Source organism: Nicotiana tabacum, chromosome 11, assembly GCF_000715075.1.
Source record: "Nicotiana tabacum cultivar K326 chromosome 11, ASM71507v2, whole genome shotgun sequence".
Lineage (NCBI taxonomy): Eukaryota > Viridiplantae > Streptophyta > Magnoliopsida > Solanales > Solanaceae > Nicotiana > Nicotiana tabacum.
The window spans coordinates 42,245,559-42,317,647 of record NC_134090.1 but is presented as its reverse complement, the minus strand read 5'-3'; the positions used below and the strand labels follow the sequence as shown (position 1 = coordinate 42,317,647).

The 72,089-nt window shown below is 39.7% G+C and overlaps 1 protein-coding gene and 1 long non-coding RNA gene across 3 annotated transcripts; both read left to right on the top strand.

The window, feature by feature from the left end:
* Window positions 1–18,977: 18,977 nt before the first annotated feature.
* On the top strand, window positions 18,978–27,386 carry LOC142166268 (uncharacterized). 2 transcript variants are annotated; one of them, XR_012696531.1, is made up of 4 exons: window positions 18,978–19,456; window positions 19,881–19,996; window positions 26,264–26,384; window positions 27,038–27,386. It is a non-coding gene; the product is annotated as an uncharacterized LOC142166268 (long non-coding RNA). The 2 variants fall into 2 exon arrangements; XR_012696530.1 differs by having other exon boundaries at window positions 18,979–19,456; window positions 26,264–27,386.
* Window positions 27,387–29,169: 1,783 nt separating this feature from the next.
* Window positions 29,170–34,712, top strand: LOC107817961 (pentatricopeptide repeat-containing protein At4g14850-like). The gene is made up of 4 exons (XM_016643860.2): window positions 29,170–32,598; window positions 33,435–33,537; window positions 33,647–33,727; window positions 33,884–34,712. The coding sequence occupies exon 1, from the start codon at window positions 29,864–29,866 to the stop codon at window positions 32,513–32,515; it is 2,652 nt and encodes an 883-aa protein (XP_016499346.2). The 5' UTR covers window positions 29,170–29,863; the 3' UTR covers window positions 32,516–32,598; window positions 33,435–33,537; window positions 33,647–33,727; window positions 33,884–34,712.
* Window positions 34,713–72,089: the final 37,377 nt, after the last annotated feature.

The following is a 72,089-nucleotide window of genomic DNA, read 5'->3' as shown; positions in this document are numbered from 1 at the left end:
TCAGGATGTGTCCTACATGGTTGGTGAGAAGGTTCTGTTGAAGGTTTCGCCCATGAAGGGTGTTATGAGATTTGGGAAGAAAGGTATATTGAGCCCTCGGTTCATTGGGATTTTTGAGGTGCTTCGGAGGATTGGGGAGGTGGCTTATAAGCTTGCTTTGCCACCCAACTTGTTGAGTGTGCATCCGGTATTTCATGTTTCTATGCTCCGGAAGTATATTGGGAATCTATCTCATGTTCTAGATTTCAGCACGGTTTAGTTGGATGATGATTTGACCTATGATGTGGAGCCAGTTGCTATTTTGGGTCATCATGTTCGAAAGTTGAGTTCAAAGGATATAGCTTCAGTGACAGTGCAGTGGAGAGGTCGGCCCGTGGAGGAGGCTACCTGGGAGATCGAGCGGGATATGCAGAGCAGATATCTTCACAAGTTCGAGGCTTCATGTATGTTTCTTGACTCGTTCGAGGACGAACATTTGTTTAAGTTGGGAGGATGTGACGACCCAGCCAGTCGTCTCATGAGTTACCGCTCTGTTTCCCCCATTTCTGCTTCTTATTTCTTTGTCTATTGGTTCTATATGTGATCGGGTTGGTTGGCTCGGGTTCGGAAAGGATTTGGTAAGGTTTGAGACACTTAGTCTCTTTTGAGGAAGCTTAAGTTGGAAAAGTCAACCAAATGTTGACTTATATGTTAGAGGGATCGGATGTGAGTTCTGATGGTTCGGTTAGCTTCGGGAGGTGATTTGGGAGTTAAGAGCGTGATCGGAATGAGTTTTGGAGGTCCAGAGTAGATTTAGGCTTGAATTGGCAAAATTGAATTTTTTGGCGATTCCCGGTTGATAGGTGAGATTTTGATATAGGAGTCGAAATGGAATTTCGAGAGTTGCAGTAGTTCCGTTGTGTCATTTGGGATGTGTGTGCAAAATTTTAGGTCATTCAGACATGGTTTGGTTGGGTTTTTGATAAAAAGCGTAATTTAGAAGATTTTGGAATTCTTAGGCTTGAATCCGATGCAAATTGGTGTTTTGATGTTTTTTTGAGCATTCCGAAGGTTGGAACAAGTTTCAATGAGGTTATGTGATATGTTTGCATTCTTGGTTGAGGTCCCGAGGGCCTCGGGTGAGTTTTGGGTGATCAATCGGACCATTCCATGATGTTTGGAATTGCAGAAATTGCTGATGAATGTTGCAGAGAAAATGGCCTTCGCGTTCGCGAGTAGGCCCTTGTGTTCGCAAAGTGTTAGCTGGTGAAGGATGGAATTTTAGCCTTCGCGTTCGCGAGGAAGGCTACGTGTTCGAGAAGGGATGAGGGATTGAACATCGCGTTCGCGAGTGAAGCTCTGCGATCGCGTAGAGGAAAGTGGTCAGTTGGGTTCGAGGTCAAGTTGTTCATTGCGTTTGTGAGTGAAGGGGTGCGTTCGCGAAGAGTTGTCTGAGGAAGCATCGCGTTCGCAATGGGCAGGTCGCGATCGCGAAGAGGAATTTTTGGTCAATGTTATTTTGTGCTTCGCGAACGCGAGGCGTTGACTGCATTCGCGAAGAAGGATTTCAGACCTGGGCAGAATGTTTAAATAGTCGTCTTGTCCGCGATTTTGGGGTTTATTTTCACCATTGTTGAGCATTTTTGGAGCTTTTTGAAGAGGATTGAAGAGGGATTCAAGGAGAATCACTTGGAGGTAAGATTCATGGACTTAAAACTCAATTCTAATGTAAAATTTACCTAATTAATCATGGAATTTAAGCCTAAAATTGAAGAACTAGGGCTTGAAATTGGAGACCTAGAATTTGGGATTTGAGGGGTCATTTGTGGTTGGATTTTGATGCTTTTGGTATGAATGAACTCGGGGAGTGATAAGGAATCCATTGATGTGATTTTTATCGGAATCCGAGACGTGGGCCCGATGGTTGGGTTTTGGTAATTTCGGGATTTATGTTGTAAATTGATTATTTTCGCTTGGGCTTCATTCCCTTAGCATATTTTGACATCCTCGTTCTGATTTTGGATAGATTTGATGCGAGTGGAGGCCGATTCGAGTGGCAAAGGCGTCGCGAGCTAGAGATTTGACCAGATAGAGGTGAGTAATGATTGTAAATGATGTTCTGAGGGTATGAAACCCCGGATTGCACATCGTTGAGCTATATTGAAGTGACGCACACGCTAGATGACGAGCATGGGGTCATGCACTATTGGGGATTGTGACTTAGTCCATCTCGAATGACTATTTTACCGCGTATTTGACTGAAATCTATTTGGTATCATCATTATTTGGGCCGAATACCATATTTGGGCTTCGTGCCAACTATTTGAACCCTTAGAGGACTTTTATTGATATTTCCTCACTGTTTTGACTTTATACTTGAACTCAGTCATGTTATATTTCACTGTTTTCGTACTCAACCATGTTTACTTTGTTTTAACACTTAAATGATCTTTTAAATGATATTTTGGGCTGAGAATCATGTTTTACTATTACCCGAGTGGCTTGTGAGGATTTTGACTGTGTAAGGCTGAGAGCCTATGTTGTGAGGAAACATTTGATATTGATTATGAGGCCAAGGGCCTGAGGTATGTACGCCACGAGGTGGCTTGATTGATATGAGGCCGAGAGCCTAGTGATGATGCCACGAGATGACTTGATATTGCGTTTGGGCCGTAAGGGGCCCCTCCAGGAGTCTGTACACCCCAAGTGAGCGCGGATACCCATTGTGATGTGAGATATAGCCTGAGGGGATGGTTTTGTTTCTGAGATATTACCCGGCCCGAGGGGCGGATTTGTTGATATTGTGCCCGAGGGGCGAACCTTTATGTGTTTATCTTTCTTATTTGTCTGATGTTTACCTATTTAATTGTTGAATAGGCATTTCATGAAGCTTAGACTAAACTTAAATGATTTTACATATCTTTACTAATTCACTATTTTTACTAGTTTTACTGCTTCATTATAGCCTGTAATGTACCTTACGTGTTTTCATATCTCTTAGTCGTTTATTTATGGTTATTACCCACTGAGTTGGAGTACTCACTTTACTCCCTGCACCCCGTGTGCAGATTCAGGCATTGCTGATCCTGCTAGCGCGAGTTGAGAGCTCCTGGCAGACTTCGGAGTCCACGAGGTAGCTGCTTGGAGTCCGCAGTCCCGTGTTTATCCCCCTTATCTCATTTCCTTTCTCTAATTAGTGACTCTGTAGTAGCTTTATAGACATTTCTTGTATTTATCCAGATTTGGTAGTTGCTTGTGACTAGAGATACCCTAGTATCGGGCTGTGTTGGGTTGTATTCCGCAAATTGTTTTGTATTGTCACTGCTTACTTTTGGATTTATATCATGTTTAAGACTAAATGCTTATTGTTTAATTACTTAAAACTGAATCGGAAATGTGTCGGCTGGCCTTGTCTTCATGAGAGGTGCCATCATAACCCGGTTCGGGTTTGGGGTCGTGATAACATTTTTCGTACTGATGCCCTATTTCACGGGGCCTGCGTTTCATGCCCGCAAGTGCAGGTAGGCAATATATATATATATATATATATATATATATATATATATATATATATATATATATATATATATATATATATATATATATATATATATATATATATATATATATATATATATATATATATATATATATATATATATATATATATATATATATATATATATATATATATATATATATATATATATATATATATATATATATATCGTCTTTGTACAGTTATGTTTCCATTAGAGGTCTGTAGACAGTATGTCTAGTTGGATTGTATGTGGCCTTGTCGGCTTTCAGTTATTGGATGTATAGTTGTCTATAGCAGCCTTGACGACTCGCCTACTGTATTCTGCATGTATACGTACATATGCCTTGTTGACCGGTTTCCTTCATGTATGTTATCTTCATAATTCAACAGATGTTATATAGGTTCATATCCTAGACGCATGCTTAGGGGTGTTTGACATGTACGACTCGGCACCCGTCGCGGCCCATCGGTTTAGGTCGTGACAAAAGTGGTATCATAGCCGTTTTGTCCTAGGGTTGTCTACAGACCGTATCTAGTAGAGTCTTGTTTATGGGTGTGTTTTGCACCACACTTATAAACAGGAGACTACAGGACATATAGGATGTTATCCCCTCTTCTTATCTTAGATCGTGCGATACACGATTTCATGTTCCTAACAATATGTTATATTTTCAGCGATGCCTACAAAGAATATGGCCGCCCAGAAGGGAAAGTCCGTGGCCGGTGAGACTACTAGTCGAGCGCCATGAGTTACTAAGGGTCGGGGAAAGTCTCATAGTGAGGTTCCATCTCAAACCTCACATTTCCCGCCCTTTCCAGAAGAGCTCCGAGGGGCACCAGCGCCTGCCCCTGTGCATTCAGCACCTCGGCTAGATACACCGGGTTAGGAGATGAGAGATGATATTCAGTTATTGACCTGATTAGTAGCCGCACAGGTTCGACATCAGGAAGTAGGTATTGATCATACAGATAGGCCCGTGAGTGCGAGGGTTCGTAGCTTCATTAATTTAGACCCTCCGGTATTTACTGGGGTAGATCCGAATGAGGACCCTCAGGTATTTATTGATAGAATGCAGAGGATGTTACGGGTAACTTCAACCAGACATGGATATCTCTCATATTCAGGCATACACTCAGGGTGTAGAGGAGCGTAAACAGAAATAGAGGGCCGATCGTGAGCATGATAGGGCCCAGAATAAGAAAGTGACGTCTTTGGGTCCTTCTGGTAAGTTTCAAGGCGGCCAAAGGCAGTAGTACCCGAGGTATCCAACTCAACCATCGGCTAGCGTGCTCCATCAGTTTGGTGGTAAGATATTTGATCATTCCTCATATTCAGGGTCTGGTCAGAATTTGAGGGCCTCAGGTTCTCAGTATAAGGGTGAGTCAAATCAGATGAGTCTGCCCTTGCCACGATGTGCTCAATGTGATAAGCAGCATACTGGGCAGTGTCCTATGGGATTAGGTGTTTGTTGTACTTGTGGTTATCCGGGCCACATTATGAGGGATTTTCCGATGAGAGGTGATGCAAGCGTAGCTCAGCCAGTGGGATTTGTAGCTGGCTCGTCATCATCAGTATGCCCCTTGGGAAAGGTCCACAAGCACCAATGAGTCATGGTAGAGGCAGAGGCGGAGCATCTAGCTCGAGCAATCCTCAGAACCACATTTATGTGTTGGCGGGACGATAGGACCAGGAGTCATCGCCTGATGTTATTACAGGTATATTATCAGTGTCCTCCTATGAGGTATATGCACTGATTGACCCAGGTTATACCTTATCATACGTTACCCTATTGGTTGCTAGTAAGTTTGAAATAAAACCTGAATTGGTTAAACCTTTTGAGGTGTTTGCACATGTTGGGAACTCGGTGATAGCTAAGCAAGTATATAGGGGTTGTATAATAGTAATTCATGGTCGATCTACCATAGCAAACTTAATCGAGTTAGATATGGTAGAACTTGATATATAATGGGTATGAATTGGTTGGCTTCTTGTCATGCCAACGTTGATTGTAGAGCAAAGATAGTCCGATTTCAATTTCTAGGGGAGCCTATTTTGGAGTGGAAAGGTAATACAGCGTCGCCGAGAGGTAGATTCAATTCCTATCTCAAGGCAAAGAAGTTGATCAGAAAGGGTTGTATTTATCACTTAGTTCGGGTTCAGGATGTGGAAGTGGAGTCACCAACCGTTCAGTCCATCCTTATGGTTAATGAGTTTCCCGATGTTTTTCTCGATGAGCTTCCAGGTCTTCCTCTAGAGTGAGAAATTAAGTTTGCCATTGACCTACTACCAGATACTCATCCAGTATCTATTCCTCCCTATAGAATGGCCCCCGCGGAGCTGAAAGAGTTAAAGGAACAGCTAAGGGACTTGCTTGAAAAAGGCTTTATCAGACCTAGTACATCCCCGTGGGGAGCACCTGTGTTATTTGTAAGGAAGAAAGATGGTTCCTTACGGATGTGTATTAATTATAGAAAGTTGAATAAGGTAATGATAAAGAATAAGTACCCATTCCCAAGGATTGATGATTTATTTGATCAGTTACAAGGTGCCTAGTGTTTTTCAAAAATAGACTTGAGGTCCAGGTGCCGTCAGATAAGGGTTAAGGATGAAGATATTTCGAAGATAGCATTTAGGACTAGATATGGGCACTTTGTGTTTCAGGTTATGTCGTTTGGTTTAACCAATGCCCCATCAGTATTCATGGATTTGATGAACCGTGTGTTTAGGACCTTTTTAGATCTGTTCGTAATTGTATTTATCGACGATATATTGGTGTATTCTCGTTCAGAGGCTGAACATGCAGATCATTTGCGTACTGTGCTCAAAGCTCTACAAGAAGGGAAGTTGTATGCAAAATTCTCTAAATGTGAATTCTGGTTAAACTCTGTAGCTTTCCTTTGGCATATCATTTCGGGTGAAGGCATCCGGGTGGATACACAAAATATTGAGGCAATGAAGACTTGGCCTAGACCCACAACACTGACGGAGGTTCGTAACTTTCTTGGTTTGGCAGGTTATTACAGGAGATTTGTAGAGGGATTTTCTTCCCTTTTAGCACCTTTGACAAAGTTGACTCAGAAGGGAGCAAAGTTTCAATGGACTGATGCTTACGAACAGAGTTTCCAGGCATTAAAGGACAGATTAACATCAGCACTGGTTCTAACGCTTCCAGAAGGGACCGATGGTGACGTTATTTATTGTGACGCTTCAGGCATTGGGTTGGGTTGTGTGCTGATGTAGCATGGTAAGGTTGTGTCTTATGCTTCTAGACAAATAAGAAAGCACAAGAAGAACTACCTCACCCACGATTTAGAGTTAGCTGCGGTGATTCATGCACTAATGATATGGAGGCACTACTTGTATGGCATTCATGTTGATATCTATACGGATCATAAGAGACTCCAGTACATCTTCAAGAAAAGGAATTGAATCTACATCAAAGAAGATGGTTGGAGCTACATAAAGACTATGACGTTGATATTTTATACCATCCGGGGAAGGCGAACGTAGTAGCCGATGCCCTCAGCCGTAGATATATGGGTAGCCCGTCGTAATTATAGCCAGAAAAAAGGAGAATAGCCCATGAGGTTCATCAGCTAGCTAGTCTTGGAGTTCGGTTACTGGACTCAGGTGATATTGGAATTACTATTCAGGATATGACAACATCCTCTTTAGTAACTGAAGTAAAAAAATGCCAGTACGAGAATCTTGTGTTAGTTCATTATAGGGATACCACCCTTCAGAAGGAGAAGACACCATTTGGAATTACAGAAGATGGGGTCCTCAGATATCGAGCGCGATTATGTGTGCCTAACGTTGTAGGGCTGCAGCGGCAGGTGATGGGAGAAACTCACTATTCTCGTTATTCTGTACATCCAGGAGCGGCAAAGATGTATCATGATATCAGGGAAGTGGATTAGTGAGACGGAATGAAAAAGGATATAGCGGAGTTTGTTGCTCAGTGTCCTAACTGTCAGCAGGTTAAGATTGAGCATCAAAAACCTGGTAGGTTATTGCAAGCTATGGAAATTCCGACTTGAAAATGGGAAGTAATTAATATGGACTTTATCGTAGGTTTACCTCGTACCCAACGTAAGTTTGATTTGATATGGTTGGTTATTGATAGGCTTACAAAGTCATCGCATTTTCTGCCCGTTAGAACTACATGTTCCTCATAGGATTATGCAAGGCATTATATTAAGGAGATAGAATGGCTACATGGTGTCCATGTATCTATTATCTCAGATAGAGGAGCTCAATTTACAGCTAACTTCTGGAGGTCCTTCCAAAAGGGATTGGGGACTCAAGTAAGTCTTAGTAAATATTTCATCCCCAAACAGACGGACATGCTGAGCGTACTATTCAGACATTGTAGGATATGTTATGAGCTTGTGTAATAGACTTCAAAGGTAGCTGGGATGATCATCTGCCGCTTATTGAGTTCGCATATAATAATAGCTACCATTCTAGTATTCAGATGGCTCCATACGAAGCCCTCTACGGACAGAAGTGCAGGTCACCTATAGGTGGTTTGATGTTGTAGAATCTAGGTTACATGGGCCAGACCTGGTTCAGCAAGCCATAGAAAAATTAAAGCTTATCCATGATCGACTGTTGACAGCTCGTCAGAAGTCATATTCTGACGTGCGGCGACGAGATTTAGAGTTCAGGGTTGATGATGATTGGGTATTCTTAAAGGTGTCACTTATGAAGGGTGTGATGAGGTTTGGCAAGAAAGGCAAACTTAGCCCCCGGTGTATTGGGCCTTATAGGATCATTCAGAGAGTGGACCAAGTAGCTTATGAGTTCGAATTGCCCTCGAAATTGGAGTCCGTCCATCCGGGTTTTTACTTATCTATGTTATGAAAGTACATTGACGATCCTACCTGCGTGGTTCCCATGGATGATGTACAGATTACAGAGGACTTGTGATACGAAGAAATTCCGGTTGCCATCCTAGACCGACAAATCCGCAAGTTGCGGAATAAGGAGGTAGCCTCCGTAAACGTACTTTGGAGGAACAACAATATGGAAGAACTGACTTGGGAGGCCGAGGAAGACATGAAGTCTGGATATTCCTACTTATTTTATCCTCCAAAGAAGGGTCCGACTGAGGCATCATAACAATAAGGTACGTGTACAAATTCTTTTGTTGGTTATTGTCGTTGGTCGTATGAGGCCATTGTCGTTGTTGATAATTGTGGTCCTGTGTGGTGTTGGATTATTAAGCTTCTACATGGAGAGTTGGTAGTGGTGTTGTAACAAAGGCGACCCTGCCAAAGTTATATAGATCACGGAGAGTTGAACATTTGAGGACGAATGTTTCTAAGGGGGGAAGATTATTACACCTCGCATTTTCGTACGTTAAAAGTTTCGTCTTCAGTTAATTAACATAGAATTGGGGATGAGATTATCTTGAGATTAACGTATCTACGCTATTTATAACAAGCGATAAATAAGTGTCATAAAAGATAAAGGGTACACGAATTAAAGAAAATGAGTTTCGTTGAAAGTTGCCAATTTGGGATAAAATACGAGTCGAGCGATAATACCTGATAATTATAGACTAGTACCATATAAGGTACTATATGACCACAGTAGTACGATGTATAAAGTATATTAAAAATAAATAGAATTTTAAGTAATTCGAGATAATTTTTAAATTATGCGGGTAATTAATTAATTACCGGGTAACAGGACATTACCCAGTTAATTAATAAATGGATAAAAATTTATAAATTATACCCATCTAAAATGTGGCAAAAGGCCACCATGACAAAAAATGACTCATTAATCATTATGCCATGTGGCTATGTAAGAGCTCATTGAATATATAACCAACTAAGACTTGTAATTAGGATAAGAGATTGATAACTCATTCTGGATATATCCATTCTAGTTCAAGGAAAACGTTAGCATCAGAAGCAAAATTCATTTTAAATTTCAAAAAAAAATCCAAGCAAAATTTCATTCAACATTCAAAGAAGCAGAAGCTTCATTCTTTTCGTTCAACATATTTCACAGAAGCAGAACGTCATTTCGTTCAAATAATTCAAGGAACAAGCATAATTCCATCAAAATTTTGTGATTTCAAAAGAGTACGGTGCAATCTTCAAGAATATTATACGGAGTTTTCCTTACTCCAGGTATGTTAACGCCATCCCTTCTTTCTTTTTGGCATGATCCAAGTTATACAGAAGAAACGAGCAAACACACGGTTTTCATAAACGACTCTATTCATAGAAATACTGGGAGTTTCTTTGTTCTTGATTCCCCATGTGATATATTATTATATCTCCTGTTCATGGGTCTCAGAATAATACGCAGTTGAAAAAGGTTAACCGGAAAGAATATTGAGATTATTACATATTTTCATGCATGTCATTCATTTATACATGTAAATTGACTCATGACCAGATGGCGTTATATATGCGTATTTATATGTAAATATATGTATATGGGATATGGGAAAAGGTTGCGGCGTTATATATGTAGACATGTGATTTTTGACCCTCTCCAAGATTTTATGTATTTTAGCGTGTAAATATTTTATTTAGGCCTACTATAGTTATTTCAACTAATTTTGACTCTATTTGCTTTATTTTATCACAAAAGAAATAAATATTACAAAAAAATATTTTCTCTTATTTAGCTAGTTAATATTTTTATCTAGTTACTTTTAATTTGTCTACTATATTCAAAAATACAAAAATAATTCTAGGAATGTTATCTTAATTTTATAATGATTTTTCTATTTTTTTTATCGTTTAGTACAATATTTTAAAAATACAAAAAAAAAATCTATTTTAATGGTTAGTCTTATTTTAACAGTTATTTTATTTAAGCAGGACTAATTAATAAATGAGGTCGTATTTTAATCTCGTTCGCGAGGAAAGAATAAAACTTGAGCTCGAGCAACCCATTTTTAGGCCTAATTTTGGACTTATCCCATAATTCCCAAGCCCATGATTTCTAGGCCCATACCCCTAACCTAATCCCTACCCCTATATAATAGTACCTAATGCCTAAATAGAGAGGGAGATCCCTAGACTAAAATAGAGATCGGCGGCAATTCACAAAAGGGATAGACCCCCCCCCCCCCCCCCAACAAAATCTCATCTTCTTAAGAGCCTAATTACTCTAAGACCTATATACACAAAAATGAATCCACTGTTTCCATGATTTTTTCAGAGAAAAGAGATGCTAGACTTTAGAATCCAAAGGTCAGAAGAGAACCTGGCCAAAAACTCACTGGAAACACCATGAAAACCGGCGAGAATCCATGAAGACCATTGACCTCCACACACACATACACGCGAAAGCACACGGAGATACAATTGCTTCAGTCATGTCGATTTTCAGATTTGTTATGGAGTCTATGTGAATTTCAGAGTTTCGTTCCTTTCTAATTTTAATAGAAATTGACTCAAGTCCGTTTGTGGAGTTTTGTTGAGTTTTACTGCTGCTTCATCGGTTCGGTAGTGATTGGTCGAGGTAGAAGTTTTTCGGCGAGGTCTGCAATTTGTCGAGGTTAACGTTCGTAACTCTCGTGCTGGTTCTGTTTACTGTTGGTCAGTTTTTTTGCCTCTGATTGTTCCGTTCGGAAGTATTATTCATGATGTTTGTTATCAAGCTCAACATTGAAGTCGTGTTTAGAAAATCATATGGTTTTGTTCTTATTTTTGTGTTTGTTGCGAGAAACTTCTGCTTTGGTTTGGAACTGGTAACAACTAACAATACTTGGGTTGTTCTTTGGTTTATACGTTTCTGTTGATGCTAAGTGTTCGGATGGTAGTTCTTCATCTCTTATGTGCTATCATCAGTGTAGTCATTTGGTATAGCACTTTTAATGATTGATTTCATTTAGTCAGCTTGAATTGATTTAAGTGGTTATATTATTTCAGTACTCTGCTAAGTTATACGTATTTCTTTCTGGGATGCCTATCTCGTTTGATTGGTTGATATCTGTTTTTTGGGTGGCTGTTGGGTCTCGAATGGTACTTAACATAGGTCCAAATCGAGCAACCCAGTCTCAAGCTGGGTCCTTCAGTTTTGGGTGTAGTTGATTCGTTTTCCTTTATGAAGTTTCGTTTAAGGCACCACCTGAGTTCAAGATGTTCATGTCGTCATCTTGTTTCAAGCTATTGCAGCAAGTCTCACAGCTGGGCCTTGTAGTTGGCCCAGTTATGCCCAAATGCCTTTGTTGATCCCTTTGGTCTTGGGCCTTATCTTGAGCCCAATTTCCCTTTATATGTCGTCTGTTGTTATTGCAAGCCTGGAACTCGTTTCCCCTCCAAACGTTAAGTTAGTATGGCACTTCACATAGGTGGCTTGTAGTGGTGTTGTATAAAGTTAATTTAAATAAGAATTTAAACTCCTTTAGACCTCTTTAATTAAGCATGACTTTTTTTTAATTAGTTGAGGCGTGTCATATTAAATAAGATATAGTTTATGGCCCTCAAAAGCTTAGTTCGAAACTTCCTTTAAAATTAGAATCGAGGTGTGCCATTAGTTGAATTGTCCATGGCCCTCACCAACTTGAAAGCACGTACTTGCTTTAGGCGCGTAATTTTAAATTACCTTCCTAAACTCGGGTGTGCATTTTATGTGACCCAAATCCAAATCTTGACAATGTTAAATAAAATGTGTCTCGGACTGCGGGTGCATTTCATGTGGCGTGGTCCAAAGACGTATTTTAGATGACGCTGAAATCTTCCTTGAAATAACTAAAAGCGGTTTAAAGTTAAAATGCACATAGGTTCAAAAGTGTTTTAAAATCAGAATAATTAGGCCAATAATAACGGTTGAGCGACCGTGCTAGAACCACAGAACTCGGGAATGCCTAACACCTTCTCCCGGGTTAACAGAATTCCTTACCCGAATTTCTGTATTCGCGGACTGTAGAACAGAGTCAAACTTCCTCGATTCGGGATTTCAACCGGTGACTTGGGACACCATAAATTATCCCAAGTGGAGACTCTGATTTAATATAAATAATCCCGTTTTGATTGTCACGTAAATTGGAAAAACTCCCTTATATCCCTTCGGGGGTAGTGAAAAGGAGGTGTCACAGCTCTGGCGACTCTGCTGGGGATAAGAACCCAGAATCTCTGGTTCAGTGTTCAAGAATTCGAGCTTAGAATAATTATTATATTTGGCTATATTTATTATCTGATTTTATTACATGTTTGGGCCTAATGTGCTAAATGTTGCTTTTTACCGCTTTGATATTATTTGAACTGTATATAAACTGCTACGAAACTCCTCTCTCTTCTCTCTTCTAAGGAGTGCACACTGGCGTGACTTCTTTCTGTTAGTGTCATATCCTAAATAGAACGAGGTTCAGACAAGTTGCAAAGCCGGTGAAGCTTCTGTATTTCCGGTACGCTGCCCTCCTCGGCTCGAGTTGTCCGCTCGGGTAAGCCAGGTCTAGAACAATAAACCCAGGTTTTAATCTAGTATAACAAGACCTCATGTCGGATCCCTAGTAGGAACGTTTGCTTGTATCATGTGCATTTGACTTTGGAGACTCAACATAGGGGTTGGGTCTGTCTAGGACAGGTGCACCCAAATTAAAAGACCATCCTGATACATCTTACGTGCTACTTGCGTATCTGTCTATTTCGGCTTGCATGCTGACTGGCTTCTAGAATAGGGAAAGAAAATGAAAAAAAATGAAAATCGAAAAAAAAAGAGAAAAGAAAAGAGAGTGAGAGGTAGGTATTTGAATTACCCTGAAATTCTGTTGAAATTTTGAAAAACAAAAGAAAAGTCATTTCAAAATAAGTCATATTTTCTTTTGTTCCGTCAAAACTGGGCGAACTACGCGGGTCTGATTCTCACCGGATGTGAGATACGTAGGCAAAACTCATCGGTTCCGGCAAAAATCCAAAAATATTTTTCATTACTTGCTTCTTTAGAAAGCCTTTCTTTTAGACCCTAATTGTTTTTTTTTTAAAAATATACAAAAATATTTTCTTTTAATTTCTTCCAAAAATCCAAAAAATATTTTCATTCTTCTTTCAAAATTGAAAAGAAAATTCAAAATTCAAAAATATTTTCTTTTTTTTAGAAGCATTTCTTTCTTAAATTCAAAATGAAATTCCTAAAATATTTTCTTTCTTCTTTAAAAGTTTTTCTTTCGAAATTCCAGAAAACAAAATTCAAAAAAAATAAGTCTTTCTTCTTTAGAAGTCTTTCTTTGCAAAAATACTGGAAAAAAAATCAAAATCCAAAAATATTCCCTTTCTTCTTTATCAGTCTTTATTCATGATCTTCCCGAACTACGTAAGATCTTATTCATGTTCCCACATGATACGTAGGCAACCCACATCAGGTTCGATCAAAAGGTTTAAAAAAAAGGGAAAATGAAAAAGAGAAAAAAAAAAGAAAACCCAAAAAAGGGAAAGGAAAGAAACAAGAAAAAAAGAGAAAAGAAAAAAAGGAAAAAAAGAAAGAGTGTTTATTCTAACATGGTTGTGGTTTTGAAATAAAAGCTAGTCAAAGGTGGTCGATTTGTTAGTTTGCAATGGCGAGTCATAAGAACAATCCAAGATCTCTCGGAAATAAAAGTATCTTCTCAACCAAGAGAATAAGAACCATTGTTGTTGATCCAAGGTCACGAAAAGGCAAGTAGTCAAGTTGGCGGTGAAAAATAAAAATGGAGGCAAATGTGGGGGTGACTTTACTAGATTTGAGCAATAGGACATGGGCTACTCGGGATGATTTTCAAAATTTGAGTGTTGAATCCAAAACAATTAAAATGGTCAAAATGTCGTGGTAATGTTGATGTGCGAATGTATGGCTAAGATATCGCTTAGCAACTGGAAAGTCACTCCTCCTTTAGCCATGGTAACTTATTTTGTTTTCTTTTCTTCTTTTGTGTTATTGGACCTTGCTATCCTTCATTCAATAAAAAACAGCCAGTCATTTTGTGTTCATTTTGTGCATAATTCTTTTCATGCTAGTACTAGTAACATGACATGCATGCGGAATTTTTGGCCAGATCTTAGAAAACTGACGTAGTCTTGAATTGAATAAGTGAGAAAGAGACACTTTTGGAAGATGAATAAAGACATGAAACATTTGGAAAATAAGCATGAGCCAAGTTTACATGGAACCAAAGCAGTCATGCTCATGGAAGTTAAGGATCTCTACCTTTTGAATCATCTGAGAAGATCGGGCTTAAGGATAATCGGATGGGCTGAAGTCTGTTTAGCACTAAGAGATAGAAAGTGTTTTCAATAGAAGGTGTATCCTAGACAACTTGAAATGGATCAGTTAGTGGCAAAATGCATCTTCTACATCAAGACAAAATCCAAGAAAAGTCACCCAAATTGACAAGGGTCATTCACAACGAGGAAAGTATTGTTCATACAGCTTTACACTGAAAAAGATCCAAGAAGTCAGTCATGTTCATCAATGATGTGATCGCGAAAAAATACTATAATTGGCGATCTCGAGGCTGAGAGGCCCTTTTTCTGCTACCCAAACACTTTATATACTTTGCTACCCCTTTTGAGCCTGTGTTATTTTTCCTTGACTACCCTCTTTTGGAATCAAGTTTAGAGTCAAAAAAAAAAAAAGAAAAAAAATCCATGTCCCAAGAGTACAAACTGGGGCAATTCTTAGAAAGTTCAGAAAAAAAAAAAAAGAATTGTCAAAGGTCCATGCCCTCAAAAATAGAAGCTGGGAAAAAACAAAAAAAAAGAAAAAAAAAAAAGAAAAAGGAAAAGAGAAACAGAAAGAAAGATGAAAAATAGTTTAGGTCAGATGTTTGAACTACGTTAGACCTGATTCCTTAAAAAAGGATACGTAGGCAGCCTCACGGTTCGGTCCAGCCAAATAAGAATTCAAAGAAAAAGAAAAAGAAAATTCAAAAAAAATCTCCAATATCTAAAACCGGGGCAAAGATTTTATTTCATTTTTAAAAGAGTCGATTCTAAAAGTTGTAAGTATACAACCCTATCATCTTTAGTCTGTGTTGATCTTCATGCCGGCCTTTCGTCCAACCCTATCCAAAAACCTTCCAAATAAAGACCTCCCGATATTCCTTCAAAAATGCCAAGAGGAGCATGCAATGAGCAACGGTTGTCACGCGACATAGAACACTGTTAAGATGCTCGCACAAGAAAAGTGAAAAAAAAAGAAAATGAAAAAAATGAATGAGAGAGTCTTACTAGTGAAAACTTTTACGGGCACTATAAGGCGATGGTAAGAAGAGATAAATAAATGAGAGAGACTTGTTGGTGAAAATCCCCCGGGGCACCACTAGTCGAAAGCGAGTCGTGAAGCTGATGCAAAGAATTGACATAAACAAGCCCGACTTCAAAGGTCATAAGAATGTTAAAAGGGAAGATTGGATTAGTTTGATAGATCAAGTTGTTGAGTCCAAAACGCATGTCATGATCATTAAGGCTAGTTATTGAAAAAAAGAAAAAAAAACTCTTCCTTCTGTCCTTCCGACAGGGGCATTTCTTGTTGATACTTGTTTCTTTGCATCATTGTATTCTTCACTCTGAGTCGGTCCTTGTCAAAACAAGCAAGAAAAGATTTCAAAATGTGCTACCAGCTTTTCAGTTGCACCAAGTAAATTTGGCCAGCGCACTCAGTTGTTACTTTCAACATGACTTGAGGATTCATGCAAAGGCTACCCTAGAAGACTCTTGTCAGCCTACTTGGCTCAAGCAAAGATAACTGGTGATTCTCTCTGACAGACAAATTGCTCAAAAGCAGGAAGTCATTCAAGATATCGGAAAAGGTCACCTAAGCAAAGATCTCCAATTGGGATAAGGCTGTTGGAACTGCAAATACAAATGGTACTGGTGTGAAACAATCAGAGTTGGTGCAGAACAAAAGTCTTTTAAGACCGACTCAAGCTGATTTAGCAGAAGCCAAGCCGCCCAAGACTCAAGGCCACAAACCGATCACCATTTTCAAAACTGACAAATTTTTCTTTGTATGAAACAAGAACAAAGCGGTGCAAGGAATGTGATTCAAAAAGAAGAAAAAAATGAAAAAAAAAAACAACAAAAAAAAAGAGAAGAAAAAGAAAAGACGAGAAGAACCGACAAAGGGAAGTTTCTCAAATCTTTGCCTTTATTTGTCTTGCTATTGTGCATAAAATCTTGCCATTGATCTTCACATTTTTCCTCCTAGGATAAAAAGTCATAGTCTGATGGATTTTCCTCCCAATATAAATCTTCGTCTGATGAATCTTTCTCCTAAGATAGAAAACCTAGTCTGATGAATTTTCTTCTAGGATATAAATCTTAGTCTGATGAATCTTTCTCCTAAGATAACAAATTAGAAGACCTAGTCTGATGACTTTTCTCCTAGGATCAAAATCTTAGTCTGATTAATTTTTCTTCTAAGATAGAAGACCTAGTATGATAATCTTTCCCCTGGGATCAAACATCTTAGTATGATGAATCTTTCTCCTAAGATACCAAAAAAGAAAAGAGACCTAGTCTGATGAACTTTCTCCTAGGAACAAAATCTTAGTCTGATGAATCTTTCTCCTAAGATAGAAATCTTAGTCTGATGAACTTTTCTCCTAAGATACCAAAAAAGAAGTAGAAAAAAGCATAGTCTGATGAATTTCCTCCTAGGATTAACGTCTTAGTCTGATGAATCTTTCTCCTAAGATAGAAAACCTAGTCTGACGAATTTTCTCCTAGGATATTTTGAAAAAAAAGGAAGTCTGGATTTGAAAAAAAATGGGTCAATTTTTAGTTTTCTTAAGTTATCAATGTTTAGTTTTCTTGAAATCAGGGGCCCCACCTGGATAATAGGGTCATTCTTTACTTTAGTCAAGATTAGTTTATAGTTTTCCTAGTCTATTCTTTAGTTTACTCTCATCATTGCATCAATAGTACAAGTGGTTTACAATTTTGCTAATAACTCACAAATCTTCCTAGTGCAAACTGGGGCAGAAAAAATTTCTTTTGTTTTTTCTGTTTTGTTGTAATCAGGCGCCCACCTGGAGAACAAGGGAAGACACCTCAGGTTTCAAGGGAAAGCAGTTTCGAAGGAAGACAACTCGAGTTTCAAGGGAAAGCAGTTTCGAAGGAAGACAGTTCAAGTTTCGAGGGAAAATGGTTCAAGGTGCAAAGGAAAACAATGTCGAGTAATAAGAGAAGATGGTCAAGTTCAGCAGTCAGGCGCCCGCCTGGAAAAAAAGGGAATTCAATTCAGAATGCAATTCAGGTCAGCAACAAAAGAAGCTCGCATCAAGAATGCGAGTCAGCAATCCTAGATGATCAACAGAAGTTAGCAGAATCCAGAATAAAAACAAAAAAAAACAAAAAGAAAGATAAGAAGTGAATCCAAATACAGAAGTTAAAGAAAGATGTGAGTTGCTCAAGACATGGCTGAGGTCACAAGCTCTGCATGTCCCGTCTTGATTTGAAAAAGCTGAAGAAGATTGAACCAACATCTGCGGCTAACAAGCATCATGATTCAGATCAGGGTCCGCATGAAGAACCAACCAAGACTCAAGATCAAGCTTCATAAGACTCATAGATAGGAATCTTGTAACTCGTAGCTGATAGGCTTAGTTAGTCTTTTTCATTTTTGATTTTGATATAATAACGGGACCGCGGACCGGAACCTCGGCAGAACGGCACATCGATTGGCTCTCCACCTCGGCATACTCTATCATCTCACTCACTTCTGAACTACACGTGGCCTGATTCCTTTATAGCCAAGGATATGTAGGCAGCTCAGATACCAGGGCTCGGTCACATTCCCTTTTCCTCTTAATTTTAGTCTCTCCAAATAAGGGTCGAGTCAAAAAACCTGTCTAGTCGTTCTTTGTCTGAAAACTCTTCGCGTTTCCAGTCAAAGAGGGGCAGCTGTAGACATGTGATTTTTGACCCTCCCCAAGATTTTATATATTTTAGTGTATAAATATTTAGTTTAGGCCTAATATAGTTATTTCAACTAATTTTGACTCTATTTGCTTTATTTTATCACAAAAAAATAAAAATTACAAAAAAATATTTTCTCTTATTTAGCTAGTTAATATTTTTAGCTAGTTACTTTTAATTTATCTACTAAATTCAAAAATACAAAAATAATTCTAGGAATGTTATCTTAATTTTATAATGATTTTTCTATTTTTTATCTTCTAGTACGATATTTTAAAAATACAAAAAATAGTTTTATTTTAATGGTTAGTCTTATTTTAACAATTATTTTATTTAAGTAGGACTAATTAATAAATGAGGTCATATTTTAATCTCGTTCGCGAGGAAAGAATAAAACTTGGGCTCGAGCAACCCATTTTTAGGCCTAATTTTGGACTTAGCCCATAATTCCCAAACCCATGATTTCTAGGCCCATACTCCTAATCTAATCCCTACCCCTATATAATAGTACCTAATGCCTAAATATAGAGGGAGATCCCTAGACTAAAATAGAGATCGGCGGCAATTCACAAAAGGGATAGACCCCCCCTACCCCCCCCCGTACAAAATCTCATCTTCTTAAGGGCCTAATTACTCTAAGACCGAAATACACAAAAATGAATCCACCGTTTCCATGATTTTTTCGGAGAAACGAGATGCTAGACTTTAGACTCCAAAAGTCAGAAGAGATCCTAGCCAAAAACTCACTAGAAACACCATGAAAACCGGCGAGAATCCATGAAGACCATCGACCTCCACACACACATACACGCGAAAGCACACGGAGATACAATTGCTTCAGTCATGTCGATTTTCAGATTTGTTATGGAGTCTATGTGAATTTCAGAGTTCGTTCCTTTCTGATTTTAATAGAAATTGACTCAAGTCCGGTCGTGGAGTTTTGTTGAGTTTTACTGCTGCTTCGTCGGTTCGGTGGTGATTGGTCGAGGTAGAAGTTTTCCGGCGAGGTCTGCGATTTGTCGAGGTTAACGTTCGTAACTCCCGTGTTGGTTCTGTTTATTGTTGGTCAGTTTTCTTGCCTTTGATTGTTCCATTCGGAAGTATTATTCATGATGTTTGTTATCAAGCTCAACATTGAAGTCGTCTTTAGAAAATCATATGGTTTTGTTCTTATTTTAGTGTTTGTTGCGAGAAACTTCTGCTTTGATTTGGATATGATGTTGGTATACATTGATGATGTTTCCCACAGTAGCCGAGACGATATGATGGGATGCCCTCAGTGGCTTGATGATATAATGTACACTCATACCTATGCATGGCACGATATTTATACGCACGTGCATGACATTATAAGTGTTTTAGAATTTTTAAAGTTATTCAGATTTAAAGACGTGTTTCTATATTCCATGTTTCATCTATGTCTTTTATGTACTAATTTTCATGCCTTACATACTCAGTACATTTTTCGTACTAACGCCTTATTTCACAGGGCCTGTGTTTCATGCTCGCAGGTGCAGGTAGGCAAGCTGACGATCCCCCTTCTTAGGATCCTTGATCAGCGAGAGTTGGCGTGCTCCACTTGATCCGGAGCTGCTTTTGATTTTGGTACGATATGTTTGTATATATATATATGGGTATATAACGGGATATTACCAGATATATGGGTTTGACGTGGCTCAGTCCCGTCTTTGTACAATTATGTTTCCATTAGAGGTCTGTAGACAGTATGTTTAGTTGGATAGTATGTGGCCTTGTCGACTTTTAGTTATTGGATGTATAGTTGTCTATAGCAGCCTTGCCGGCTCGCCCACTGTATTCTGCATGTATACGTACATATTCCTTGTTGGCAGGGTTCCTTCATGTATGTTATCTTCATAATTCAACAGATGTTATACAGGTTCATATCCTAGATGCATGCTTAGGGGTGTTTGACAGGTAGGACTCAAGCACCCGTTGCAGCCCATCGGTTTGGGTCGTGACAAAAGTGGTATCAGAGCAGTTTTGTCCTAGGATTGTCTACAAACCGTGTCTAGTAGAGTCTTGTTTATGGGTGTGTTTTGCACCACACTTATAAATAGGAGGCTACAGGACATATAGGATGTTATCCTCTCTTTTTATCTCAGATAGTGCGATACAAGAATTCATGTTCCTAACAATATGTTATATTTTTAGCGATGCCTCCAAAGAATACGACCGCCCAGAAGGGAAAGTCCGTGGCTGGCGAGACTACTAGTCGAGCGCCACGAGTTACCAAGGCTCGGGGAAAGTCTCATAGTGAGATTCCATCTCAGACTTCACATACCCCGCCCTTTCCTAAAGAGCTCCGAGGGGCACCAGCTCTAGCGCCCACCCCTGTACATTCAACACCTCAGCCAGATACACCGGGTTAGGAGATGAGAGATGTTATTCAGTTATTGACCCGATTAGTAGCCGCAAAGGCTCGGCATCAGGAAGTAGGTATTGGTCAGGCAGATAGGTCCGTGAGTGTGAGGGTTTGTGGCTTCATTAATTTTGACCCTCTGGTATTCACTGGGGCAGATCCGAGTGAGGACCTTAAGTATTTATTGATAGAGTGCAGAGGATGTTACGGGTAATGAAGGCCACTACGACTGAGTCAGTTGAGCTTGCTTCCTATAGACTTCGAGATGTTGCAATTAATTGGTACGAGTCTTGGGAATTGTCCAGAGCTGAGGATGCCCCTCCAGCAGTATGGCAGGAGTTTACAGAAGCTTTTCTTCGTCATTATCTTCCCCTAGAGCTTAGACGGGACAGATTTGATAGGTTCTTGACCCTTCGGTAGAGTAACATGAGTGTTCGGGAGTACAATCTTCAGTTTGATTCGTTGGCTAGGTATGCTCCCACTATTGTATCTAAGATGGAGGATTGGGTTCACTGGTTCATGATGGGATTAGAGCCTCACTTGCTTAACGATTGTATGTCAGTCTCACTTCAGCCAGACATGGATATCTCTCATATTTAGGAATACACTCAGGGTGTAGAGGAGCGTAAACAGAAATAGAGGGCCGATCGTGAGCATGATAGGGCCCAGAATAAGAGAGCGACGTCTTCGGGTCCTTCTGGTGAGTTTTAAGGTGGCTAGAGGCAACAGTACCCGAGGTATCCAGCCCAGCCATCGGCTAGCGCGTGCCCTCAATTGGCGGTAAGATATTTGATCGTTCCTCATATTCAAGGTCTGGTCAGAACTTGAGGGCCTTATATTCTCAATATAAGGGAGAGTCAAATCAGATGAGGCCGCACTTGCCACGATGTGCTCAATGTGGTAAGTAGCATACTGGGCAGTGTCGTATGGGATTAGGTATTTGTTATACTTTTGGTTATTCGGGCCACATTATGAGGGATTGTCTGATGAGAGGTGATGCAAGTGTAGTTCAGCCAGCTGGATCTGTAGCTGGCTCGTCATCATTACTACGCCCCCTGGCAAGGTCCACAAGCACCAATGAGTCGTGGTAGAGTCAGAGGCGGAGCATCTAGCTTGAGCAATCCTCAAAATCGCATTTATGCATTGGCAAGGCGACAAGACTAGGAGTCATTGCCTGATGTTGTTACAGGTATATTATTAGTCTCCTCTTATGATGTATATGCACTGATTGACCCAGGTTCTACCTTATCATACGTTACTCCGTTGGTTGCTAGTAAGTTTGAAATAAAACCTGAATTGGTTAAACCTTTTGAGGTGTCTACCCCTGTTGGGGACTTGGTGATAGCTAAGCAAGTTTATAGGGGTTGTATAATAGTAATTCATGGTCGATCTACCATAGCAAACTTAATCGAGTTAGATATCGTAGAATTTGATGTTATAATGGGTATGGATTGGTTGGCTTCTTGTCATGCCAACATTGATTGTAGAGCAAAGATAGTCCGATTTCAATTTCCAGGGGAGCCTGTTTTGGAGTGGAAAGGTAATACGGCGTTGCCGAGAGGTAGATTCATTTCCTATCTCAAGGCAAGAAAGATGATCAGAAAGGGTTGTATTTATCACTTAGTTCGGGTTCAGGATGTGAAAGTGGAGTCACCAACCGTACAGTCCATCCCTATGGTTAATGAGTTTCCCGATGAGCTTCTAGGTCTTCCGCCAGAACGAGAAATTAAGTTTGCCATTGACCTACTACCAGATACTCATCCAATATCTATTCCTCCCTATAGAATAGCCCCCGCGGAGCTGAAAGAGTTAAAGGAACAACTAAGGGACTTGCTTGAAAAAGGCTTTATCAAACCTAGTACATCCCCGTGGGGAGCACCTGTGTTATTTGTAAGGAAGAAAGATGGTTCCTTACGGATGTGTATTGATTATAGAAAGTTGAATAAGGTAATGATCAAGAATAAGTACCCATTCCCGAGGACTGATGATTTATTTGATCAGTTACAAGGTGCCCAGTGTTTTTCAAAAAGAGACTTGAGGTCCGGGTGCCATCAGGTAAGGGTTAAGGATGAAGATATTCCGAAGACAACATTTAGGACTAGATATGGCACTTTGAGTTTTGGGTTATGTCGTTCAGTTTAACCAATGCCCCAGCGGTATTCATGGATTTGATGAACCGTGTGTTCAGGCCCGTTTTAGATCTGTTAATAATTGTATTTATCGACGATCTATTGGTGTATTCTTGTTCAGAGGCTGAACATGCAGATCATTTGCGTACTGTGCTCAGAGCTCTACAAGAAGGGAAGTTGCATGCAAAGTTCTATGAATGTGAATTCTGGTTAAACTCTGTAGCTTTCTTTGGGCATATCATTTCGGGTGAAGGCATCCGTGTGGATACACAAAAGATTGAGGCAATGAAGACTTGGCCTAGACCCACAACACGACGAAGGTTCATAACTTTCTTGGTTTGACAGGTTATTACAGGAGATTTGTAGAGGGATTTTCTTCCCTTTCAGCACCTTTGACAAAGTTGACTCAGAAGGGAGCAAAGTTTCAATGGACTGATGCTTGCAAATGGAGTTTCCGGGCATTAAAGGACAGATTAATATCAGCACCGGTTCTAACGCTTCCAGAAGGGACCGATGGTTACGTTATCTATTGTGACGCTTCAGGAGTTAGGTTGGGTTGTGTGCTGATGAAACATGGTAATGTTGTGGCTTATGCTTCTAGACAACTAGAAAGCACGAGAAGAACTACCCGACCCACGATTTAGAGTTAGTTGCGGTGATTCATGCACTAAAATGTGGAGGCACTACTTGTATGATGTTCATGTTGATATCTATACAGATCATAAGAGCCTCCAATACATCTTCAAGCAAAAGGAATTAAATCTACGTCAAAGAAGATGGTTGGAGCTACTTAAAGACTATGACGTTGATATTTTATACCATCCGGGGAAGGCCAACGTAGTAGCCGACGCCCTCAGTTGTAGATCTATAGGTAGCCTGTCATATTTACAGCCAGAAAAGAGGGGAATAGCCCATGAGGTTCATCAGCTAGCTAGTCTTGGAGTTCGGTTACTGGTATTAGGTGATATTGGAATTACTATTCAGGATACGACAACATACTCTTTAGTAACTGAAGTAAAAGAACGCCAGTACGAGGATCCTGTGTTAGTTCATTATAGGGATACTACCCTTTAGAAGGAGAAGACACCGTTTGGAATTACAGAAGATGGGGTCCTCAGATATCGAGCGCAATTATACGTGCTTAACATTGCAAGGCTGCGTCGGCACGTGATGGGAGAAATTCACTATTCTTGTTATTCTGTCCATCCAGGAGCGACAAAGATGTATCATGATATCAAGGAAGTGCATTGGTGGGACGGAATGAAAAATGATATAGTAGAGTTTGTTGCTCAGTGTCCTAACTGTCAGCATGTTAAGATTGAGCATCAAAAACCTGGTGGGTTATTGCAAGCTATGGAAATTCCGACTTGGAAATGGGAAGTAATTAATATGGACTTCATCGTAGGCTTACCCCGTACCCAATGTAAGTTTGATTCGATATGGGTGGTTATTGATAGGCTTACAAAGTTCAGCCCATTTTCTGCCCGTTAGAACTATATATTCCTCAGAGGATTATGCAAGGCTTTATATTAAGGAGATAGTACGTCTGCATGGTGTCCATGTATCTATTATCTCAGATAGAGGATCTCAATTTACAGCTAACTTCTGGAGGTCCTTCCAAAAGAGACTGGGGACTCAAGTAAGTCTTAGTACAACATTTCATCCCCAGACAGACGGACAAGATAAACGTACTATTCAGACGTTGGAGAATAGGTTACGAGCTTGTGTAATAGACTTCAAAGGTAGTTGGGATGATCATCTGCCGCTTATTGAGTTCGCATATAATAATAGCTACCATTCCAGTATTCAGATGGCTCCATACAAAGCCCTCTACGAATGGAAGTGTAGGTCACATATAGGGTGGTTTGATGTTGGAGAATCTAGGTTACATGGGCCAGACCTGGTTCAGCAAGCTGTAGAAAAAGTAAAGCTTATCCGGGATCGACTGTTGACAGCTCAAAGTCGTCAGAAGTCATATTCTGACATGCGGCGACGAGATTTTAAAGTTCGGGGTTGATGATGATTGGGTATTCTTAAAGGTGTCACCTATGAAAGGTGTGATGAGGTTTGGCAAGAAAGGCAAACTTAACCCACAGTATATTGGGCCTTATAAGATCATTCGGAGAGTGGGCCAAGTAGCTTATGAGTTAGAATTGCCCTCGGAATTGGAGTCTGTCCATCTGATTTTTCACGTATCTATGTTACGGAAGTACATTGACGATTCTACCCGAGTGGTGCCCACGGATGATGTACACATTACAGAGGACTTGTCATACAAAGAAATTCCGGTTGCCATCCTAGACCGACAAATCCACAAGCTACGGAATAAGGAGGTAACTTCCGTAAAAGTACTTTGGAGGAACAACAATGTGGAATAAATGACTTGGGAGGCCGAGGAAGACATGAAGTCTAGATATCCCTACTTATTTCCTCCTCCAGAGAAGGGTCCGACAAAGACATCATAACCATAAGGTACGTGTATAAATTCTTGTGTAGGTTATTGTCGCTGGTCATGTGAGACCATTGTCGTTATTCATAATTATGGTCCTATGTGTCGTTGGATTACTAAGCTTCTATAGGGAGAGTTGGTAGTGGTGTTGTTACAAAGGCGACCCTGCCAAAGTTATATAGATCACGGGGAGTTGAACATTTGAGGCCGAATGTTTCTAAGGGGGGAAGAATATTACACCTCGCATTTTCGTACGTTAAAAGTTTCTTCTTCAATTAATTGACACAGAATCGGGGATGAGATTATCTTAAGATTAACGTATCTACGCTATTTAAAACAAACGATAAATAAGTGTCATGAAAGATAACGGGTATACGAATTAAAGAAAACGAGTTTCGTTGAAAGTGGCCAATTTGGGATAAAATACGAGTCGAGCGATAATACCCGATAATTATAGACTAGTGCCATGCAAGTACTATATGACCACAGTTGTACGATGTATAAAGTATATTAAAAATAAATAGAATTTTAAGTAATTCGAGATAATTTTTAAATTATGCGGGTAATTAATTAATTACCGGGTAACAGGACATTACCCAGTTAATTAATAAATGGATAAAAATTTATAAATTAGACCCATCTAAAATGTGGCAAAAGACCACCATGACCAAAAAATGACTCATTAGTCATTATGCCATGTGGCTATGTAAGAGCTCATTGAATATATAACCAAATAAGACTTGTAATTAGGATAAGAGATTGATAACTCATTCTGGATATATCCATTCTAGTTCAAGGAAAACGGTAGCATCAGAAGCAAAATTCGTTTCAAATTTCAAAAAAATCCAAGAAAAATTTCGTTCAACATTCAAAGAAGCAGAAGCTTCATTCTTTTCGTTCACCATATTTTACAGAAGCAGAACTTCATTTCGTTCAATAATTCAAGGAACAAGCATAATTCCATCAAAAGTTTGCGGTTTCAAAAGAGTACGGTGCAATCTTCAAGAATATTATACGATGTTTTCCTTACTCCAGGTATGTTAACGCCATCCCTTCTTTCTTTTTGACATGATCCAAGTTATACAGAAGAAACGAGCAAACGCACGGTTTCATAAACGACTCTATTCATAGAAATACTAGGAGTCTCTTTATTCTTGATTCCCTATATGATATATTATTATATCTCCTGTTCATGGGTCTCAGAATAATACGCAGCTGAAAAAAGGTTATCCGGAAAGAATATTGAGATTATTACATATTTTCATGCATGTCATTCATTTATACATGTACATTGACCCATGACCAGATGACATTATATACGCGTATTTATATGTAAATATATGTATATGGGATATGGGAAAAGGTTACGACGTTATATACGCACCACCACCTGATCAATTGATATATGTTGATGATGTTGCCACAATGGCCGAGACGATATGATGGGATGCCCTCAATGGCTTGATGATATAATGTACACCCATACCTATGCATGACATGACATTTATACGCACGTGCATGACATTATAAATATTTTAGAATTTATAAAGTTATTAAGATTTAAAGACGTGTTTCTATATTTCATGTTTCATCTATGTCTTTTACGTACTAATTTTTATACCTTATATACTCAGTACATTTTTAGTACTGATACCCTATTTCACGGGGCCTGAGTTTTATGCCCGCAGGTGCAGGTAGGCAAGCTGACGGTCCCCCTTCTTAGGATCCCTGATCAGCGAGAGTTGGCATGCTCCACTTGATCCAGAGCTGCTTTTGATTTTGGTACGATATGTTTATATATATATGGGTATGACATGGCTCATTCCCATCTTTGTACATTTATATTTCCATTAGAGGTCCGTAGACAGTATGTCTAGTTGGGTTGTATGTAGCCTTGTCAGCTTTCAGTTATTGGATGTATAGTTGTCTATAGCAGCCTTGCCAGCTCGTCTACTGTATTCTGCATGTATACGTACATATGCCTTGTTGGCAGGTTTCCTTCATGTACGTTATTTTCGTAATTCAACAGATGTTATACAGGTTCATATCCTAGACGCATGCTTAGGGGTGTTTGACAGGTAGGACTCAGGCACTCGTCGCGGCCCATCGATTTGGGTCGTGACAATATAGATGCTACTCTACTTCTTGTGCGCATGCACCTCCCAAAAGTGATACCTGCAAAACACGCAAACACCCACAGAACCAAGAGAATAGGGGGAGAAAAAACCTAGAAATGAAAACCAATATCTTCTTCAGAATATCTTTAAAAGCCAAAATCCCTTTTATATCTTTTTGAGATCACTTTTAAAAGAAGAGAAAAAACACACGGAAACGAAAATCAGTATATTTTTGGAAAATATTCCTTTAGACAAGGCAAATTTTCAGAAAATTACAGCAAGTACGAATAGCTTTACGCAGCTCCGTTTGTGGTAGGAAAAAGAAGAGATGGAGATTATGGGCAGAGATTGAGGGATTTTGAGGTAGATGAATCCCAGATACATCGCTTGTAAGTGAACACATTTCTTACGGTAGTATTAAAAACGTACGGGCTTGGAAAGTTAATATACTAATTGTGTATAAAAATTGTTAAAGAAAGTAGGGTATTTGGGAAAAACTACTAAACCTAGAGAAAATTGGTAATAAAGTCTTTATTATATTATTACTAGGAAAAAATCCCGAATTTCAATGATATGTTTCTCCCATTCTTCTTGTTTTTTTGACTTCCCTACAATTCACACACACACTACATACATACATATTTATATAAGTAACAATTCCTGTAATTCAGGAGTGCTAATTTGCCCGTCATTTTTGTCCCGTTTGAGAATACACTAAGAGATATGAGGTAGTCAAGACTGTGATAATTCTAAAATTTTCAGTTTAACATCAAGTGCTAATATGAATGTATTATTTCCCAGAAAAGTCAACAATATAGATAACTCCACTCGTGTAAACTCCGTTTCTAATGGTAAAAAAAGTACAGGATACCTTTAATCTCTCCCCATGACTTGTCTATACCTAAAGTAAAAATTGAGCTTCTTGTAAACACGCTTCTTGAAGAATCATTAACTGTTATCAAAACTTTATAAGTCTTTTCTTCTGGTTCAAAACCTATTGAATAGAAATACTTGGGGTATCTCATTTCAGCAACCTCTTTTAGACGAGGAATAGATCTTGCTACTCTTGTACTAGGATTGCGAATTGCAACATGCTCCAGATGTCCGCCGAGCAACAAAACAAGCCATTAACACACATTATATGGTGGTACAAGAGATGCTCCAAAATTCTCAATACGAACACAAGAGGTTTTCTCTTTTTCTTTTTGCTCCATACCGTAAAAATTTAACCTTAGGCACACAATGACACTTGTACGAATTATAAAGCGTCAATGATGTATATCCATGAAAACTGATTCTGATATAAGTGAATTACAAAATCTGAAAACGCACTTGAAACACATTAAAGACTTAACAGAAAGTTATGAGAATATTTCAGAGATTATTTCTCGGAGAATTGACAGTTTTCTCGATTCATGTTCTTCTCCGTCCAGAAACTTGCAAAAAATAATTTGTGCAATAACAAATCTTCTTCATGTTTGTGGCCTTCGTTTGCTAGAAAATACACGCATTGATTTGCCACTCTTCAAATTTGTACTAGAGTAGCTTTGATCACTCCCTTTAAATATCTACAATCTCGATGTACTTTTTTTAATAAAAGCCTTTACTTATTAACAAAGAAAATATCTATAATCTCGATAATGACCTTAAGAGAATGAGATTTTAATTGTATATTCTACTCTTTGATAAGCTTGATAGCAAGTAGGCAATTCACCTCCTATTTTAATTCTTTGTAACCCTTTTCTTTTGCTATTTTCATACTTTATTTGATTTTCCATAGTTTTATAATGAGATCTATGTAAGTTTTTTTTTTTTTCACATGTGTATCCCAAAGTCCAGTTTACTCCAGTTTCCTTGGTCATCTTAAATCACCCCAAAAGCATTTTCCTATTGAACTTTAGGGACCTACAATTTCCTCTTAATAAGAATTCTAAATACTATCAACATTAATGGTATTTTTAAATAGTCCTACAATTTCTTAGCAATTTGCAATTGAAATTCTTAACTTAAATAAGTAGTGAGAAGTGAGGAACTGAGGATATCAGTTGGTTGGCAAATAGTTGCACAGCAGCAAGCTGGTAACTGGGTTTCTTGCCACAGAAAACACATATGCGCTTGAATCTTTAGGGCTTTAATTTGTAGGCGAGGAGAAGGAAGAAATTGAATAATCTCAGTTCCTACTTGCTTAAGAAATGAGCCGCATCTGCAAAAAATTCGCCGCTGATGGGGATCGAATCCGGGTCACCCGCGTGACAGGCAGGAATACTTACCACTATACTACAACGACTTCGTTGTCTGCGTGCTATTCTCACGAATTATGAACAAATCTGACAAGCCGTCCCGGAGCCTCGTTTTATTATCCCTAACCCAGTTGGAAAATTGCTTTCGATTCAAAGCATGACAAACCTTTGGCGCCATTCCTACACAAAGCTACTTTCACAGCTTTCTCAAACAAAGTCTTTAAACCCAGTTCTTCAAATCCAAACCCATTTAACCAAAATTGGATTATCTAATGATAGCAAACATAGAAACCATTTAATTAATCTGTATTCGAAATGTGGCGCTTTTGACTATGCATGGAAACTGCTTGATGAAAGTCCTGAACCAGATTTAGTTTCTTGGTCATCTTTGATTTCTGGGTATGCTAAGAATGGTTTTGGTAAAGATGCTATCTGGGCTTTCTTCAAAATGCATTCTTTGGGTCTTAAATGTAATGAGTTCACTTTTCCTAGTGTGCTTAAAGCATGTTCTATTGGGAAGGAACTTTTCTTGGGTAAGCAGATTCATGGGATTGTTGTGGTCACCGGATTCGAGTCTGATGTTTTCGTTGCGAATACTTTGGTTGTTATGTACGCGAAATGTAGCGAGCTTCTTGACTCGAGGATGTTGTTTGAGGAAATCCCGGAAAGAAATGTTGTTTCTTGGAATGCTTTGTTTTCTTGTTACACACAGAATGATTTTTTCAGCGAGGCGATGTGCATGTTTGGGGATATGATAGTTAGTGGAGTCAGGCCCGATGAATATAGTTTATCCAACATACTGAATGCTTGTACTGGGTTAGGAGATATTGTTCAAGGAAAGAAAATTCATGGGTGTTTGGTGAAGCTTGGCTATGATTCTGATCCTTTCTCGTCTAATGCACTCGTTGACATGTATGCTAAAGGGGGAAATCTAAAGGATGCCATTACATTTTTTGATGAAATTGTGGTACCTGACATTGTTTCGTGGAATGCTATTATTGCTGGTTGTGTTCTTCATGAATGTCACCACCAGGCTATAGATATGTTGAATCAGATGAGAAGGTCAGGAATTTGGCCAAATATGTTCACATTGTCGAGTGCTCTCAAGGCTTGTGCTGCACTGGAGCTCCCTGGATTGGGTCAAGGGTTACACTCTCTTTTGATAAAGAAAGATATCATACAGGATCCATTTGTGAGTGTTGGCCTTATCGATATGTATTGCAAGTGCGATTTAACCAAGGACGCGAGGCTGATCTATGATCTGATGCCCGGGAAGGACTTAATTGCGTTGAATGCTATGATCTCTGGTTGCTCACAGAATGAGGCAGACAATGCATGTCTAGACCTTTTTGTTCAGACATTCACCCGAGGAATTGGATTTGATCAGACAACTTTACTTGCCGTCCTAAACTCTGCTACTGGTTTGCAGGCTCCTAACGTCTGCAAACAAGTTCATGCACTTTCTGTGAAGTCGGGATTTCAGTGTGACACCTTTGTCATAAACAGTCTTGTTGATTCTTATGGAAAATGTAGCCAGCTGGATGATGCAGCTACAATTTTTGACGAGTGCCCTACTCCGGATTTGCCATCTTTTACCTCTCTCATAACAGCTTATGCTCTACTTGGTCGAGGTGAAGAAGCCATGAAACTATATCTGAAGCTACAGGGCATGGGTCTCAAGCCAGACTCATTTGTTTGTAGTTCTCTCCTAAATGCATGTGCAAATCTATCAGCATATGAACAGGGGAAACAAATACATGCTCATGTGTTGAAGTTTGGGTTCATGTCAGATGTGTTTGCTGGTAACTCTCTAGTTAACATGTATGCTAAGTGTGGAAGTATAGAGGATGCTAACTGTGCTTTCAGTGAGGTTCCTAGAAAAGGTATTGTTTCATGGTCTGCAATGATTGGAGGACTTGCCCAACATGGATATGCGAAAAAGGCACTTCATTTATTTGGTGAGATGCTGAAAGATGGTGTATCTCCCAATCACATAACATTAGTTAGTGTTCTTTATGCATGTAACCATGCTGGGTTAGTTGAAGAAGCCAAGAAGTATTTTGAAACAATGAAAGACTCGTTTGGGATTGAACCAACTCAAGAGCATTATGCATGCATGATTGATGTCCTGGGCCGAGCTGGAAAATTAGATGACTCTATTGATCTCGTAAATAAGATGCCTTTTGAAGCTAATGCATCTGTCTGGGGTGCACTTCTGGGTGCTGCAAGAATTCATAAGAATGTAGAGGTAGGGCAACGTGCTGCTGAGATGCTTTTTAATCTTCAACCAGAGAAATCTGGCACTCATGTTCTTCTTGCAAATATTTATGCATCAGTTGGGTTGTGGGGAGATGTCGCAAAAGTAAGAAGACTGATGAAGGACAGTAGAGTAAAAAAGGAACCTGGTATGAGTTGGATTGAAATTAAAGATAGTATTTACACATTTATAGTGGGAGACAGAAGCCATTCGCGAAGTGATGAAATATATGCCAAACTGGAGGAGTTGGGACAGCTAATGGCTAAAGCTGGTTATGTTCCTATGGTAGATACTGATCTCCATGATGTAGAGAGGAAACAAAAGGAGATTCTTCTCTCCTATCACAGCGAGAAACTAGCTGTTGCATTTGGGCTGATTGCTACACCTCCTGGTGCTCCTATTAGAGTGAAGAAGAACCTTCGGATTTGTTTGGACTGCCATACAGCATTCAAATTCATTTGTAAAATCGTCTCTAGGGAGATCATTATTAGAGATAATAACCGGTTTCACCATTTCAAAGATGGCTCTTGTTCATGTGGGGATTACTGGTGATACTTGAAGGTGGACCACTGTCTCTTTGGTTGCAAGACCTTGAAGTTGTTGCTGATTTTATTCCAGTCAATCTTCGATGCCCTGTAAGCAAATGCCGACGTTGTATTCCTCTTTTATTTGCTGTCCCTTTTTGGTGTTTTTATCATGCTTAATTATTGTATGATCTCTTCTCCACTTTCTCTGTGGTGTTAGTCTCTTCTTCTCTGTATTCATTCTGTCTCGTTGCCGAAAGAAGAAACTGATTAATACTTAAAATAGAGCATTCTCCAAATGAGTTTCACTATCTTCACCTAAGTAGCTGCTAAAATGCTATGGTTACGTCACTCATAAAGAATTCTTATTTATAGGATAGATTTTTATTCCCCCCGACTCTCTCTTTCCATTTTCGTTTGGTTTGAGATAGACATACAAGCTGAGAGCTTGTGCTGTTGCAAAGTGGCTGTAGCTTACACCAAGAAGTCTCTTCATATGTGATCAGAGCAATTGTGTAGCACATTTTTTAAGCATATTAGAGGGGTAGATGCAACGAGTTAGAACTTGCCACAGACAAAAGTCTGGTATTTAATTGGAGAAGGGTAGAGGGCTGGACCTATTATCCACTAAGTTCCGAACTGTGCTCCAGCTGGCCCTTGGGGATTTCTCATTTATCACAAAAGAAAAAAAAAGTCAGCACGACTTCCACCTCCTACTATTTTTTTGGTATAAAATTGATGTATTGTTGACTCGTCAAGGACTTCGACCTCCTCTTGCTATCATGTGACAAGTTCCTTTTTTAAGGGAGGCTAGGATGTCTTTAATTTGAATAATTTAATTTCATTGGCTTGATTTATTTTCTTTGATGGTTTGTTGCATGTTTTTACCACTTTTTGACACAACAAGGATCCCACTGTTTGACATTCTCGTTTGCGTCTATTTACAGATGAGTGGTTCAAGAATGAAAGTCGCCGGAAGATTCAAACCTTGTGTGCATATGGGCTGCTTTGATCTTGAAGTCTGTTGAAATGAATCAAAGGTCAAGGAAGGCAAGCATCTAGGACCCTTATCAAAATTTCTATCAGCTTAATTCAGATAAAAATATGTCTCTTGTATCTGCTGATATATTTAGTAACAAATGTTGTTCATATGATGTAGTGGGAATGCCCTATCTGTCTCAAGAACTACTCCGTGGAGCATGTGATTATAGACCCATATTTTAATCGGATCACTTCTCAGGTATGGGTAGTTATTTCTTGTTATCATACATTGTTTTAACCTTGTTGGTCTCATTTATTATTCACTTCCCAGGTATTGCTGGTGTTGCTTGTGATCTTAACTCTTTTAACCTCATTATTCTTATTTGTGTTTCCTTTTTCGGCTTTTCGGGTGTAGCTGCGAACTTGTGGAGAAGAAATGACTGAGATTGAAGTAAAACCTAATGGTTCTTGGCGTGCAAAGACAGAAGGCGACCGAAGGAATCTTGGGGATCTAGGGCGGTGGCACTTACCTGATGGGAATCTCATTGAATCTCAGGATATAGTGCCAAAAATTAAGCCTGGAATTCTTAAGCATGTTAAACAGGCAGGAGGCTCTGAAAGCCACAGTGGACTAAAAGTTGGGTTGAAGAAGAGCAGAAATGGTTTTTGGGAAATTAGCAAACCTGAAAATATGCAGACATTGCCATATAAAAATAGTGTAAGAGAGAGTTTTGAAAATCAGATTCAGGATATCATTGCCATGAGCAGTAGTGCCACTGGTAGCGGCAAGGAAGGTGAAGATCCCAGTGTTAATCAGGATGGGGATGTTAACTTTGACATTTCTAACATATGGGTTTGAGCTTGAAACCATATCCCAAAATTTTGGCCCGAGATATTGTTTCAACGGTCGTAATCCACCAGCACCCTCAGGAGATGAAGAAGTTATTGTCCTAAGCGATTCGAACGGAGAAAACGAGTCACTTATCTTCTACATCTATTCATAGTAACAACCATGCTGATGCACCTACAGTCTCTTTTCCTGGTCGGCCTAAAGGAATTTCAGGTTCTTGCCACGACAACCATGCAGTTGTTAATGATGGGAATGCCTGGGGTTGTTCAATGCAGACGATGATGAATTTGGGATGGATATGTGGCCTTTGCCTACTGTTAACCGGGGGGGCCCGAGCTTTCAGTTATTTGGTTCAGATACTGATGTCTCAGGTTCTTTAGTAGATATGCAGCATGGTTCTATTAATTGTCCGAGCTCTATCAGCGGCTACTCATTAGCAGGTCTCTTCCATTATAATTACTCCTATCTTGTCCTGTACAAGTCATTAATATTTCAAAGTTGCAAATTCTTTCCAGAATCTCAGGTAGTTAGAACATCAGGATGTTGGTGGTCAAGACAAGGTACGCGAAGTTCTTATGCCTCGACTCTGAGTTACTGTTTGTCCTTTTTTACCTGAGATCTCTTGCAGTTCGTTAGTTCTCCATGATTCAGTTTCTGGTAATGAGGGTATTCTACTGCCCTGGTATCTGATAGTCATATTATTTGTGAAGAATTTCTGCAATCAGAGTAAAACTTTTATGTGGGTTTTCCTCATTTATGAGAGGCTAAGCAAATTCATTATGCTGGTGGAAGTTGTAGTGGATCATATTAACCCATTTGTCCTCGTCTCCCCCTACATCATTAATGACTTAATTGTTTCCTATTTGCAGAGTTTTTCTGATATGTGAAGTTGCATTAATCTATCTTGATATTATTATATAAGAAGAGTTCTAGCTTGTTGGACGATTTCCGTGACATGATCAAACAAATTAGACAGTTAGTGGTATATTAATCATAATTCATAACGTGCACAAAAGGCAAGTTGCTTCGCGGATACAATTAGCTCTATTCAGAAAATTAAGATGAATTGTATTCTTCTTTTTTATTTTTGGTGTAAAGCAAAATATAGTGACGACTGAGAGGTGATAAGATGTCAAAGCATGAAATTATTTTCCGAAGAAAAGGTTGTTATATTCTTTCAAAAAAATAAATCTTGTTCTATTATGTTAGACAGGATGCATAGAAGCATATAATGTGAATATTGCTTCCCCTCACTTGTCAACCAAAAAATGCATGGGCACAATTAAGATGCTCTCACGCACTCTTCCCGAGAATCTTCTCTTTCCTACTTCCTAGGACTGCAGAATACCTTTTCCGGCGTAATCTTTCACCGGAATCTAACTCTTCTTTCTTCTAAATCAGTAATCACCCACTGTGATTACTATCAAACCTTTCTTTCTTCTAAATCAGTAATCACCCACTGTGATTACTACCAAACCTTCTTCTTCTTTTCACATAATCAAAGTAGTGATTAATCTTAAAAATTATTCTGGTTCATTATGGGTGATAATAGGATTTATTTTACAGCTGGTCTCAAATCGTATGACATTACAAGGCTCGAATCAAGAGCAGAAACTTGGTTCGAATGGGTGGAATGGAGTCGTAATCTCATGCGTAGATCAACCTTTAGCTGGAAAACTATGGAGTTGCTGTGTTTTGTCCTTCAAGAGGCCTCAAAAGATGCTGGTACGTTTGTAAGGAAATGGCAGCTAAAGGAGCAATATTCATCATTCTACAGTTCCAGGAAATACAACAAGTTTGGAAGACTTTTTAGCATTGTTACTTTCCAAGGTGACAACAGAGCAGTAACCATTATTCCAGAAGTTACATTTAATGCGGGATGGAATGAAATCGCATTTAAGATCAGGAACTTCATTAATGAAAATAAAAGGACATTTATGACAAATGGTCCCAAGAAGGCAGATCCAAAAATTTCCTATACTTCGTCTGTTAAAGTCAGCAAATGGCAGTCAAGGGAGTGCGATGAAGTCCACGTTACACATGATCCCAACAACAGAATATTAATCTCCGATGGTGATATCAACACAGATGATGGTTTGCTGAGCAGGTGCATTGTTGGAAGTTTTGACGAGGGCTTGGACGAAAAACCAACCCTTCCCGACATCCGGCGATGGTCAGTGAACACTTGGAAGAAAGCCTTTGGAGTCGATGCCTACGAAATGGCCGGACCCAATTTTCCTTTTCAATTTCCTAACAAGTACATGGCAGAACACATCCTTAAAGGGGAATGGAGGTGGAAGCGAGCAAAAATTCATCTGGAATGGTGGTCACCGACGGCCGGCTGTTGCTCAATCAACCAATAAAGAGATTGGACATGGATTAGAGCTATGAGTCTCCCAATGCACTTCTGGACTGAGAAAATATTCAAAGCTATTGGAGATCTTTGTGGTGGTTGGCTAGAAACTGAGGAAGAAACTTCCTTAAAGAACCATCTCAAATGGGCAAAGATTAAAATTAGAGGTGATGGGGAGAAAACACCGAGGGAAGTGGTAATAGTTGACCAGAGAGTAAACTTTACTATTCCGATCTGGTGTGAATCTCCAACGAGGGTGGCTGCCGGAGAAGACGATGAAGAAGATGATGATGTGAGAAGAAAGCAGTGTATGTCACTGGGCAATAAAACCCTATCATGAAGTACAAAAGGCGTACAGGGGTATTAATGATAGGGTCGGTCACGTGGGAACATTAAGAAATGTGCTAATTTCAAAATCAGATAAAGTGGAAGGGTCACGTGAAAGGGCCCAAAGAGTTCTGGCCCACAAACCTACCTATCCCCCAAAACCTAATCTACAGAAGAAGCCTTTGGACTCTATTATAAGTGAGGAGGCCCAATTTCTAATTTCGGCCCATTTCACTACACCCAATTGGAATAAAGTGGATCCCTTAGTCAATGAAATCGAAGCAATCTCTTTCTCCCCACTTAACACTGCTCAAACTTCTGAAGTGGAAAAGAACGAAGAAAGAGAAATCCCTTTCTCTATCATACAGGAGAGAGAGCAACAGATGCATCATGAAGATGGTGATAAATATGAGGATGCTATGACTAATATCGACGGTGAGGGTATTCAAATTGATGGGGTGGGAGGCAGCAAGGACATGCAAATGATAGTGCAAACTGAATATGATAACTGGGCAATTGAGGAAGTTGAACCTCTGAAGATACAATTGCAAAGTGACGATTTAGAGGGGGAGATGGACGCAACCTTATGGGTTCATCAGAATGTTATTAAACTCAGCAAACAATTTGGAGTTGACTTCCAGGGATGTGAAGAGGATGCCTTGGCTTTATTTAAGAAGATTGACAGATGCAGGCAAGCAAAGAGGCAAGAAGCAGAAACAGTAAATATGGTGACTCCTAAAAGGAAAGGCAGTCAGGAATTAAAGGGCTTGGTTTCGACATGAAGTTCAAAGTTCTGGGGCAAGGAATAGGGGGAAAGAAATCTTAATCATTGATCAATGAATGTGAAAATCATTTCATGGAATGTGAGGGGATTGAATCGTAGGAAGAAGAGAAGGGTGATTAGCAGCTTGATTCTTGACTGGAAAGCTGATGTATACAGTTTCCAAGAAACGAAAATAGAAGGGGATATAGAAGGGATTGTCAAAGAAATCTGGGGGGTCAAGGGTATAAAATATGGGCAATTGGAGGCTAGTGGCACTAGAGGTGGTATCCTAATGCTATTAGATAGTAAAGTTTGGAAAGGGGAGGTAGTAACCACGGGTGCTCAGTCATTGACTTGCAAATTTGAGTCACATTCACAAGACTTTAATTGGCACATGACATGAGTTTATGCTCCTAATTGCATCAGAGAAAGAAGGGAAGTGTGGTGGGAAATAGGGGGTACTAGAGGTCTGTTCACAGGGCCTTGGGTAGTTGCTGGAGACTTCAACACAATCAGATTTCCCTCTGAAAAGAGGAATTGCAGCAGAATTACAAATCGATGACTGAATTTTCTAAATTCATAGAAGACATGGACTTGGTTGATCTTCCATTAGAAGATGGCATCTATACATGGGCTAGAGGGAACAGTCAGGAGACCATCTCAAAGATTGACAGGTTCCTGGTTTCGATGGAGTGGAATGAGAGCATAAACAAGAAATTCTTCCTAGAGTTTGTTCTGATCACACACCCTTAATGTTACAGTGTGGCAGTTGGGAGCACACTAAATCCTACTTCAAGTTCGAAAACTGGTGGTTGGAGACTGAAGGCTTTACTGACAGAGTCCAGAGCTGGTGGTCATCCTTCATCTTTGAAGGAAGACCGGATTACATCCTTGCTTGCAAACTAAAAGCCCTAAAAGGAAAATTGAGAGAATGGATCTCGAACAGCTATGGCAATCTGGAGAGGGGGAAAAGCCTCATATTGAACCAAATTGCTGAGTTGGATGCTACCCAACAACAGAGGACCTTAATGAGGAGGAGATGTCCAGGAGAGCAAATCTCTACTTTGAATTCGAAGAATTTGCTACAAAGGAAGAAATAGGTTGGAGGCAAAGATCTAGGGCACTATGGCTCAAACAAGGAGACAGGAACACCAAGTTCTTCCAAAGAACTGCCAATGCACATAAAAGATTCAATAACATTAGCAAATTAGAGGTGGATGGGGAGAGTATTGAAGAACCAGCTGAGATCAAAAGGGAGATTATTGCTTTCTATCAGAATCTGTACTCTGAAACTGAAGTATGGAGACCTACCTACAACATGAACAATTGCCCCTATATTTCTGAAGCTGAAGTACAGACACTGCAAAATGCTTTTGAGGAGAATGAAGTCTTAGAGTGCTCAAAGACTTGTGCAATAGACAAAGCTCCGGGGCCGGATGGGTACACTATGGTTTTTTTTATCAAATGATGGAACGTGGTGAAATCAGACATAGTGGCTACTATCCAGAACTTTCATTCTTAGGAGTTCTTTGAAAAGAGCTTTAATGCCACTTATGTGGCATTGATACCTAAGAAGAGTGGTGCCAAGGAGTTACGGGATTTTAGGCCTATCAGTCTCATAAGCAGCATTTATAAATTGATCTCCAAGTTACTCACTGAAAGATTGAAAAGGGTGATGCACAAATTGGTAGACTCACAACAAATGACATTTATAAAAGGAAGACAAATCACAGATGCAGTTTTGATTGCAAATGAGTGTGTAGATTCCAGACTCAAGGAGAAGAGGCCAGGAATTATGTGCAAGTTAGATATTGAAAAGGCATTTGACCATGTCAATTGGGAATTTTTGCTTGGAACTCTCCAGAAGATGGGTTTTGGTAGGAAATGGATCAATTGGATCAAATTCTGTATAAGCACTGTCAGGTTCTCCATCTTGATCAATGGAGCTCCTGAAGGCATGTTTCCTTCGGAAAGGGGCTTGAGACAGGGCGATCCCTTATCCCCTTTCTTATTCATACTTGCCATGGAAGAGTTAAACAATATGTTAAGAACATCACAGGGCAATGGATGGATTAAGGGCTTCAATGTGGCAAGGAACCAAACCGATAGGTTGGAGGTTACTCATCTTCAATATGCAGATGATACCCTCATTTTCTGCGATGCTGATGAGATCCAAGTAAAGTATTTAAGAGTGATTCTTATAATTTTCGAAGCCATCTCTAGGCTTCATATCAACTGGAGGAAAAGTCAGATCTTTCCAGTTAATGATGTATCTAATATTCAGTTGCTGGCAGGAATTCTGGGAGGTGAAATTGGTTCTATCCCAACCACTTATTTGGGGATGCCTTTGGGAGCTAAGAGCAAGTCCAAGGATATCTGGAATGGAGTCTTGGAAAAATGTGAGAAAAAGCTAGCAAGATGGATATCAAACTACATTTCATTGAGTGGTAGATTGGTCCTCATTAACTCTGTGCTAGATGCTCTCCCCACATATATGTTGTCCCTATTTCCTATACATGCAAATGTAGAAAAGACTGGACACCTTGAGAAGAAACTTCCTCTGGCATGGAAACAAAGAGAAGAAGGGCTTTCATCTAGTCAAATGGAAAACTTTGACCCTCAGCAAAAAGTTGGGAGGTCTGGGGATCAGGAACTTGAGAATGCAGAATAAAAGTCTTTTGATGAAGTGTCTTTAGAGGTTTACTAGGGAGGAACAAGCTTCGGAGCAAGGTTATAAAGGCTAAATATGGAAAGGAAGGATTCTGGATGACTAAGCAGGTAAACAATGCTTAGGGTACCAGCTTGTGGAGAACTATAAGGAACCTGTGGCCAAATTTTGTTGACAAGCTTCAATTCTAAGTAAGGGATGGTAGGAAAACTCTTTTTTTGGGAAGATAACTGTTTAGGAATTGGTTGTCTTATGAATCTTTTTCCAGACATTTATGACCTGAATCAACAACATAGAAACTACATTATATGAACTTCGGGGGCACAAACATGGAATCTCACTTTCAGAAGACCTTTACATGATTGGGAGCTGTCCAGATTAACAGACTTTTTTAACACTCTGGAGCTATGCAACGGACTGCAGGAGGGAGAAGATACACTTAGCTAGAGCCAAAACAGCAGTGGGATGTACACAGTCAACTCAGCCTACAAGTATCTAAACCAAGATGGTGGACAAGTCAATCTATGGCCTTGGAAACACATCTCGAGGGTCAAGACACCATACAAAGTGGCATGCTTTTCTTGGCTGGTAGTTAGAGAAGTTGTTTTAACACATAACAACCTGAGGAGAAGTGGAATACCAATTTGCTCGAAGTGTTACTTATGTGGCCAAGAGGTAGAGACAATCAACCATTTGTTTCTATATTATAGAGTAACTAGCCAGTTGTGGGATTTATTCATCAATCTCAGGGGCATTAGATGGTCAATGCCAGGAAGAACATCTGAACTCTTGTCAAGCTGGAATGCAGGGGGGAAGTGCAATGCTTCAAACAAAGACAGATGGAAAATTGTCCCTGCAACTATTTGGTGGACAATATGGAAGGAGAGGAACTCAAGATGCTTCGCGGATACAATTAGCTCTATTCAGAAAATTAAGATGAATTGTATTCTTCTTTTTTATTTTTGGTGTAAAGCAAAATATAGTGACGACTTAGAGTCGATTTTACAAGTCCTAGATTCCTTGTAAGAAGTGCAAGCATTGTAATAGGGAGCTTTGTAGGCTTTTGTAAACTCTTTCTTTTGGCTTCCAGCACAAAGGTTGAGATTTAGACATAGGGCCTCCATTCCCTAGTTGCCCTTTTGCCAACATTAGGGCTTCAACCTCTAAATTGAGATTTAGACATAGGGCCTCCATTTCCTAGTCGCCTTTTACCAACATCAAGGCTCCAATCCCTGAGTTGAGATTTAGACATAGGGCATCCATATCTTAGTCGCCTTTTGCCAACATTAGGGCTCCAATCCCTAAGTTGATGCTTTTTAGACATAGGGCTTCCATTCCCTAGTCGCCTTTTACCAACATCAGGGCTACAATCCCTGAGTTGAGATTTAGACACAGGGCCTCCATTCTCTAGTCGTCTTTTGCCAACATTAGGGCTCTAATCTCTGAGTTGATGCTTTTTAGACATAGGCCCCCCATTCCCTAGTTGCCTTTTTGCCAACATTAGGGTTTCAATCCCTAAGTTGAGATGTTTAGACATAGGGCCTCCATTCTCTAGTCGCCCTCCCTTTGCCAACATTAGGGCTTCAATCCCTGAGTTGATATTTTTAGACATAGGGCCTCCATCCCCTAGTCGCCTTTTACCAATATTGGGTTTCAATCCCTTAGTTGAGCTTTTTAAACATAGGACCCCCATTCCCTAGTCGCTTTTGCCAACATTGGGGCTTCAATCCCTGAGTTGAGCTTTTTAAACATAGGACCTCCATTCCCTAGTTGCTTTTGCCAACATTGGGGCTCCAATCCCTAAGTTGAGATTTTTAGATATATAGCTCCATTCCCTAATCTTTCCTCCTAAGGACACACGATCCTTACTTTATTGCTTTCAATAGAGAAATAACGTAGGTTTTAGTTACAAATAACTCATGAAATTTTCCTAGTAAAAACTGGGGCAGAAAAATTTCGTTCGTTTGTCTGTTTTGGTGTCTGAGCAGGTTTGACCTCGAGGCGCAGGATTCGAGATGACCAAAAGAATGAAATCTCAATCCAGAACAAAGAAAGGAAGAAATAGAACAAAAATAAAGAAGTGAACTCAAAGGTTGAAACGGAGAAGGATGCGGACTGCTCAAGATATGATTGAAGTCGCAAGTTTCGCATGTCCCGCCTTGATCTAAAGCTGAAGAATGAACCAGCAGTTACAGCTGATGAGCATCAAGATTCAGATCGGAGTCTGCAGCAAGACCTAGCCAACACTCAAGATCAAGCTTCAAGAGATTTATAGATAGAAATCTTGTAGCTCGTAGTTGATAGGTAAAATCACAGCTCCTGGTAGTCCCAGCTACCAAAACTTCCAGAACTACACTGACCTGATTCCTTTATAGCCAAGGATATGTAGGCAACCTTTGAAGCAAGGTTCAGTCAGATTCTTTTCAAAAATGCTTCTCATGGAGTGTCAAACGGGCAAAAAACCCTCATGATTGCTCATTTTATCTTTGCCCAAAAACCCTTCGGGTCTCTGAGCAAAGAGGGGCAACTGTGAGCACGCGATTTTTGCCTCACATGAATTACTCATACATAATTCCTAAAATTAGATTTTTTTTCTTTAATTATTTGTTATTTTAGGAATTATTGTAGAATTTTTCTAATTATTTGCATTCTTTGCGTGCATGTTTAATTTTAGTTAACTCATAAATATATATATATATACACACACACATTGCATTTGCATTTAGGATTTAATTTTACATTTTTAGATTAATTAGTAAATTAGTTTGTTTTACAAAAATAGAAAAATCATAATAAATAACTCATTTTTGCATTTTTAATTTTGAGTTTCGAATTTTGGTAGTTTTTCTCTAATTTGGTATTTAATTATTTGTGGTAGTTGTTATTTAGAGTTAATTAATTTAATTTGGTGGGATAATTTGTATTAGGAATTAATTTAGATTTTTATTTTTAAGTTTGAAAAGGAAAAAGAGTTTTTAAAATAAATGGAAAAGAGGAAAAGAAAGGGAACAAAAGAGTTAGGAGATCATATTTTTTTAGGCCATTTCATTTTAATTCCTCAAGCCCAAATCAAATTCCCTCAAATACCCGACCAGACCAGGCCCAAATCCGTCCCCTACCCGGTTTAAACCCCTCAGCGACCCAAACGACGTCGTTTCAATTACCCTTTGATTAGGACCGTCGATCTTACTTGATCGGACGGTCTGGAACTGAGCCCTATTTTATATAAAACTATCCGATTGAACCCCCTACCCCCTAACTCATCTCCCTCGTTTCTTTCATCTTCAGAGACACCCAAGCTTAACCCTAATCTGCCGCCCCAAAATCCTCGCCATCTCCGGTGGCGGCGCCGGACCCAATCAACCCCAAATCTATACCACAGACTCCCCTTCACCTCCCCGTTCCAAATCCTCACTTCTTTCCCTTCAAATCTGTCTGGAACTCGTCGAATCTTGAATTTGAGTTCAAGCCCTAAAAGCTTAAAATCGAACATGTGCATGCAAGGCTACTCCTTCGAATTCCCTGTTTGTTCAAAGCTGTTTTATCACAAAATAATGACTTTCGCTTGTTCTTGATCAAGAACAAACGACTGACATTGTTTTGCGCTAAATCAGAATATTCGTCTCGATTTCAAGCTTGATCAGTGAGTTTTTCTTTATACTTTTTGTTTGTTCTTGTTGTTTCACCTCTTATTCTGCTTCTTTTCTTCTCCGTATATTCTGGTTGGTCTGTCTTCTGACTGAAATTGTGATTAGTTTCGAGCCTAGGTCTTTCCTTTAGGTTAATTTGTTTGGTCGTATTTATTTCCGTTCATTTGTTAGTTTTCTTTTCAATCTTTAAAAGTTGCGCTTGATTTTGTGTGTTCACTCGTTTAGTTTTAGGTTTAAACTTCTGACTTTGCCTTGTTATTTTAGTATCGTAGTTTAATTTAATTATGTTTATTTCAATTGGTTAACTTAGTCAATTTCGTATTAATCAGTCAATTAGTGTAGGTTTTAGCTTTCGAAATCCTTTAAATATTTTCCTTCTATTGTTACTGATTCGATTTAGTTTATCTTTGCTGCTTGGGCTTTGAGGCCAGTTTAGACTTCACCTCAAGAGGTTTGTTTGGTTTCTTGGGTCGGATCTGAGCCCATGTCTGGTTGAGCTATTGGGTCAATTCGACCCATTTGGTTTTCTAAGGTAAAAACAGGGATCCTAAGAGGTAGTTTAGGAAATCTAGGTGAGAGAATCTCTTCTAACTGATTGAGGAAGCTTCCTAGAAGTTGGGGTGGAGACTAATGTGAAATTTGATTTCTGAACCTAAGGCTATCTAAGCAAGAATGAAAATATCAAAAGGGTAAAAGTGCAATAAACTGAATTCATTCTGCTGCCCTAAAAACTTGCCTAATAAAGGCATCCTTTCTTCAGCCTCAAGGCAGAGTTTTAGAGACTGGAAAAAGTCTAAAAGATACTGAAAATTTCAGAAGTAACCTGAAAAACTGAAATTGATAAAAATTCTGCTCAGTTTTTTTGGGTTTCTAATTCTATTTGTTAGCTAAAACTATTGAAAAATTCCATAGTTATACTTCTAGTTGGAGAAATGGTTTGAGTTTTGGTTTGAAGTGAGTCTTGATCTGTTGTTTCTTCCACTGTTTCATCGCCTATTTGGAGCTGGTTCTACTGTTTTATTGCTGAAATCTGGGTTATGTTCTGCTGCTGCTTGTTACTGATCCCTCACTTCTTTTATTTCCCTTTTCATTTCCAGGTATAATCCTGCACTTTGATTAATCTGTGGAGTGTGAATGTACAATTGAACATGGACATAATGGAAGATTCATGCTATTGGACTTTTGTTCCTCTGTTGTTTCGTTTCATTCAAAGTGTTGTGATTAGTTTAATTCTGTGAGAAGCCTATTATTTTTCTATGTAGTATAAGGTGCATATATTTAATCTTCTGTTTGGTTCTACTGAAATTTCTGAGTACTGAACTTTAGAGTAGTTCACATGTCAAGTTTTTGTTTATTTCTTGTATTGAGGTTTTGATTCAAGGCTTAAAGCTCAGCATGATTGTTTATAACTCGGTATGGGAGTTTGGATAGAGTAAAGAGGCTGGATAATGTTGCTTGTATTGAATTCAGAAAAAATGATTTTCTTAGGCATATGATTTGGTTTTGTAGACTTTTAGAGCTTATTGGTTCATATTATATTTATCAGGCACCCTGCTTAGTCAGTAGTTTTAAACCGCCTTTTCAAGAGTTTTAGTTGTTCAAATAAAGAGTGTTCTGAATTTTCTGTATTTTGTATTTCAATTGGTTCATGTCGTTTCTTGCTTACCTCAATAAATGCCATGTAAATCTTTTAAGTTTGGGATCCTATGAAGTTTTGCTCGGGGCCCAAAGCTTCTGGAGCCCAAATTGGTTTGGCTCCCCAGGGGTTCGACCTCGAGTCTATATGTGCGGGTGTTCCTCCATTTTTAAAATTTGGGCTCAGACCTTGAAAGCACTTGGGAATAGGAAGAGATCCTGCTTTGCTATATGTGTGTTTGTTTTACTTCGAACGAGTTCTTCCTGTTGATGGCCATTGCTGGCCCAAATTGATTTCAAATAATTGGCCCAGTTCTTATTAATATAAATCAGCTAAACATTGTTTCAGATCAAACCTTCGTTGTAAAAAAAATGATTTAAAAAAAATTCCTTATGCTTTTAATCAATTAACCCAATCCTTTAATTAGTTGAGGCGTGCTATATTAGGTAAAACATAGTTTATGGCCCTCCAAACTTTAGTTTGAATACCTTTTTAAAATGGAATTGAGGTGCGCCGCGCCAAATAAAATCTCAAACGCGTGGTCCTCACTTAATTATTTCTTTTAAAATCCTTAGAATTCGAAGCGTGTCATTTAGCAAATTTTCATGGCCCTCGCAAAGTTAAAAATGCGTAGTTGCTTTAGGCACGTTATTTTAATAATATTACCTTCCTAAACTCGGGTGTGCATTTCATGTGACCCAAATCCAAATCTTAATAATGTTAAATAAAAAGTGTGTCGGACTGCGGGTGCATTTCATGTGGCGTGGTCCAAAGGCGCGTTTTAGATGACATTGAAATCTTCTTTTAAATTAATTAAAAGCGAGTAATAAGTTAAAATTGTACCATAGGTTAAAACATGTATTAAAATCAGATAATATGTCAATTATAATGGTTTAAGCGACCGTGCTAGAACCACAGAATCCGGGAATGCCTAACACATTCTCCCGGGTTAACAGAATTCCTTAGAATTTCTTGTTTGCAAACTTCAAAAGGAAAGGTGAATTTCCTCGATTTGGGATTTTAAAATAAACCGGTGACTTGGGACACCAGAAAACAAACAATCCCAAGTGGCGACTCTGAATAAAAATGAATAAATAATCCCATGTCGAATAATGTCACTTTAATTGGAAAACCCCCATATATATCCTCTCTCGGGTGTAGTAAAAAGGAGGTGTGACATCCACAATAGTCCAAAATCATCATATGAACATGTTGGAACCTTCAAATCTTGATTCCGAGGTCATTTACTCAAAAATCACACTTTAGTCAATTCTTCCAACTTAAAGCTTCCAAAATGAGAATTTGCTTTCCAAATCAACTCCGAACTTTCCAAAATTCAATTCCGACCACGCATGCAAGTCATAATACCTAAAGTGAAGCTACTCAAGGCCTCAAACCGCTAAACGACGCGCTAGAGCTCAAAACGACCGGTCGGGTCGTTACACTCCTGACCTTGGGGACAAAGTTGCGTTCAATTCGGTGCTCACTTGAGTTGGATTCACACATAGTTATTTAAGTATGTAATCTGAAAAATGCTAGTACTATACATAGTCTAGGGAACATGGGTTCACGTGAACTCACCCTTCTATATAGATCCGCCCCTGCTAATGAGACTTTTCCAAGGCCTTTACCTAAAAAAAACATGAAAATAACATAGGCTAGCCAGTTTTCGGACTGATAATTGAAAAATAGCCGGCGTTTGCAAAGTTATTGAAAAATAATCACTATTTTGCTGCAACACGAAAAGCTCCAGCATAATATACTGGAGATTGGTGCACATGCGTATGAACTTTCAGTATGTCATGCTGGAACCACAGTATATTATGCTGGAATATTTTTCGAATTTTGTACAGTATTTTCACTCAGATTTATCTTTACATGAAAAATGGCTAAATCTCGATTACTTTTGAAACTGTAGCTGTTTTTCAATTAACACTTGTAAATCTGACTATTTTGAATTTCAGGGAGCAGTATACTACAACTCAATGGGCCAAAAATCATTGAGACTAGGGCTAAAGGAGTATCACAATGCCTTAATAATTCACACTCTTTATATTTCATCCATCTGGAGGCCTTTTCCGACTTTAACACGTGTATATAAATATCTTACATATCGAACAGTGTGTAGAATTATAAAGCAGTGACAAGGAAGCATTGATCAACAAAGTTCAAGTAACAATCAAACTTTGTATCACAAAATCCTCAAGAGTACGTTAACCAAAAAAAAAAAAAAACAAGAATCAACAATATTGGTCATACCACATACGCCTAATAGAAGGCTGACTGGCTGACCAACTCCTTCATCTGCACCTTTCACTTCTAATCTATGTAATTTATTTCATCTCCCCTAACCATTCAGTTCCACAACATCACATAAATATGCTTAAGCAGCAGTCAACGAGTGGAAGAAAACTTTTCAGTTTGTCCTTTCATGTCTAAGCTATTCACCTCAGAAATGCAGATGAAATCAGCCAATAATTCCACTCCAGATGCTTATTTCCTCTATAACTCATTAAAAGCAACCTCCTGTAGGAAACTGATCATGTACGGCCATATTCAGCACCCAATACCCTGTCAAATATATGATCAATCACCCAACATATATTCCACAGAGAAATTACAGTGAAAGAGAAGCTATACTGATACAGTTGACCAGAAAATTTGTGGAAAAACTCCGCCAAACACTTGGTAGCTGGTGTATGATTTTCACACCATCGCATTAGACTGCTTAAATTTCAGCAAGATGAGTTCCATTTTCCCTTCCAGGTCTAAGCTATTTAGTGCAGAAATGCAGCTTAAAATCAGCTACGGTTTCATTTAGATGCTTATTTCCTTTAAAACTGATTGAAAGCAACGTCCTGTCGGAAACGGATCACATATCGCCATATTCATCACACCAATACCCTGCCAAATATATGATCAACCACCCAGAATACTTTCCACGGGGGAATTATGGTGAAACAGAAGCGATACTGATATATGACCAAATATCTTATGGAAAACTGAGGTAAACACTTGCTAGCTGGTGGATGAGTTTCCGAAATTGGATTAAAATTTAAGAAAAAAAAAATATGAAGAGTTCATTGGTCATACAAAGTGGAGGAGTATGGGGGTCAACCCCTTTCTTGATCCATGGTGCCCCCATCATCACTGGATTGCAATGTCATTCAGTGAGCACCACACATTGGGCCACACCTATTTCAATTTTAAATAAAGAACAATTGTTAGTTTGAAACGGTGGTTGGTTTTGTGGCCTTAATTGTCTCGATCACTCGATCTCGGCCTGAACCTTTGTTGAGAACTTCTGCTACTTGGTGGTTTTCTGAAGATTGATCTGTCTTTCAAACTGGGGAACTCAACTTTTAAGATTTCATGACGGCTCGCCCGCATGAGGCTTCGACCCTTTCACTTTATTCCGCCTTTAGGCTTTTGCCCTTGGCTTTCTCTTCCTTTCCAATAACTTTGATTGCAGAGCATCAACCATCATGGCCATTCGGGATCGGCTTGATGCACCCGCTGAGGCTGGGTACTTTTCTTTAGCTTTAGGCAGAACCCTGTAAAGCCAATCTTGCCACCTTTTTTTTGTATTAGTTTCGGAAACAGAGTTAGACCGAAAGGGATTCAAGGAAAAGTAAACAAAGGACAAGAAAAATGAATTTGAGGAGAAGTGTCCCTTTCGGGGAGGAACGAAGGACTAATAAACATGACATACTTCTTGGACTAGATACCCGATCTGCACAACTATCCAACTTCTCATAAATCTATTGCGACCCGTGTTTCAGAATCGAGGAACTTTGCAAGGACTCTATCAATACCAATGGTGGTGAGGGTTTTCTTCTTTTCGATCAATGGCGCCCTTTGCGGGTTTTCGCCAATCGACCTCTCTCGTTTCTCTTCTTACCATCGCCTTATAGTGCTCTTTACGAGTTTTCACTAACAAGACTCTATCATTTTTAATTTCCCTACTCACCATCGTCTCATGGTGCCCGTGTGGGTTTTCACCAATAAGACTCTCTCATTTTATTTCTCTCATTTTGATTGCATCATATCCAAACAACTGCGTTCTCCGATTTTGAAGACCTTTCGCCGATTGATCGGAAGGACTTGAATAAGGTTTGGGGTAAAAAGAATTTGGATTGAATTACAACTTTGGAACCGTTCAGGTGGGATCATCGCCGAACCATTATAAAATTTGCCCCAGTTTCACTTTTTGGGGAACTTTGAATTTTTATTTTGGTGTGACTAAACCCCAGAGAGAGGTTGCCTACGTATCCTTTCGGAATCAAGTCGACCGTAGTTGAGGAAAATATTTTGCTTTTGTTGTTGTTGTTGTTATTTTATTTATTGTTGTTGTTATTATTGTTATTATTATTTTTTTCGAGTTCCAAAGAGGGTAATGAAAGAAAAGTAACCGGCTCCAAGGATTAGCAAAAGGATTGGAGTGTTTGGGGTAGCGAGAATGAAAGCCTTCGTCATCCCAATCGGATAGTGCTATTACTGCAGAAGGACTAGACATAGTACCTTTTGACCGCGTCTGCGTTCACAACTGCCTCGAGATCATTTCCTTTGATATCTCCGAAGTACAATGCTCCTCTGGGCAATATCTTTCTGATGATGTATGGGCCTTTCCAATTGGGAGCAAATTTCCCTTTTGCTTCCTGATGATGGGGGACAATACTCCTTAGAACGAGTTGCCCAACTTCAAAGTTTCTAGGCTGCACTTTCTTGTTATAAGCACGGGCCATTCTTTGTTGGTACAACTGCCCATGGCAGACTGCGGCCATTCGCTTCTTATCAATCAGGGTTAACTGCTCTAGGCGCGTTTTGACCCACTCACTGTCTTCAATTTCAACTTCCACAATGGTCCGAAGAGAAGGGATTTCGACCTCCGCGGGTATTACGGCTTTAGTGCCATAAACCAAAAGATACGGGGTTGCTCCGATTGATGTGCGCATCGTAGTGCGATATCCCAACAATGCAAAAGGCAACTTTTCATACCACTGCCTGGAACTTTGGATCATCTTTCTCAAAATCTTTTTGATGTTCTTATTTGCTGCCTCGACGACACCATTGGCTTTAGGCCGATAAGGAGTAGAGTTCCGATGAGTTATCTTGAATTGCTCACATATCTCTCCCATCAGATGACTATTTACGTTTGTAGCATTGTCTGTGATAATAGTTGCAGGGATGCCGAAACGACAAATAAGGTTGGAGTGTACGAAATCTACCACAACTTTCTTGGTGACGGATTTGAGAGTGATTGCTTCAACCCATTTAGTAAAATAGTCGATGGCGACCAATATGAATCTATGCCCATTTGAGGCTTTTGGCTCGATTGGCCCAATGACGTCCATGCCCCAAGCGACGAATGGCAAAGGTGCTGATATGGGATGCAGTTCTGTGGGCGGTGCATGAATCAAATCCCCGTGCACCTGACACTGATGACACTTACGAACAAAACTAAAGCAGTCTTTTTCCATGGTCATCCAATAATAGCCCGCTCGGAGGATTTTCTTTGTCAAAACGTACCCTTTCATGTGGGGTCCACACACTCCTACGTGTACTTCGTACATGATTTTTCCAGCCTCTTCGCGTCAACACATCTTAACAAGTTGAGGTCCGGGGTCCTTTTGTACAAGACATCATCACTCAAAAAGAAACCACTTGCATGCCGTCTAATGGTTCTCTTTTGGTCCCCACTGGCTTGCTCGGGGTATTTTTTGGTTTTCAAAAATCTTTTGATGTCATGATACCATGGCTGAACATTTGGCTCTGCCTCAACTGTATTACAGTAGCCATGCCTTTCCCTGATTTGGATTTCCAAGGGATCAATATGGGCATTGCCTGGGTATGGCAGCATCGAGGCCAAAGTAGCAAGCACATCGATCAGTTCATTATGGCAACGAGGGATGTACCTGAACTCTATTGACTTGAATCGCTTGCCAAGATCTTCCACATGTTGTTTATAAGGAATAAGCTTGACATCTCGGGTTTCCCATTATCCTTGAGCTTGTCGGATAATCAGATCCGAGTCTCCCATGATTAACAACTCTTCGACATCTTAGTCGATTGCCATGTTCATACTCATAATACAGGCTTCATACTCGGCGATGTTGTTTGTGTAGAAAACCGAAGCCGGGCTGTGGCTGGATAATGCTGCCGGTGGGTGAGATCAAGATTGCCCCAATTCCAATACCTTTTGCATTTACCGCTCCATCAAAGAAAATTTTCCAAGCATGGGTGTCTTCCGATATTGCCTCAACTGAATTTACCTCTTCATCTGGGAAGTAAGTACTCAAAGGTTGGTATTCATCATCAACCAAGTTCTCAGTCAAATGATCTGCTAACGCATGGGCTTTCATTACCGTGTGAGTGACATAGACTATGTCAAACTCTGTGAGCAAGATCTACCACTTTGCTAATCTCCCAGTGGACATTGGCTTCTGAAATATGTATTTTAAAGGATCCAACCTGGTTATGAGGTAAGTGGTGTAAGCTTACAAATAATGCCTCAGCTTCTGAGCGACCCAAGTTAAAGCGCATCAAGTTCTCTACAATAAAGTGTACTTGGCTTCATAACTGGTGAACTTCTTCCTCAGATAGTAAATGGCCTACTCTTTCTTTCCGGTCACATCATGTTGCCCGAGGACACAACCAAAGAATTTTCCAAGACTGTCAGATACAAGAGCAGAGGCCTCCCTGGCTCAGGTGGGACCAATACCGGTGGATTTGACAGATATTCTTTGATTTTATCAAAAGCCTCTTGGCACTCATTTGTCCATTTGATTGCCGCATCTTTCTTCAGCAATTTGAATATGGGTTCACACGTGGATGTCAACTGAGCAATGAATTGGTTGATGTAGTTCAATCTTCCCAAAAACTCATAAGATCTTTCTTGGTTCTTGGAGGAGGCAACTATCAGATAGACTTTATCTTTGTTGGGTCCAACTCGATGCCCCTCCGACTGACTGGGTTCAGCTTCAAATCATATTTGCGCAACCGCTCAAAAAACTTTCTCAAGTCCCGAACGTGGTCGTCCTGAGTTTTGGATTTGATGATTACATCTTCCATATACACCTCTATCTCTTAGTGCATCATATCATGAAAATTAGCAGTCATGGGCCTCATGTAGGTTGCCCCGGCGTTCTTCAGACCAAATGGCATGACTCTGTAATAGTATGTACCCCAAGGTGTGGTAAAAGTTGTCTTTTCTGCATCTTCTTCATCCATCAACACCTGATGATATCTTGCATAACAATCCACGAAGGACTGTATCTCATGTTTGGCGCAGTTATCAACAAGGATGTGGATGTTCGGCAAAGGGAAGTTATCTTGAGGACTTGCCTTGTTTAAATCTCTGTAATCCACACACACTCGAATTTTACCGTCCTTCTTTGGCACTGGAACTACATTGGCTAACCATGTGGTATATCAAACCATTCGGATCACCCCCTCTTTCAACTGTTTTGTGACCTCTTCTTTAATCTTGTCACTGATATCGATTTTAAACTTTCTTTGCTTTTGCTGGACAGGGGACAATGGGGGTAAGTTGGCAACTTATGAACCATCAAATCAACACTTAGTCCTGGCATGTCATCGTATGACCAAGCAAACACATCTTTGAACTCAAACAAAAGTTGGATCAATGCGTCCCGGGTTTTCTCATCTGTGTGAATGATTATCTTGGTTTCCCTGATTTCTTCAGAAGTACCCAAATTAACCAGCTCAGTATCATTTAAGTTCGGCTTAGGTTTATTCTCAAACTATTCCAATTCTCGATTTATTTCCCTAAAAGCCTCTTCTTCATCATATTCCGGTTCTTGGTTCATTACTTCACAGTTAGACATCGTGTTTGGATCTGGGCATGAAGTCCGCAAGCATGTCATGTTATTTAAAGACGCATTATTAGAACTGAAAGAAGAAATAAAAGAGAAAAATAACCAAATCAGAAAGAATAAAGAAAGATGAACGATGAAATATTGATTTCATTTCATTGAATTTGAAGATAACAGGGTTTACATTGGAAATTAAAAGACAGGAAACTAAAGAAAACATCTGAGTTACACCTTGGAATAACTCGTGATGCAGAAAAAGTGGCAGGGCAGGTCTACCGGGACTCCCGCCTGATTGGGAATGGCGTAGCCTTCTAATTTTGCAGTTTGGCATTAGGTCCCATATACAACACCTCAGTGGTACTTGAGCCTTCCCCTGGTTGAACCATGTGGGCTTCATACAATATCTTCCTCATGGCCCCACAAATTTCTTCGATTTCTTCGGCCGTAAAGGCCTTATCCTCCTCTTCCTCATTGTATTTTGGCTTGACAAATGTTCTGTATAGATGCGGCACCGGCTGAGGCAAGACCCAAACATCATTCTTTCTATCATCTGCCCATCTTACATCAGCTGGAATAGTCCAGAAGCCTACCCCAAAGAACTTTTCACTAGCGATCGGGGTGATAGGTTCAGTTATTCCCTGCAACGATTTCCCAAGCCCTTTCCCAAGTTTGTAGCCGTGCCTGATCATTTCTTTGGACACCATGATTGATGCATTAGAAAGGAAGGGTTGAGGACAAGGTTTTCCTTCTTCGTACTAATCAGCGACAACGATTTCAAAGGCCTGATAGACTATGTGCTCACTTCCTTCTCTTGCTTCAAGACATAGGACTGACGGGTCCCGATAAATCGATTGCTCATCTTCCCCGTGAACTACAATCTCCTGATCCTCATATTCGAACTTCACCATCTGGTGGAGAGTAGAAGGCACAACCCCAGCTGCGTGAATCCACGGCCTTCCCAAGAGAAAATTGTAGGACGTGTCCATGTCCAGAACCTGGAAGGTTACTTCAAAGTCTACTGGGCCGATGGTCAGAATCAGATCAATCTCTCCAATTGTGTCCATTTTGATACCATCAAAGGCACGTACACAGACGTTGTTGGGTCGGATTCTCTCGATACCAATTTCCATACGCTGCAAAGTTGAGAGTGGGCAAATGTCTAACCCAGAGCCTCCATCCAACATAACCCTTTTCACATAGTACCCTTCGCATTTGACTGTCAGGTGCAGGGCTTTGTTATGTGCGGCCGCTTCTGGGGGCAAGTCATTTTTGCTGAAGGAGATCTAGTTAATTACGAAAAATCGTTTGGCCATTCTTTCCAACTGCTCTACAGAAGTCTCAACAGGCACATATGCTTTGTTAAGGGTCTTGATCAATACCTTTTGATGTTCGGTGGAATTCATCAACAGAGATAACAAGGAGACTTGTGCGGGAAATTTTTGAAGCTGGTCGATCACCTCATAATCCTCCATTTTCATCTTTTGAAAGAAGGAATCCGCTTCTTCAGCACTTACGGGCTTCTTAGATGGGGAGAGTTTTCTAATGGCATTGTTCACCTCTTCCAAATTGCAATACTTTTCAGCGGGGTTATTTCCTTGAACTTCTCTCGAGATTTCTTTGCCTTTGTAAGTCACCATTGATTTGTTGTAGTTCCAAGGCACATCGGTAGGATCCGTCATAGGATTTTGTGGTGTGCGACCAATAACCACGGGCTCACTCAGCCTTGGTAGATTAATTGGCCCCCGCATCACATAAGCTCCTTTGGGCACACACATTTGGGTTGTCTTATTCAGTTCGAATCTCCTGGGATGACTCAAATACATCTGCTTTTCTTTGCGGCCTCGAGGGACATAGAGGACAACATCTTTGGGAGGCATTGCCCCAATTTCCACTTCAACTTTCTTTTCTGACTTTGGAGGGGTGATTTTGTTCTTTTTCTCCCTTTTGTCTTGCTTGGGGGCAGCTTTTGGTTTCTTTTGTACATCAGTAATGGAAATGATGGCCTTCAATGTTGGGTCAAATTTCTTGTCCTCACAAATTATTCCGATTACCGACCCATTGTTGTTGACCGACAGCGGGTTGTTAGTCACATTGGGAATATCTTCATCCCTTAGCACTATCTTCTTTTATTCTATCAAGTTTTCCACAGCTCTCTTCAGAGTCCAACAGTCATCCGTGTTGTGCCCTTCTGCCCATGAGTGATAGGTGCATCGGGTATCGGCTCTGTAAGCAGGTGATGCTGGGTTTTGCCTGGTTTGAGGAACAGGCTGTAGTAGACCTATTTGAACAAGCTTTGGTAACAGGCTAGAGTAGGTTCGCCAATTGGTGTAAAATTTGACCTCTTGGGTGGTTCACGAGGGTGGAAATTATTTTGTGGAGTCCGGGGTTTGTAGTGGTTTTGGTAAGGAGGCTGGTTTCTAGGAAATGAAGCTTGGTCCCGGTTGGCTTGTTGTTGTGGCCGGACATAAGGTTTAGCATTCATGACCGGGTATGGCTGAGGAGCATAGGCTACGTCTTGGTGGGGGTAGTAGTGTTGCGAGGTCCTTTCTGAGAAAAAAGATCTAGGAGTACGGTGTTTTCTTGCACCCGACGCTGCCATAGATGTTTCTTCTTTTTTTCTTGCCCTTCGCCACTCCTCCAGACCCACCCTGAATGGTTTGGGAGGTAGCTCTGATGGCGGATTGCCTTAGAATTTGGCCCGTTTTCAACCCATTTTCAACCAATTCGCCAATATTGATGGCTTCAGCAAATAGTTTAGCCATTGCGGACATCATATTTTGGAAGTAGTCAGCTTTTTGAGCTTGGAAGAAAACTGTGACCATTTCAACCTCATCCATCAGAGGCTTTACCCTGGAGGACTGTTCACACCATTTAACTGCGTACTCTCGGAAGTTTTCCGAGGATTTCTTCTTCAAGTTTGTCAACGAGTTCCTATCTGGAGCAATATAAATGTTGTACTAGAATTGCCTGACGAAATCTCTAGCAAGGTCATCCCAGATGTGCCAGTGGGATATATCTTGGTCCATATACCACTCAGATGCGATGCCGACCAGACTTTCTCCGAAATAGGCCATGAGGAGTTCTTCCTTCCCACCGGCTCCTCACAACTGGTTGCAATATATCTTGAGATGAGCAATAGGATCACCGTGTCCATCATACTTCTCAAATTTTGGGGTTTTGAATCCCAATGGTAGATTCACATGAGGGAACATACATAAGTCGGCCTAGGATACACTTTTCTGTCCACTCAAGCCCTGTATGCTTTTGAGACTCTGTTCCATACTCCTCATCTTCTTCGCAATCTCTTCTTGCTCAGGTTTTTTGGTGATCTTTTCTTGCCCCACAGTGAGTTCATATCGGGGTGGTTGAGAGTAAGTATAAATGGGAAACTGAGGAGATTCCATTGGGAACATGGGTGTTTGGAAGGTGAAAGCTGAGTAGTCAAAACCAGGCCTGGGCAGTGTAGGCTGTGCCATGGCCAAGCAAGGTGGAGCGGTGAAGATATTTGAGGCTGCACCGGACATTAACACCTGGGGGCGAACCTCAGAAGGTGTTCCCACAAAATGGGCCGAGATAGTTGGGTGTCCTAGTGGTGTGTTTGGCTAGTTTATGGGGATGTTGGAGGTCCCACTTGCCCTGGGAAAAAGCTCGGGAAATCCAAGGATTGTACTTAGTGGTTCTCTTCCGTTTGCCCAGGCATCCCACATTTCCATCATGCGGAGACGCAGTAGCTTGTTTTCCTCGGCAACTGCCGATTCTAAAGTGGGGATGCTCGAGATCGGACTCTCATTCGCAATAGGAACTGTTGGCAGAGTCATTTTTGAAGACATTTCAACGCTTCCCTTCGACCTCGTGAAGTATGGATACGAAGCCAGACTACCACAAAACCAACCACCTTTCTATAAAACCCGGGCTGGTTGTAACATCAGCAAATGGTTAGTTTGGAACAAATAACAGACATGTAATCGCATGTTGGGGGTGTGATGCACCTATACAGTTAAATGTATTTCTACATGTTTTACAACTGTTGCATGCTTCATTCCGGTTTTTCTTTTTCTTTCCCATTCTCTTATCTCCACTCCCACTCTTTACTCTTTTTTTTTGTTATGGTCGAATCCTATGGAGATTGCCTATGTATCATGACCCTGTATGAATCAGACCGGGCGTAGTTCTGAGGATAATAAATAGCAAAATATTTTGGAATTTTTAAATCTTTCATAAAAAGAAAATGTTTTTATTACAATGACTCAAAACTAACAGACTTCAAAAGGAAATCAACAGACTCTAATAGCAAGATGACAATACAAACTTAAGAACCGACTAACAGACTCTGACAGAAAGAAAATACAGACTCGAAAATAAACTGACAGACTCCAACCTAAATAGAATAAAGTGAAAATCATAAATACATTAATGCTCCTGGGGCCCGCGGGACATCAACCGATCTCACCGTGGGCCTATATGCGAGATCCCCTTGCAGTCGCTCCAAATCACTCATTATCTGGCGAACGAAAGTCATCACTGCAACGAAAAAGGTGGTACGAGTCATGTCCTCGCACGCTTGGCACTTCACAGTAATGTAGTCAGCAATGGCTCTGATCCTCTCTCGGATTCTGCCCTTTTCCTGAAGCAATCGCCCTATCTGCTGATTCCTGGCTTCTAATACCTGAGTGTCGTGATGGTTTTGATTTTGCAATTGTTGCATTTCTTCCTCCATCTGAGCCATCAAAGCATAACAATGTTCCCTATTAGCTTTAAAGTCCTTGGCCTGTTTGGCCACCTCATTCTCAAGGGTAGTTAACTTTCTCTTCAGATTGGTGATTGTCCCTTCATATTTTCTTTTCATTTGATGCACAAACTATGCCTGCCCTTCTGCGTTCTTTGCCAATTGGGCCCGGACTTTTGCTAGACTGACTTCAGACTTTTCTAGGTCATCTTGACACTCAAGTGCTTTCTTTCTCAGACTGCTTATAAGCTTTTTGTCCGCTCGGCTTCTTTCCGAGTTTCTAGCAGCTATTCTCATTTTCTGGATTTGAGCTTTGAGGGCTTCGTTTTCCTGAGTTAGCTTTTTCTTTTCCCCTTCATCTGCGGCAGCCTGGATACTGTTGCCAAACTAGAGGTCCCTGATTTGTCCCTCTCATTTACTTATTTTGTCCCTATAGCTTTCTTCTTTTGCTAACCAGCCCCACTGCTCTTGCGAGTCGTCGGTGAATTGCTGTACATGAGCTCTCTTAGCAGGTCTCTCCGGAATGTGGAACCTTTTACCGAACCAAATAATGTACTTGGGGTCTACTTCACCTCTAGCTAGATCTCGCACCATAGTCTTAGGAACAAGAAATCTACATTCATTCCACACCTGGCAAATTCTCCCTTCTGGAAATACGGCTTTTGGGCCCAATTCAATGACATGTTTACTCAAATCTTCGTCATGGGGAATGGTTTGAAATCATCTTAATTGACACAAAACCCTGTGGGGGTCATACGGCTGGATGCTCTGGATGCCCATCAGGAGGAGATAACACACTTCAACTGACATGTATACTGCTTCGGTGACAGGAAGCCATCCGAATGCCCACTCAATTTTATCGGAGGTCAAGGAGCTCAAATGTGCAAGCCAAGCTTCAGTACCCTCGGGGAATTCAATACCCACTACTCTGCTTTCAAATTCTTCAATGCAACTCAAACCAGTCATGCCGTAATTCATATACCCAACCCGGTGGCGGAGATGTTCCTGCATCCATAATTGTAGTAACAGATTGCAGCCTTGGAAGAACTTTCCCCCTTCCGACAGATAGTCAAGGCTCAGTAGATTTCAGATAAAATCAAGGGAACACAGTGTTGTTGGCTTTCTTGATTGCAACATCGATCATTCCTACGAGACCCACCTCTATATTACCATCTTTTCGCGGGCAGACCACAACACCCAAGAATGCTACTATAAAAGCCAAACCCCGCCTTGCCTCCCATTTGTCTTTATTCTCGACATGGGTCAGACAAATGTTCGGCTCTTCAAAACCTCGGGGGTTACCATAGCGTTGGTACAAGAACTGGAGAGTGCAAAAACCTTCAGATAAATTTCCATCCTGGATATCCCGACTAATACTCAACAAATCCAGAAATCTGTAGGGAGATACCGGTCTTGGTGACAATGGATATCGACTTCTAAAGTTTCCATTAAGGCCCGCATAACCCGCAACTTCCTCCAGCGTGGGTGTGAGTTCAAAGTCAGAGAAACAGAACACATTGCGAGTTGGGTCCCAAAAAGGTACTAAAGCTTCAATTATGTCCAACCTTGGCTTGACGTTCAATAGTCCGACGAGGCCTCCCAGAACCTTTACCAGTGTTTCTCTACTGCCTTTCCCTAGATCATTCCACGGGGATCTCTTTAAGGACTGTGAAGGGTTAAATTTCATTTGTGCTCATCCTGCATATTTATTAAAGTGATTTAATAACTTATTTTGACCCAAAAGAAAAAAAGTAATACCATTTTTTCAAAATTTTACTTCAAAAATAAAACCCGAATTTTGCAGATACAGCCTTTCAGCACTTCGTGGAAGAAGATTTTAAGGCTGTGCCTGCTAACTGGTTGAAAAATAAAAAAATGAACAAAAGTGGCTGTTCTTGCAAAAACAGCCTTCCGGCGCCCTTTTGGGGACATTCGGCTTATTCTAAACAAGAATGACATCACCCTGCTTATTTGCGACAAAAATAAAATTTTGTTGTTTTTGGGCTACTTTTACAAAAGGGAAGTTGGACCCGATGGGGGTTGCCTACGTATCCCACATCCGATGAGAATTAAACTGGCGTAGTTCGGGCAAATTTAATAAAATAAAACCAACTATTTAGAAAGAAAACAAGATTTTCTTTTTCTTTTCCTTTTTTTTTAAAATTTCGGCAGAGTTTCAGTATACTTTTGGACATTGTTTTTTTTTTCAAAAATAAGCAATTATCTCTCTTAGCCCTCACATTGATTTTCTTTTTCCCAACGTTTCTCCTATTATTCATAAGCCAGTCAACATGCAAATTCGAAGCAAATAAATGCACAAATAGCACGTAGGATGCATCAGGATGGTCTTTTCATTTCGGGTATGCCTGTCCTAGACAGACCCAACCCCTGTGTTGAGTCTCCTAAGTCAAATGCACGTGATGCAAACAAACGTTCCTACTAGGGATCCGACATGAGGTTTTGTTATACTAGGTTTAAAACCTGGGTTTATTGTTCTAGACCTGGCTTACCCGAGCGGACAACTCGAGCCGGGGGGGGGGGGGGGGCAGCGTACTGGGAATATAGAAGCTTCACCGGCTTAGCAACTTATCCGAACCTCGTTCTAAAATGGGATAAGACTCTAGACAGAAGAGAAGTCACACGAAGTGCACCATTCTCCATGATTTAGAAGACTCAGAGAGAGGAAGGGTTCCACAACAGTTTATATACAATTCACAAAATATCAAAGCGGTAAAAGCATTTAGCACATTAGGCTCAAACATGTAGGAAAATCAGATAAAAGGTAAAGCCAATCATAACAGCTATTCTAAGCACGAATTTTTGAACCCTGAACCAGAGATTCTGGGTTCGATCCCCAGCAGAGTCGCCAGAGCTGTCACACCTCCTTTTTACTACACCCGAGATAGGATATATAGAGAGTTTTTCCAATTAAAGTGACATTATTCGACATGAGATTATTTATTCATTTTTATTCATAGTCGCCACTTGGAATGGTTTGTTTTCTGGTGTCCCAAGTCACCGGTTTATTTTAAAATCCTAAATCGAGGAAATTCGATGTTCCTTTTGAAGTCTGCGAACCAGAAGTTCTAAGTAAGAAATTCTGTTAACCCAAGAGAAGGTGTTAGGCATTTCCGGATTCTGTGGTTCTAGCACGGTCTCTTAAACCATTATAATTGACATATTATCTGGTTTTAATACATGTTTTAACCTATGGTACAATTTTAACTTATTACTCGCTTTTAATTAATTTAAAAGAAGACTTCAACGTCATCTAAAACGCGTCTTTGAACCACACCACATGAAATGCACCCGTAGTCCGAGACACTTTTTATTTAACATTGTTAAGATTTGGAATTGGGTCACATGAAATGCATACCTGAGTTTAGGAAAGTAATATTATTAAAATAATGTGCCTAAAGCAACTACGCGTTTTTAACTTTGCGAGGGCCATGTAAATTTGCTAAATGGCACGCCTCGAATTCTAAGGATTTTAAAAGAAATAATTAAGTGAGGGCCACGCGTTTGAGATTTTATTTGGCGCGGCGCACCTCAATTCCATTTTAAAAAGGTATTCAAACTAAAGTTTGGAGGGCCATAAACTATGTTTTACCTAATATAGCACGCCTCAACTAATTAAAGGATTGGGCTAATTGATTAAAAGCATAAGGAATTTTTTTTTAAATCATTTTTTTACAACGAAGGTTTGATCTGAAACAATGTTTAGCTGATTTATATTAATAAGAACTGGGCCAATTATTTGAAATCAATTTGGGCCAGCAATGGCCATCAACAGGAAGAACTCGTTCGAAGTAAAACAAACACGCATATAGCAAAGCAGACTCTCTTCCTATTCCCAAGTGCTTTTAAGGTCTGGGCCCAAATTGAGCCAAATTTTAAAAATGGAGGAACACCCGCACATATAGACTCGAGGTCGAACCCCCTGCGGAGCCAAAACAATTTGGGCTCCAGATAGTTTGGGCCCTGAGCAAAACTTCATAGGATCCCAAACTTAAAAGATTTACATGGCATTTATTGAGGTAAGCAAGAAACGACATGAACCAATTGAAATACAAAATGCAGAAAATTTAGAACACCCTTTATTTGAACAACTAAAACTCTTGAAAGGGCCGTTTGAAACTACTGACTAAGCAGGGTGCCTGATAAATATAATATGAACCAATAAGCTCTAAAGTCTACAAAACCAAATCATATGCTTAAGAAAATCATTTTTTCTGAATTCAATACAAGCAACATTATCCAGCCTCTTTACTCTATCCAAACTCCCATACCGAGTTATAAACAACCATGTTGAGCTTTAAGCCTTGAATCAAAACCTCAATACAAGCAGTACACAAATACTTGACATGTGGACTATTCTAAAGTTCAGTACTCAGAAATTTCAGTAGAACCAAACAAAAGATTAAATATATGCACCTTATACTACATAGAAAAATAATAGACTTCTCACAGAATTAAACTAATCACAACACATGAATGAAATGAAACAACAGAGGAACAAAAGTCCAATAGCATGAATCCTCCATTATGTCCACGTTCAATTGTACATTCACACTCCACAGATTAATCAAAGTGCAGGATTATACCTGGAAATGAAAAGGGAAACAAAAGAAGTGATGGATCAGTAACAAGCAGCAGCAGAATAGAACCCAGATTTCAGCAATAAAACAGTAGAACCAGCTCCAAATAGGTGATGAAACAGTGGAAGAAACAACAGATCAAGACTCACTTCAAACCAAAACTCAAACCATTTCTCCAACTAGAAGTATAACTATGGAATTTTTCAATAGTTTTAGCTAACAAATAGAATTAGAAACCCAAAAAAAACTGAGCAGAATTTTTATCAATTTTAATTTTTCAGGAATTTTCAAGAAACTCAGTTACTTCTGAAATTTTCAGTATCTTTTAGACTTTTTCCAGTCTCTAAAACTCTGCCTTGATCCTGAAGAAAGGGTGCCTTTATAGGCAAGCTTTTAGGGCAGCAGAATGAATTCAGTTTATTACACTTTTACCCTTTTGATATTTTCATTCTTGCTTAGATAGCCTTAGGTTCAGAAATCAAATTTCACATTAGTCCCCACCCCAACTTCTAGGAAGCTTCCTCAATCAGTTAGAAGAGATTCTCTCACCTAGATTTCCTAAACTACCCCCTAGGATCCCTGTTTTTACCTTAGGAAACCAAATGGGTCGAATTGACCCAATAGCTCAACCAGACCTGGGCTCATATCCGACCCAAGAAACCAAATAAAACCCATGAGGTGAAGTCTAAACTGGCCTCAAAGCCCAAGCAGCAAAGATAAACTAAATCGAATCAGTAACAACAGAAGGAAAATACTTAAAGGATTTCGAAAGCTAAAACTTACACTAATTGACTGATTAATACGAAATTGACTAAGTTAACCAATTGAAATAAACATAATTAAACTAAACTACGATACTAAAATAACAAGGCAAAATCAAAAGTATAAACCTAAAACTAAACGAGTGAACACACAAAATCAAGCGCAACTTTTAAAGATTGAAAAGAAAACTAACAAATGAACGGAAATAAATACGACCAAACAAATTAACCTAAAGGAAAGACCTAAGCTCGAAACTAATCACAATTTCAGTCAGAAGACAGACCAACCAGAATATACGGAGAAGAAAAGAAGCAGAATAAGAGGTGAAACAACAAAAACGGACAAAAAGGATGAAGAAAAACTCACCGATCAAGCTTGAAATCGAGACTGATATTCAGATTTAGCCCAAAACAATGTCAGTCGCTTGTTCTTGGTCATGAACAAGCGAACGCCATTATTTTGTGATAAAACAGCTTTGAACAAACAGGGAATTCAGAGGAGTAGCCTTGCATGCACATGTTCGATTTTAAGCTTTTAGGGCTTGAACTCAGATTCAAGATTCGACAAGTTCCGGACAAATTTGAAGGGAAAGAAGTGAGGATTCAGAACGGGGAGGTGAAGGGGAGTTTGTGGTATAGATTTGGGGTTGATTGGGACCGGCGCTGCCACCGGAGATGGCGGGGAGTTTGGGGCGGCGGATTAGGGTTAAGCTTGGGTGTCTCTAAAGATGAAAGGGACGAGGGAGATGAGTTAGGGGGTAGGGGGTTTAATCGGACAGTTTTATATAAAATAGGGCTCAGTTCCGGACCGTCCGATCAAGTAAGATCGACGATCCTGATCAAAGGGTAATTTAAACGACGTCGTTTGGGTCGCTGAGGGGTTTGGACCGGGTAGGAGACGGATTTGGGCCTGGTCTGGTCGGGTATTTGAGGGAATTTGATTTGGGCTTGAGGAATTAAAATGAAATGGCCCAAAAAAATATGATCTCCTAACTCTTTTGTTCCCTTTCTTTTCCTCTTTTCCATTTATTTTAAAAACTCTTTTTCCTTTTCAAACATAAAAATAAAAATCTAAATTAATTCCTAATACAAATTATCCTACCAAATTAAATTAATTAACTCTAAATAACAACTACCACAAATAATTAAATACTAAATTAGAGAAAAACTACCAAAATTCGAAACTCAAAATTAAAAATGCAAAAATGAGTTATTTATTATGATTTTTCCATTTTTGTAAAACAAACTAATTTACTAATTAATCTAAAAATGTAAAATTAAATCCTAAATGCAAATGCAATGTATTTTTTTTATATTTTTTATGAATTAACTAAAATTAAACATGCACGCAAAGAATGTAAATAATTAGAAAATTCTACAATAATTCCTAAAATAACAAATAATTAACTAAAATTAAACATGCACGCAAAGAATGCAAATAATTAGAAAAATTCTACAATAATTCCTAAAATAACAAATAATTAAAGAAAAAATCTAATTTTGGGAATTCTGTAGGAGTAATTCATGTGAGGAAAAAATCACGTGCTCATAGTGGATGACCCGTGAGCGTTTCGGCGTCTATTTTGGAAGTTGGCATTTCGGAAGAATTTCATAAATTTGGGCTGAGGTTTATTTCAATGTTATCGATGTCCGTTTGGGATTTCAAGTCTGGGAATAGCTCCGTATGATAATTCTGGTATTGGGAGCGCATTCGGAAGTGGATTTGGAGGTCCGTAGGTCATTTTGGGGTCATTTGACGAAAGTTAGAAATTTGAAGGGTTTTGAGAAGTTTGACGTGGAGTGGACTATTTGATACGAGGGTCGAATTCCGATTCTGGATGTTGGAGTAGGTCCGTAATGTCGAATGTGACTTATGTGCAAAATTTGAGGTCAATCGCATGTGATTTGATGGGTTTCGGCATCAAACGTAGAAGTTTGAAGTTCTAAAATTCATTAAGCTTGAATTGGGGTGTGATTCATGATTTTGATGTTGTTTGATGTGATTTGAGGACTCGAACAGGTCCGTGTTATGTTATGGGATTGGTTTGTGTGATTGGACGGGGTCCTAGGGGCCTCAGGTGTGTTTCAGAGGTGTTTGGGTTGTATCACGCTCTTATTTGATGTTTCGGCGTCGTTTCTTTGGGCATAAAGGGAACTATATTGAGCAAACGACCTTTGATTTGTAATTAGATTGCACGTGGGTCCGAGAGTTGACTTTATTGACTTTTCGAGCGGAGTTGGGAGTTGTTATAAATTAATTTATTATGAGTATTAGAGTATATTTTTATTATTTGCACATTGCTTGACTAGTTTTTGAGCGACAGACACTGATTTGAGATTTTAGAGCGATGTTGGAGCCGATTATAGAACTTCGGAGCGAGGTAAGTCTCCTGTCTAACCCTGTGAGGGGGAAATTACCCCTAGGTGTTGTATATTGATGTGTGCTACTTGTTGTGGGAGCTACGTTCATGCGAGGTGATGAGAGCCCGTGCGTAGCTACATTCATGTTATTGTCCGGGTAGGCTTAGATTCACATCATGCTATAGCTGTACTATTTGAGCAGTCTCTCGCCTATTAAATTCCTCTGTTTTACATTTCTACTTGAGACTGGGCTTGTTATTGTAGAGACTTCACGAGTTAATGATTAGTCACCGAATAATTTTACTCCTCCTACAACATGTTTCTGTGGTATATAGGTTTCATTGAAAGGTTTTTGTTAAAGAAATTACAACTCACACGTTTATTCGTGAGTGGGGTCAAGGATCCGTCAAAGCTTCTTATTCTATTGGGATCGGGCCGTTCGCCTCGACAGGATTATGTATCTCACATCTTATGGGATCAGCCCGTTCGCCTCAGTAAGATTTATGTACCACACTCTCATGGGAGCGGGTCGTTCGCCTCGGCAGGTTAATAGATGTATCTATGGTTTGTGCTGTTTGACCCTCGGCAGTGCACAATTTAAATATTTATGTTGGATCGGACCATACGCCTCGGCCTTTCCTATATCATATCCTCATGAAATCGTGTGTAATATTTGACAAGAAGCCAGTGTATCCGTGAGTTTTTTCTGATTTGAATTTTGACAATCTATTTGATGAGATCCACTACACCGATATGTATGCTCCGATTAAGGAGGGAATTTCTAATGGAAAGCTTGAGTTTATTGTAAAGAGGAAAATTTGTATCACATATTTTATACTTGTTTATTTTATTTATTTCTTCTGCCTCATATTTGTTTACCCTTTTACTGTACCTGATATTATTGGACCACTAGTGAGTGTCGATGTCGACCCCTCGTCACTACTCCTTCGGGGTTAGGCTAGATACTTACTGGGTACACGTGGATTTACGTACTCATACTACAGTTGCTGCACATTTTTGTGCAGGTACATATATGTTTAGTGGCATTGTGAGAGCAGAGACGTATATACATGCGGGGACTTAGGTGAGCTGCACTCCATATTACGACCCGCACCCAGCAGAGTCTCCTTCACAGTATTTATATTTCTCCTGTCCAATTTGTATTCCGGACAGATGTTGTATTTTATTTTATATTCCTAATTGATGTTCATGCACTTGCGACACCGGATTTTGGGGTGATTATGGGTTGTCCTGTACTGAAATTGTTAAAAATATTATTATTTATTCTGTAAATCCCATCTTTTACCATTTAATTGAAGGAAAATATGATTTCTAAAATATTGAAATGAGAACCAAATTAAGCATTTATTGTTGGTTTGTCTGACATTGGTGTCCGGTACCATCACAATCTTTAACGGATTTTGGATCGTGACAAAGAGTTTGATCCCACTTGCTCGCTTTGATTTTTTAGTTAGAAATGGTTCTATTTCTTTATTGTTTCTTTTTTTTTCTTTGTTATTCTTTCTTGGTCAGTTTTTCATTAAATAGAAAGCTTTCGTTCCATCAAGAAAACTTAAGATTTTGTCAGAAAATGAAGTATAACAAAAAGCAATTAATCTTAAACTCCCATTATAAGAAAGAAATGCAAATTTTTGCTTGGTGGTGTTGGAAAAAGTCCTCTTAAAATTAGCATTCAACGCGACACCTTGAGTCAAAGGGAGTCCAATTTTTTGCTGAAGACGAACACATGCATAGACACTAGATGGGACCCCCCCGCCCCCGCACCCCCTCTTTTTTTTGTGTTTTAGTAATTTCTTAATATTAGGCGTTAGTATAAATACTATGTTTAGGCTCGTTTTTTAATACTTTAGATCAGATTTTAAGCATTGTTTGATAGAGAAATTACCTTCTCCTAGTTCTTTAATAAACTACTTGGTAATCTGAATTCCATGTTTTCTTATGACCGCTAGACAGAAGTTTTTCGCCATCCACAAAGATTTTATACCAGTAGAGATTTACTTTATTTTCTGATAAACTTGATTGTGTCTTCGGTATCTCAATACTCGAAGTCTTCTAGTGACAAGAAGTACGAGCTAGCCAATTTTCAGACTAGTAATTGAAAAATAGCCAGTATTTGTAAAGTCATTGAAAAATAACCACTATTTTGCTACAACACAGAAAATTCCAACATAATATACGGGAGATTGGTGCACCTGTGTATGAACCTCTAGCATATTATGCTGAAACTCCAGCACACAGAAAGTTCCAGCATAATATACTTAAGATTGGAGCACCTGTGTATGAACTTCCAGCATATTATGTTGAAGCTCCAGTATATTATGATGGAGTTCCAGTATATTTATATTGTAACTCCATCATAATATACTAGAGTTTCAGCATAATATACTGGAACTCCAGTACAATTCCCAGGCCCGCTTGGTCAAAATCCGAAATTCGGGCCAAAACCCGATTACTCATTCACTCTCGAGCCCGGTTATGCAATTTGTTTCGAAATTGAGGTCTAAATTTTAATTTTACAAAAAATCCTAATTCTATCCAAATCCCCAATTTCTACCATGAAAATCCTAGATTTTAGGTCGAAATCTTATGAAATGTAATGGGTAATTGAACGAAAGTAGGTTAGAATCACTTACCAACGAATTGTGGAAGAATAGCTCTTGAAAAAATCGCCTCTAAGGTTTCTAGGTTTGAAAATTTGAAAGAATGAGAAATATCCTGTCTAACTCAGCTTTTGACCAGGAGCAGATGTCGCAATTGCGACCTGGGGTCCACAATTGTGAACCTCACAAATACGAGATTTTCTTCACAAATGCGAAGTCCCCAGATTTCTGCTACCATCGCATTTGCAATAATATGTTTGCAAATGCGAACAGGGCTCTACCGCAAATGCGACCCAATTGATCGCAAATGCGAACAAGCTTTCCCCTAGTCCCCATCGCAAATGCGAACAATTTGTTTGCAAATGCGAACCTGACTCTTTCGCAATTATGGCAGTGTACTCGCAATTGCGAGAAACCAATCTCCCAACCCATGCTCGCAAATGCGAGGCTCGCATTTGCAAGCCAGACCTCACAATTGCGAAGTCTGCAGCAGACACCAGAAGCACAAAGGCTTCAGCTATAATTCCAAGTCCAAAATCCTTCTGTAGCCTATCCGAAACCTACCCGAGCCCCAGGGCTCCAAACAAAACATGCACACAAGTCCAAAAATATTATACGAACTCGCTCACGCAATCAAAATACCAAAATAATACCTAGAACTACGAATTGGACACCAAATCAAATGAATTTTTCAAAGAAACTTTAGAATTTCTATATTAACAACCGGACGTCCGAACCACGTCAAACCATCTCCGTTCTTACCAAATTTGGCAGACAAGTCATAAATATAGCAATTGACCTATTGCGAGTTCCGAAACAAAGATACGGACCCAGTATCAACAAAGTCAAACATGTCAAATCTTTAAATTTATTAAACCTTTAAATTTTAAGTTTTTGACAAAAAGCGATAACTCGAGCTAAGGACCCCCGAATTCGATTCCGGGCATACGCGCAGGTCCCAAATTGTGATACGAACTCACCGGGACCGTTGTTTACCTTGAAAATGGTAATTACAATTAGATTTAATTTTATGATTCTAAAAATACGTGATTTATTTTTATTCTAGTTGTTAGGAAATGTATGCTAAGTGTGAGTTAGGAAAATAAAGTAAGAGTAAGGAGCAACGTTACTATTAAAACCAAACAGCTGTGAATCGGGACCTCGGACTGGCCTAAGTAGGGCCTCGATGTCGATCTTAAACATCGGGCTGGGACCGGTCAATGAAGAACTAACAGTTCTAAGGGCCTTGATGATGGTTGTTTATGATCAATGATGAGTAATAAATGAAGAACAATTAATGAAACACAATAAATGTAAGCAATAAATCAAAGGAGAGACAATGAAGAATGTTTAAGTTAGAGAGCAGAGAATATTCTTGTGCTTGTATTCAATATCATGTATGCAAAAAATAACAAGGGTCCCCTTTATATAGGAGGGAGAATCCCAACATAGTACATATGCATTTTTTACAAAGATTTGCAGCTGGTACAACTATTTAATGTCACGGTACGTACTTGCACTATTCTTATAGACTTGGTGAGCTCTAACCACTTGCCTGGGGAATCTCCCACTCGTTCATCATAGCCACTGATTTGTACTGCCCGAGGTCGAGCTGTGCCTCAAGCCTTCTAGCTCACCAAACCTCGAGCCTATGGAATGCCATGATGATCCTAAAATCGTACTTTCCAATTTTAGACATATACAGATAGTCCCCGCGTTTCTTAGAGTAAAATGATAAGAAACGGTCTTGAATTCTTGCCTCTTTGATACTCCCATTATGACGTCAGCCCATTAGAGCATTAAATGCCATGAATAAAAGGCTGCGCAGAGGTCGCTGTCTACATGATTATCGAGATGCCCACGAACCGTCATTGGTTCGACCTTTCCGCTCCTCAAACATCGCCCAAATGGTTTCTATAAATACTTCAATTTGTTTTTCCATTCACACTTTTACAACATCAAGTTTTTAGGGCTAAGTTCATAACTTTCTGCATCTATCTTCTTTCCGTGCTTGTTTCGTCATCCTCTTTCTCTGACATTAAGCTATAATCATGGCAAAAACTTCAAAAATAGTACCTCAGAAAGAGGGCACCGCTTCTTCATTACGCCCGTCTAGGGGCAAACCAAAAGTACCTCCAAGTATCGAACAATATACCCCTAGCCACTGCGATACTATCTCTGATTTTACCATAGAAAACCCCCCTTCTACAGCTGGCCAATACGAGCCCGTGTCTCGGTACATCAGTGTGGTGACTGATGCGAATAGGGTAAAGATAGACTACCGATGGGGGAAGGCAGTGCAAGTAGAGATCCCCAAAGCTGAGGAAAGCATAGTAGACCACAAAGCTGGCTTCCTCAACGTATACACATACCCCTTCACTCTAGGCCCCATAGACCCTTCTTCCCCGTTGATAGATCCGGTGATTCTCGACTTTTGTCATGAATACCGAGTGACACTCGGTTAGATTTATCCTTCTTTCTAGAGGATTATTTATATGCTCAGATATTTCTCCAACCGGGTCGAGGGAATGGCCTTCACCCTCAATCACTTGGTTAGATTGTACAACCCTCGTCTCTTCCGAGGTTTAATCAAGCTTCATCCTCGATCTGCCAAGACATTCTTTGCGAGCATCGATAAGGATAAGGATCAGGGATGGATGAGTCGGTTTGTCAGGGTAAGAACCTTGGACGTTATTCCTGCCGATAGGATGTCATTCCCAGAGGAATGGAACATGAAGCGTAAGTGTTCCTACCTCAATCATATTTTATTGCCCCTTCTTCCCCTCATAAAAAGATTTTTTCTTGATTATACAGCTACCATTTGGTAACCCGGAGTGGTTCAGGACCTCCCGGGATGGATCATACAGTTAGACTCTGCTTTTCCTTACAACGAGCATGTTTGGCATGATTTAGCCAAAACGCAGTGGCAGGCCAAGAACCACGATATGTTTTTCATTACCGTCATTACCAAGTTCCTTATGAGTATTCTTTGTGGCGGTGAGTTTAATACGTCATGCTTGTGTAGGCCTCGGGGAAGGCGTGCTGATGAGATCGCCTCCTCCTGGTGAAGAACAAGCGTCAAAACCCGGCAAAAGCAAGAAGAGGAAGAAGGAGGCGTCGATCGAGCCTCCAACTAAGACTGATGCCACAGTCTCGACTTCGACTTTTACGACAAGTCTTTGTGAGGATGAGGATGATGATGATGATCGCCCTTTGGTACAAAGGGTAAGACGAAGCACTGAAGCTCCACAAGCTGTTGGTCGGAAAGCCGATGAGCCGGGGGTGGCTGATGTGGACCAAACTCGTGCTGAAGAGACCCTCGAGAAAGGTTTGTACGCATTCCTCGAGCCTCGAGTTGGACATGGAGTAGTCCGTGCCAGCGAACCCTCGACTGGAAATTTTGGAGGACCTGACTCCAAAATTCTTCGGGGTCAAGAAGAGACCCCTATAGATATAGATACCCTGGGCGGCT

Coding starts and splice junctions, on each gene's coding strand:
- LOC107817961 (XM_016643860.2), top strand. CDS start 29,864: ATGACAAACCTTTGGCGCCATTCCTACACAAAGCTACTTTCACAGCTT.